Source organism: Ascaphus truei, chromosome 6, assembly GCF_040206685.1.
Source record: "Ascaphus truei isolate aAscTru1 chromosome 6, aAscTru1.hap1, whole genome shotgun sequence".
NCBI classification, from domain to species: Eukaryota; Metazoa; Chordata; class Amphibia; order Anura; family Ascaphidae; genus Ascaphus; species Ascaphus truei.
Genome location: NC_134488.1, coordinates 132,315,738 through 132,386,303, shown reverse-complemented (window position 1 = coordinate 132,386,303; position 70,566 = coordinate 132,315,738). Strand labels below are relative to the sequence as shown.

Here is a 70,566-nt window from a genome sequence, read left to right as displayed (position 1 = left end):
TCACTGTGTGTGTGTCTCCCCGCTGTCACTGTGTGTGTGTCTCCCCGCTGTCACTGTGTGTGTGTCTCCCCGCTGTCACTGTGTGTGTGTCTCCCCGCTGTCACTGTGTGTGTCTCCCGCTGTCACTGTGTGTGTGTCTCCCCGCTTTCACTGTGTGTGTCTCCCCGCTGTCACTGTGTGTGTGTCTCCCCGCTGTCACTGTGTGTGTGTCTCCCAGCTGTCACTGTGTGTGTGTCTCCCCGCTGTCACTGTGTGTGTGTCTCCCCGCTGTCACTGTGTGTGTGTCTCCCCGCTGTCACTGTGTGTGTGTCTCCCCGCTGTCACTGTGTGTGTGTCTCCCCGCTGTCACTGTGTGTGTGTCTCCCCGCTGTCACTGTGTGTGTGTCTCCCAACTCCACTGTGTGTGTGTCTCCCCGCTGTCACTGTGTGTGTGTCTCCCCGCTGTCACTGTGTGTGTGTCTCCCCGCTGTCACTGTGTGTGTGTCTCCCTGCGGTCACTGTGCGAGTCTCCCCGCTGTCACTGTGTGTGTGTCTCCCCGCTGTCACTGTGTGTGTGTCTCCCCGCTGTCACTGTGTGTGTGTCTCCCCGCTGTCACTGTGTGTGTCTCCCCGCTGTCACTGTGTGTGTGTCTCCCCGCTGTCACTGTGTGTGTCTCCCGCTGTCACTGTGTGTGTGTCTCCCCGCTGTCACTGTGTGTGTGTCTCCCCGCTGTCACTGTGTGTGTGTCTCCCCGCTGTCACTGTGTGTGTGTCTCCCCGCTGTCACTGTTGTGTGTGTCTCCCCGCTGTCACTGTGTGTGTCTCCCCGCTGTCACTGTGTGTGTGTCTCCCCCGCTGTCACTGTGTGTGTGTCTCCCCGCTGTCACTGTGTGTGTGTCTCCCCGCTGTCACTGTGTGTGTCTCCCCGCTGTCACTGTGTGTGTGTCTCCCCGCTGTCACTGTGTGTGTCTCCCCGCTGTCACTGTGTGTGTGTCTCCCGGCTGTCACTGTGTGTGTGTCTCCCCGCTGTCACTGTGTGTGTCTCCCCGCTGTCACTTGTGTGTGTGTCTCCCGGCTGTCACTGTGTGTGTGTCTCCCCGCTGTCACTGTGTGTGTCTCCCCGCTGTCACTGTGTGTGTGTCTCCCCGCTGTCACTGTGTGTGTCTCCCCGCTGTCACTGTGTGTGTGTCTCCTGGCTGTCACTGTGTGTGTGTCTCCCCGCTGTCACTGTGTGTGTCTACCCGCTGTCACTGTGTGTGTCTCCCCGCTGTCACTGTGTGTGTCTCCCCGCTGTCACTGTGTGTGTGTCTCCCCGCTGTCACTGTGTGTGTGTCTCCCCGCTGTCACTGTGTGTGTGTCTCCCCGCTGTCACTGTGTGTGTCTCCCCGCTGTCACTGTGTGTGTGTCTCCCGGCTGTCACTGTGTGTGTGTCTCTCCGCTATCACTATGTGTGTGTCTCCCCGCTGTCACTGTGTGAGTGTGTCTCCCCGCTGTCACTGTGTGTGTGTCTCCCGCTGTCACTGTGTGTGTGTCTCCCCGCTGTCACTGTGTGTGTGTCTCCCCGCTGTCACTGTGTGTGTGTCTCCCCGCTGTCACTGTGTGTGTGTCTCCCCGCTGTCACTGTGTGTGTCTCCCTGCTGTCACTGTGTGTGTCTCCCGCTGTCACTGTGTGTGTGTCTCCCCGCTGTCACTGTGTGTGTGTCTCCCCGCTGTCACTGTGTGTGTGTCCTCCCCGCTGTCACTGTGTGTGTGTCTCCCCGCTGTCACTGTGTGTGTGTCTCCCCGCTGTCACTGTGTGTGTGTCTCCCCGCTGTCACTGTGTGTGTGTCTCCCCGCTGTCACTGTGTGTGTGTCTCCCAACTCCACTGTGTGTGTGTCTCTCCGCTGTCACTGTGTGTGTCTCCCCGCTGTCACTGTGTGTGTGTCTCCCCGCTGTCACTGTGTGTGTGTCTCCCTGCTGTCACTGTGTGTGTCTCCCCGCTGTCACTGTGTGTGTGTCTCCCCGCTGTCACTGTGTGTGTGTCTCCCCGCTGTCACTGTGTGTGTGTCTCCCCGCTGTCACTGTGTGTGTGTCTCCCCGCTGTCACTGTGTGTGTGTCTCCCCGCTGTCACTGTGTGTGTCTCCCCGCTGTCACTGTGTGTGTGTCTCCCGGCTGTCACTGTGTGTGTGTCTCCCTGCTGTCACTGTGTGTGTGTCTCCCCGCTGTCACTGTGTGTGTGTCTCTCCGCTGTCACTGTGTGAGTGTGTCTCCCCGCTGTCACTGTGTGGTGTGTCTCCCCGCTGTCACTGTGTGTGTGTCTCCCGCTGTCACTGTGTGTGTCTCCCCGCTGTCACTGTGTGTGTGTCTCCCCGGCTGTCACTGTGTGTGTGTCTCCCCGCTGTCACTGTGTGTGTCTCCCCGCTGTCACTGTGTGTGTCTCCCCGCTGTCACTGTGTGTGTGTCTCCCCGCTGTCACTGTGTGTGTGTCTCCCCGCTGTCACTGTGTGTGTGTCTCCCCGCTGTCACTGTGTGTGTGTCTCCCCCCTGTCACTGTGTGTGTCTCCCCGCTGTCACTGTGTGTGTCTCCCCGCTGTCACTGTGTGTGTGTCTCCCCGCTGTCACTGTGTGTGTCTCCCCGCTGTCACTGTGTGTGTGTCTCCCCGCTGTCACTGTGTGTGTGTCTCCCCGCTGTCACTGTGTGTGTGTCTCCCCGCTGTCACTGTGTGTGTCTCCCCGCTGTCACTGTGTGTGTGTCTTCCCGCTGTCACTGTGTGTGTCTCCCCGCTGTCACTGTGTGTGTGTGTCTCCCCGCTGTCACTGTGTGTGTCTCCCCGCTGTCACTGTGTGTGTGTCTCCCCGCTGTCACTGTGTGTGTCTCCCCGCTGTCACTGTGTGTGTGTCTCCCCGCTGTCACTGTGTGAGTGTCTCCCCGCTGTCACTGTGTGTGTCTCCCCGCTGTCACTGTGTGTGTGTCTCCCCGCTGTCACTGTGTGTGTGTCTCCCCGCTGTCACTGTGTGTGTCTCCCCGCTGTCACTGTGTGTGTCTCCCCGCTGTCACTGTGTGTGTGTCTCCCCGCTGTCACTGTGTGTGTGTCTCCCCGCTGTCACTGTGTGTGTGTATCTCCCCGCTGTCACTGTGTGTGTGTCTCCCGCTGTCACTGTGTGTGTGTCTCCCCGCTGTCACTGTGTGTGTGTCTCCCCGCTGTCACTGTGTGTCTCTCCGCTGTCACTGTGTGTGTGTCTCCCCGCTGTCACTGTGTGTGTGTGTCGCCCCGCTGTCACTGTGTGTGTGTCTCCCGGCTGTCACTGTGTGTGTGTCTCCCCGCTGTCACTATGTGTGTCTCCCGCTGTCACTGTGTGTGTGTCTCCCCGCTGTCACTGTGTGTCTCCCCGCTGTCACTGTGTGTGTGTCTCCCCCGCTGTCACTGTGTGTGTGTCTCCCCGCTGTCACTGTGTGTGTGTCTCTCCGCTGTCACTGTGTGTGTGTCTCCCCGCTGTCACTGTGTGAGTGTGTCTCCCCGCTGTCACTGTGTGTGTGTCTCCCCGCTGTCACTGTGGTGTGTGTCTCCCCGCTGTCACTGTGTGTGTGTCTCCCCGCTGTCACTGTGTGTGTGTCTCCCCGCTGTCACTGTGTGAGTGTGTCTCCCCGCTGTCACTGTGTGTGTGTCTCCCCGCTGTCACTGTGTGTGTGTCTCCCCGCTGTCACTGTGTGTGTGTCTCCCCGCTGTCACTGTGTGTGTGTCTCCCCGCTGTCACTGTGTGTGTGTCTCCCCGCTGTCACTGTGTGTGTGTCCCCCGCTGTCACTGTGTGTGTGTCTCCCCGCTGTCACTGTGTGTGTGTCTCCCCGCTGTCACTGTGTGTGTCTCCCTGCTGTCACTGTGTGTGTCTCCCCGCTGTCACTGTGTGTGTGTCTCCCAACTCCACTGTGTGTGTGTCTCTCCGCTGTCACTGTGTGTGTGTCTCCCCGCTGTCACTGTGTGTGTGTCTCCCCGCTGTCACTGTGTGTGTGTCTTCCCGCTGTCACTGTGTGTGTCTCCCCGCTGTCACTGTGTGTGTGTCTCCCCGCTGTCACTGTGTGTGTCTCCCCGCTGTCACTGTGTGTGTGTCTCCCCGCTGTCACTGTGTGTGTGTCTCCCCGCTGTCACTGTGTGTGTATCTCCCCGCTGTCACTGTGTGTGTGTCTCCCCGCTGTCACTGTGTGTGTCTCCCCGCTGTCACTGTGTGTGTGTCTCCCGGCTGTCACTGTGTGTGTGTCTCCCTGCTGTCACTGTGTGTGTGTCTCCCCGCTGTCACTGTGTGTGTGTCTCTCCGCTGTCACTGTGTGAGTGTGTCTCCCCGCTGTCACTGTGTGTGTGTCTCCCCGCTGTCACTGTGTGTGTGTCTTCCCGCTGTCACTGTGTGTGTCTCCCCGCTGTCACTGTGTGTGTGTGTCTCCCCGCTGTCACTGTGTGTGTCTCCCCGCTGTCACTGTGTGAGTGTGTCTCCCCGCTGTCACTGTGTGTGTGTCTCCCCGCTGTCACTGTGTGTGTGTCTCCCCGCTGTCACTGTGTGAGTGTCTCCCCGCTGTCACTGTGTGTGTCTCCCCGCTGTCACTGTGTGTGTGTCTCCCCGCTGTCACTGTGTGTGTCTCCCCGCTGTCACTCTGTGTGTCTCCCCGCTGTCACTGTGTGTGTCTCCCCGCTGTCACTGTGTGTGTGTCTCCCCGCTGTCACTGTGTGTATCTCCCCGCTGTCACTGTGTGTGTGTCTCCCCGCTGTCACTGTGTGTGTGTCTCCCCGCTGTCACTGTGTGTGTGTCTCCCCGCTGTCACTGTGTGTGTGTCTCCCCGCTGTTACTGTGTGTGTGTCTCCCCGCTGTCACTGTGTGTGTGTCTCCCCGCTGTCACTGTGTGTGTGTCTCCCCACTGTCACTGTGTGTGTGTCTCCCCGCTGTCACTGTGTGTGTGTCTCCCAACTCCACTGTGTGTGTGTCTCCCCGCTGTCACTGTGTGTGTGTCTCCCCGCTGTCACTGTGTGTGTGTCTCCCCGCTGTCACTGTGTGTGTGTCTCCCCGCTGTCACTGTGTGTGTCTCCCCGCTGTCACTGTGTGTGTCTCCCCGCTGTCACTGTGTGTGTGTCTCCCCGCTGTCACTGTGTGTGTGTCTCCCCGCTGTCACTGTGTGTGTGTCTCCCCGCTGTAACTGTGTGTGTCTCCCCGCTGTAACTGTGTGTGTGTCTCCCTGCTGTCACTGTGTGTGTCTCCCCACTCTCACTGTGTGTGTGTGTCTCCCCGCTGTCACTGTGTGTGTCTCCCCGCTGTCACTGTGTGTGTGTCTCCCCGCTGTCACTGTGTGAGTGTGTCTCCCCGCTGTCACTGTGTGTGTGTCTCCCCGCTGTCACTGTGTGTGTGTCTCCCCGCTGTCACTGTGTGTGTCTCCCCGCTGTCACTGTGTGTGTGTGTCTCCCCGCTGTCACTGTGTGTGTCTCCCCGCTGTCACTGTGTGAGTGTGTCTCCCCGCTGTCACTGTGTGTGTGTCTCCCCGCTGTCACTGTGTGTGTGTCTCCCCGCTGTCACTGTGTGTGTGTCTCCCCGCTGTCACTGTGTGTGTGTCTCCCCGCTGTCACTGTGTGTGTGTCTCCCCGCTGTCACTGTGTGTGTGTCTCCCAACTCCACTGTGTGTGTGTCTCCCCGCTGTCACTGTGTGTGTGTCTCCCCGCTGTCACTGTGTGTGTGTCTCCCCGCTGTCACTGTGTGTGTGTCTCCCAACTCCACTGTGTGTGTGTCTCCCCGCTGTCACTGTGTGTGTGTCTCCCCGCTGTCACTGTGTGTGTATCTCCCCGCTGTCACTGTGTGTGTCTCCCCGCTGTCACTGTGTGTGTGTCTCCCCGCTGTCACTGTGTGTGTGTCTCCCCGCTGTCACTGTGTGTGTGTCTCCCCGCTGTCACTGTGTGTGTGTCTCCCCGCTGTCACTGTGTGTGTGTCTCCCTGCTGTCACTGTGTGTGTCTCCCCGCTGTCACTGTGTGTGTGTCTCCCCGCTGTCACTGTGTGTGTGTCTCCCCGCTGTCACTGTGTGTGTGTCTCCCCGCTGTCACTGTGTGTGTCTCCCCGCTGTCACTGTGTGTGTCTCCCAGCTGTCACTGTGTGTGTGTCTCCCCGCTGTCACTGTGTGTGTCTCCCCGCTGTCACTGTGTGTGTGTCTCCCCGCTGTCACTGTGTGAGTGTGTCTCCCCGCTGTCACTGTGTGTGTGTCTCCCCGCTGTCACTGTGTGTGTGTCTCCCCGCTGTCACTGTGTGTGTCTCCCCGCTGTCACTGTGTGTGTGTGTCTCCCCGCTGTCACTGTGTGTGTCTCCCCGCTGTCACTGTGTGAGTGTGTCTCCCCGCTGTCACTGTGTGTGTGTCTCCCCGCTGACACTGTGTGTGTGTCTCCCCGCTGTCACTGTGTGTGTGTCTCCCCGCTGTCACTGTGTGTGTCTCCCCGCTGTCACTGTGTGTGTGTCTCCCCGCTGTCACTGTGTGTGTGTCTCCCAACTCCACTGTGTGTGTGTCTCCCCGCTGTCACTGTGTGTGTGTCTCCCCGCTGTCACTGTGTGTGTGTCTCCCCGCTGTCACTGTGTGTGTGTCTCCCAACTCCACTGTGTGTGTGTCTCCCCGCTGTCACTGTGTGTGTGTCTCCCCGCTGTCACTGTGTGTGTATCTCCCCGCTGTCACTGTGTGTGTCTCCCCGCTGTCACTGTGTGTGTGTCTCCCCGCTGTCACTGTGTGTGTGTCTCCCCGCTGTCACTGTGTGTGTGTCTCCCCGCTGTCACTGTGTGTGTGTCTCCCCGCTGTCACTGTGTGTGTGTCTCCCTGCTGTCACTGTGTGTGTCTCCCCGCTGTCACTGTGTGTGTGTCTCCCCGCTGTCACTGTGTGTGTGTCTCCCCGCTGTCACTGTGTGTGTGTCTCCCCGCTGTCACTGTGTGTGTGTCTCCCAACTCCACTGTGTGTGTGTCTCCCCGCTGTCACTGTGTGTGTGTCTCCCCGCTGTCACTGTGTGTGTGTCTCCCCGCTGTCACTGTGTGTGTGTCTCCCCGCTGTCACTGTGTGTGTCTCCCCGCTGTCACTGTGTGTGTCTCCCCGCTGTCACTGTGTGTGTGTCTCCCCGCTGTCACTGTGTGTGTGTCTCCCCGCTGTCACTGTGTGTGTGTCTCCCCGCTGTAACTGTGTGTGTCTCCCCGCTGTAACTGTGTGTGTGTCTCCCTGCTGTCACTGTGTGTGTCTCCCCACTGTCACTGTGTGTGTGTGTCTCCCCGCTGTCACTGTGTGTGTCTCCCCGCTGTCACTGTGTGAGTGTGTCTCCCCGCTGTCACTGTGTGTGTGTCTCCCCGCTGTCACTGTGTGTGTGTCTCCCCGCTGTCACTGTGTGTGTGTCTCCCCGCTGTCACTGTGTGTGTGTCTCCCCGCTGTCACTGTGTGTGTGTCTCCCCGCTGTCACTGTGTGTGTGTCTCCCAACTCCACTGTGTGTGTGTCTCCCCGCTGTCACTGTGTGTGTGTCTCCCCGCTGTCACTGTGTGTGTGTCTCCCCGCTGTCACTGTGTGTGTGTCTCCCAACTCCACTGTGTGTGTGTCTCCCCGCTGTCACTGTGTGTGTGTCTCCCCGCTGTCACTGTGTGTGTATCTCCCCGCTGTCACTGTGTGTGTCTCCCCGCTGTCACTGTGTGTGTGTCTCCCCGCTGTCACTGTGTGTGTGTCTCCCCGCTGTCACTGTGTGTGTGTCTCCCCGCTGTCACTGTGTGTGTGTCTCCCCGCTGTCACTGTGTGTGTGTCTCCCTGCTGTCACTGTGTGTGTCTCCCCGCTGTCACTGTGTGTGTGTCTCCCCGCTGTCACTGTGTGTGTGTCTCCCCGCTGTCACTGTGTGTGTGTCTCCCCGCTGTCACTGTGTGTGTCTCCCCGCTGTCACTGTGTGTGTCTCCCAGCTGTCACTGTGTGTGTGTCTCCCCGCTGTCACTGTGTGTGTCTCCCCGCTGTCACTGTGTGTGTGTCTCCCCGCTGTCACTGTGTGAGTGTGTCTCCCCGCTGTCACTGTGTGTGTGTCTCCCCGCTGTCACTGTGTGTGTGTCTCCCCGCTGTCACTGTGTGTGTCTCCCCGCTGTCACTGTGTGTGTGTGTCTCCCCGCTGTCACTGTGTGTGTCTCCCCGCTGTCACTGTGTGAGTGTGTCTCCCCGCTGTCACTGTGTGTGTGTCTCCCCGCTGACACTGTGTGTGTGTCTCCCCGCTGTCACTGTGTGTGTGTCTCCCCGCTGTCACTGTGTGTGTGTCTCCCCGCTGTCACTGTGTGTGTGTCTCCCCGCTGTCACTGTGTGTGTGTCTCCCAACTCCACTGTGTGTGTGTCTCCCCGCTGTCACTGTGTGTGTGTCTCCCCGCTGTCACTGTGTGTGTGTCTCCCCGCTGTCACTGTGTGTGTGTCTCCCAACTCCACTGTGTGTGTGTCTCCCCGCTGTCACTGTGTGTGTGTCTCCCCGCTGTCACTGTGTGTGTGTCTCCCCGCTGTCACTGTGTGTGTATCTCCCCGCTGTCACTGTGTGTGTCTCCCCGCTGTCACTGTGTGTGTGTCTCCCCGCTGTCACTGTGTGTGTGTCTCCCCGCTGTCACTGTGTGTGTGTCTCCCCGCTGTCACTGTGTGTGTGTCTCCCCGCTGTCACTGTGTGTGTGTCTCCCTGCTGTCACTGTGTGTGTCTCCCCGCTGTCACTGTGTGTGTGTCTCCCCGCTGTCACTGTGTGTGTCTCCCCGCTGTCACTGTGTGTGTGTCTCCCCGCTGTCACTGTGTGTGTCTCCACGCTGTCACTGTGTGTGTGTCTCCCCGCTGTCACTGTGTGTGTGTCTCCCTGCTGTCACTGTGTGTGTGTCTCCCCGCTGTCACTGTGTGTGTGTCTCTCCGCTGTCACTGTGTGAGTGTGTCTCCCCGCTGTCACTGTGTGTGTGTCTCCCCGCTGTCACTGTGTGTGTGTCTCCCCGCTGTCACTGTGTGTGTCTCCCCGCTGTCACTGTGTGTGTGTCTCCCCGGCTGTCATTGTGTGTGTGTCTCCCCGCTGTCACTGTGTGTGTCTCCCCGCTGTCACTGTGTGTGTCTCCCCGCTGTCACTGTGTGTGTGTCTCCCCGCTGTCACTGTGTGTGTGTCTCCCCGCTGTCACTGTGTGTGTGTCTCCCCGCTGTCACTGTGTGTGTGTCTCCCCGCTGTCACTGTGTGTGTCTCCCCGCTGTCACTGTGTGTGTCTCCCCGCTGTCACTGTGTGTGTGTCTCCCCGCTGTCACTGTGTGTGTCTCCCCGCTGTCACTGTGTGTGTGTCTCCCCGCTGTCACTGTGTGTGTCTCCCCGCTGTCACTGTGTGTGTGTCTTCCCGCTGTCACTGTGTGTGTCTCCCCGCTGTCACTGTGTGTGTGTGTCTCCCCGCTGTCACTGTGTGTGTCTCCCCGCTGTCACTGTGTGAGTGTGTCTCCCCGCTGTCACTGTGTGTGTGTCTCCCCGCTGTCACTGTGTGAGTGTCGCCCCGCTGTCACTGTGTGTGTCTCCCCGCTGTCACTGTGTGTGTGTCTCCCCGCTGTCACTGTGTGTGTGTCTCCCGCTGTCACTGTGTGTGTCTCCCCGCTGTCACTGTGTGTGTCTCCCCGCTGTCACTGTGTGTGTGTCTCCCCGCTGTCACTGTGTGTGTGTCTCCCCGCTGTCACTGTGTGTGTCTCCCCGCTGTCACTGTGTGTGTCTCCCCGCTGTCACTGTGTGTGTGTCTCCCCGCTGTCACTGTGTGTGTGTCTCCCCGCTGTCACTGTGTGTGTGTATCTCCCCGCTGTCACTGTGTGTGTGTCTCCCCGCTGTCACTGTGTGTGTGTCTCCCCGCTGTCACTGTGTGTGTGTCTCCCCGCTGTCACTGTGTGTGTGTCTCCCCGCTGTCACTGTGTGTGTGTCTCCCCGCTGTCACTGTGTGTGTGTCTCCCCGCTGTCACTGTGTGTGTGTCTCCCCGCTGTCACTGTGTGTGTCTCCCCGCTGTCACTGTGTGTGAGTCTCCCCGCTGTCACTGTGTGTGTGTCTCCCCGCTGTCACTGTGTGTGTGTCTCCCCGCTGTCACTGTGTGTGTGTCTCCCCACTGTCACTGTGTGTGTGTCTCACCGCTGTCACTGTGTGTGTGTCTCCCCGCTGTCACTGTGTGTGTCTCCCCGCTGTCACTGTGTGTGTGTCTCCCAACTCCACTGTGTGTGTGTCTCCCCGCTGTCACTGTGTGTGTGTCTCCCCGCTGTCACTGTGTGTGTGTCTCCCCGCTGTCACTGTGTGTGTGTCTCCCCGCTGTCACTGTGTGTGTCTCCCCGCTGTCACTGTGTGTGTCTCCCCGCTGTCACTGTGTGTGTGTCTCCCCGCTGTCACTGTGTGTGTGTCTCCCCGCTGTCACTGTGTGTGTGTCTCCCCGCTGTCACTGTGTGTGTCTCCCCGCTGTCACTGTGTGTGTGTCTCCCCGCTGTCACTGTGTGTGTCTCCCCGCTGTCACTGTGTGTGTGTGTCTCCCCGCTGTCACTGTGTGTGTCTCCCCGCTGTCACTGTGTGAGTGTGTCTCCCCGCTGTCACTGTGTGTGTGTCTCCCCGCTGTCACTGTGTGAGTGTGTCTCCCCGCTGTCACTGTGTGTGTGTCTCCCCGCTGTCACTGTGTGTGTCTCCCCGCTGTCACTGTGTGTGTGTGTCTCCCCGCTGTCACTGTGTGTGTCTCCCCGCTGTCACTGTGTGTGTGTCTCCCCGCTGTCACTGTGTGTGTGTCTCCCCGCTGTCACTGTGTGTGTGTCTCCCCGCTGTCACTGTGTGTGTGTCTCCCCGCTGTCACTGTGTGTGTGTCTCCCCGCTGTCACTGTGTGTGTCTCCCCGCTGTCACTGTGTGTGTGTCTCCCCGCTGTCACTGTGTGTGTGTCTCCCAACTCCACTGTGTGTGTGTCTCCCCGCTGTCACTGTGTGTGTGTCTCCCCGCTGTCACTGTGTGTGTGTCTCCCCGCTGTCACTGTGTGTGTCTCCCCGCTGTCACTGTGTGTGTCTCCCCGCTGTCACTGTGTGTGTGTCTCCCCACTGTCACTGTGTGTGTGTCTCCCCGCTGTCACTGTGTGTGTGTCTCCCCGCTGTCACTGTGTGTGTCTCCCCGCTGTCACTGTGTGTGTGTCTCCCCGCTGTCACTGTGTGTGTCTCCCCGCTGTCACTGTGTGTGTGTGTCTCCCCGCTGTCACTGTGTGTGTCTCCCCACTGTCACTGTGTGAGTGTGTCTCCCCGCTGTCACTGTGTGTGTGTCTCCCCGCTGTCACTGTGTGAGTGTGTCTCCCCGCTGTCACTGTGTGTGTGTCTCCCCGCTGTCACTGTGTGTGTCTCCCCGCTGTCACTGTGTGTGTGTGTCTCCCCGCTGTCACTGTGTGTGTCTCCCCGCTGTCACTGTGTGAGTGTGTCTCCCCGCTGTCACTGTGTGTGTGTCTCCCCGCTGTCACTGTGTGAGTGTGTCTCCCCGCTGTCACTGTGTGTGTGTCTCCCCGCTGTCACTGTGTGTGTCTCCCCGCTGTCACTGTGTGTGTGTGTCTCTCCGCTGTCACTGTGTGTGTCTCCCCGCTGTCACTGTGTGAGTGTGTCTCCCCGCTGTCACTGTGTGTGTGTCTCCCCGCTGTCACTGTGTGAGTGTGTCTCCCCGCTGTCACTGTGTGTGTGTTTCCCCGCTGTCACTGTGTGTGTCTCCCCGCTGTCACTGTGTGTGTGTCTCCCCGCTGTCACTGTGTGTGTGTGTCTCCCCGCTGTCACTGTGTGAGTGTGTCTCCCCGCTGTCACTGTGTGTGTCTCCCCGCTGTCACTGTGTGAGTGTGTCTCCCCGCTGTCACTGTGTGTGTGTGTCTCCCCGCTGTCACTGTGTGTGTGTGTGTCCCAGCTGTCACTGTGTGTGTCTCCCCGCTGTCACTGTGTGTGTCTCCCCGCTGTCACTGTGTGTGTCTCCCCGCTGTCACTGTGTGAGTGTGTCTCCCCGCTGTCACTGTGTGTGTCTCCCCGCTGTCACTGTGTGAGTGTGTCTCCCCGCTGTCACTGTGTGTGTCTCCCCGCTGTCACTGTGTGAGTGTGTCTCCCCGCTGTCACTGTGTGTGTCTCCCCGCTGTCACTGTGTGTGTGTCTCCCCGCTATCACTGTGTGTGTGTCTCCCCGCTGTCACTGTGTGTGTCTCCCCGCTGTCACTGTGTGTGTGTCTCCCCGCTGTCACTGTGTGTGTGTCTCCCAACTCCACTGTGTGTGTGTCTCCCCGCTGTCACTGTGTGTGTGTGTCTCCCTGCTGTCACTGTGTGTGTCTCCCCGCTGTCAGTGTGTGTGTGTCTCCCCGCTGTCACTGTGTGTGTGTCTCCCCGCTGTCACTGTGTGTGTCTCCCCGCTGTCACTGTGTGTGTGTCTCCCCGCTGTCACTGTGTGTGTCTCCCCGCTGTCACTGTGTGTGTGTGTCTCCCCGCTGTCACTGTGTGTGTCTCCCCACTGTCACTGTGTGAGTGTGTCTCCCCGCTATCACTGTGTGTGTGTCTCCCCGCTGTCACTGTGTGAGTGTGTCTCCCCGCTGTCACTGTGTGTGTGTCTCCCCGCTGTCACTGTGTGTGTCTCCCCGCTGTCACTGTGTGTGTGTGTCTCCCCGCTGTCACTGTGTGTGTCTCCCCGCTGTCACTGTGTGAGTGTGTCTCCCCGCTGTCACTGTGTGTGTGTCTCCCCGCTGTCACTGTGTGAGTGTGTCTCCCCGCTGTCACTGTGTGTGTGTCTCCCCGCTGTCACTGTGTGTGTCTCCCCGCTGTCACTGTGTGTGTGTGTCTCTCCGCTGTCACTGTGTGTGTCTCCCCGCTGTCACTGTGTGAGTGTGTCTCCCCGCTGTCACTGTGTGTGTGTCTCCCCGCTGTCACTGTGTGAGTGTGTCTCCCTGCTGTCACTGTGTGTGTCTCCCCGCTGTCAGTGTGTGTGTGTCTCCCCGCTGTCACTGTGTGTGTGTCTCCCCGCTGTCACTGTGTGTGTCTCCCCGCTGTCACTGTGTGTGTCTCCCCGCTGTCACTGTGTGTGTGTCTCCCAACTCCACTGTGTGTGTGTCTCCCCGCTGTCACTGTGTGTGTGTCTCCCCGCTGTCACTGTGTGTGTGTCTCCCCGCTGTCACTGTGTGTGTGTCTCCCCGCTGTCACTGTGTGTGTCTCCCCGCTGTCACTGTGTGTGTCTCCCCGCTGTCACTGTGTGTGTGTCTCCCCGCTGTCACTGTGTGTGTGTCTCCCCGCTGTCACTGTGTGTGTGTCTCCCCGCTGTCACTGTGTGTGTCTCCCCGCTGTCACTGTGTGTGTGTCTCCCCGCTGTCACTGTGTGTGTCTCCCCGCTGTCACTGTGTGTGTGTGTCTCCCCGCTGTCACTGTGTGTGTCTCCCCGCTGTCAATGTGTGAGTGTGTCTCCCCGCTGTCACTGTGTGTGTGTCTCCCCGCTGTCACTGTGTGAGTGTGTCTCCCCGCTGTCACTGTGTGTGTGTCTCCCCGCTGTCACTGTGTGTGTCTCCCCGCTGTCACTGTGTGTGTGTGTCTCCCCGCTGTCACTGTGTGTGTCTCCCCGCTGTCACTGTGTGAGTGTGTCTCCCCGCTGTCACTGTGTGTGTGTCTCCCCGCTGTCACTGTGTGTGTGTCTCCCCGCTGTCACTGTGTGTGTGTCTCCCCGCTGTCACTGTGTGTGTGTCTCCCCGCTGTCACTGTGTGTGTGTCTCCCCGCTGTCACTGTGTGTGTGTCTCCCAACTCCACTGTGTGTGTGTCTCCCCGCTGTCACTGTGTGTGTGTCTCCCCGCTGTCACTGTGTGTGTGTCTCCCCGCTGTCACTGTGTGTGTCTCCCCGCTGTCACTGTGTGTGTCTCCCCGCTGTCACTGTGTGTGTGTCTCCCCGCTGTCACTGTGTGTGTGTCTCCCCGCTGTCACTGTGTGTGTGTCTCCCCGCTGTCACTGTGTGTGTGTCTCCCCGCTGTCACTGTGTGTGTCTCCCCGCTGTCACTGTGTGTGTGTCTCCCCGCTGTCACTGTGTGTGTCTCCCCGCTGTCACTGTGTGAGTGTGTCTCCCCGCTGTCACTGTGTGTGTGTCTCCCCGCTGTCACTGTGTGAGTGTGTCTCCCCGCTGTCACTGTGTGTGTGTCTCCCCGCTGTCACTGTGTGTGTCTCCCCGCTGTCACTGTGTGTGTCTCCCCGCTGTCACTGTGTGTGTCTCCCCGCTGTCACTGTGTGAGTGTGTCTCCCCGCTGTCACTGTGTGTGTGTCTCCCCGCTGTCACTGTGTGAGTGTGTCTCCCCGCTGTCACTGTGTGTGTGTCTCCCCGCTGTCACTGTGTGTGTCTCCCCGCTGTCACTGTGTGTGTGTGTCTCTCCGCTGTCACTGTGTGTGTCTCCCCGCTGTCACTGTGTGAGTGTGTCTCCCCGCTGTCACTGTGTGTGTGTCTCCCCGCTGTCACTGTGTGAGTGTGTCTCCCCGCTGTCACTGTGTGTGTGTCTCCCCGCTGTCACTGTGTGTGTCTCCCCGCTGTCACTGTGTGTGTGTCTCCCCGCTGTCACTGTGTGTGTGTGTCTCCCCGCTGTCACTGTGTGAGTGTGTCTCCCCGCTGTCACTGTGTGTGTCTCCCCGCTGTCACTGTGTGAGTGTGTCTCCCCGCTGTCACTGTGTGTGTGTGTCTCCCCGCTGTCACTGTGTGTGTGTGTGTCCCCGCTGTCACTGTGTGTGTCTCCCCGCTGTCACTGTGTGTGTCTCCCCGCTGTCACTGTGTGTGTCTCCCCGCTGTCACTGTGTGAGTGTGTCTCCCCGCTGTCACTGTGTGTGTCTCCCCGCTGTCACTGTGTGAGTGTGTCTCCCCGCTGTCACTGTGTGTGTCTCCCCGCTGTCACTGTGTGAGTGTGTCTCCCCGCTGTCACTGTGTGTGTCTCCCCGCTGTCACTGTGTGTGTGTCTCCCCGCTATCACTGTGTGTGTGTCTCCCCGCTGTCACTGTGTGTGTCTCCCCGCTGTCACTGTGTGTGTGTCTCCCCGCTGTCACTGTGTGTGTGTCTCCCAACTCCACTGTGTGTGTGTCTCCCCGCTGTCACTGTGTGTGTGTGTCTCCCTGCTGTCACTGTGTGTGTCTCCCCGCTGTCAGTGTGTGTGTGTCTCCCCGCTGTCACTGTGTGTGTGTCTCCCCGCTGTCACTGTGTGTGTCTCCCCGCTGTCACTGTGTGTGTGTCTCCCCGCTGTCACTGTGTGTGTGTCTCCCCGCTGTCACTGTGTGTGTCTCCCCGATGTCACTGTGTGTGTCTCCCCGCTGTCACTGTGTGTGTCTCCCCCGCTGTCACTGTGTGTGTGTCTCCCCGTTGTCACTGTGTGTGTCTCCCCGCTGTCACTGTGTGTGTGTCTCCCCGCTGTCACTGTGTGTGTGTCTCCCCGCTGTCACTGTGTGTGTCTCCCCGCTGTCACTGTGTTTGTGTCTCCCCGCTGTCACTGTGTGTGTGTGTCTCCCCGCTGTCACTGTGTGTGTCTCCCCGCTGTCACTGTGTGTGTGTGTCTCCCCGCTGTCACTGTGTGTGTGTCTCCCCGCTGTCACTGTGTGTGTGTCTCCCCGCTGTCACTGTGTGTGTGTGTCTCCCCGCTGTCACTGTGTGTGTCTCCCCGCTGTCACTGTGTGTGTCTCCCCGCTGTCACTGTGTGTGTGTGTCTCCCCGCTGTCACTGTGTGTGTGTCTCCCCGCTGTCACTGTGTGTGTGTGTCTCCCCGCTGTCACTGTGTGTGTGTCTCCCCGCTGTCACTGTGTGTGTGTGTGTCCCCGCTGTCACTGTGTGTGTGTCTCCCCGCTGTCACTGTGTGTGTCTCCCCGCTGTCACTGTGTGTGTGTCTCCCCGCTGTCACTGTGTGTGTGTGTCTCCCCGCTGTCACTGTGTGTGTGTGTCTCCCCGCTGTCACTGTGTGTGTGTCTCCCCGCTGTCACTGTGTGTGTGTGTGTCCCCGCTGTCACTGTGTGTGTGTCTCCCCGCTGTCACTGTGTGTGTGTGTCTCCCCGCTGTCACTGTGTGTGTCTCCCCGCTGTCACTGTGTGTGTCTCCCCGCTGTCACTGTGTGTGTGTGTCTCCCCGCTGTCACTGTGTGTGTGTCTCTCCGCTGTCACTGTGTGTGTGTGTCTCCCCGCTGTCACTGTGTGTGTGTCTCCCCGCTGTCACTGTGTGAGTGTGTCTCCCCGCTGTCACTGTGTGTGTGTCTCCCCGCTGTCACTGTGTGTGTGTCTCCCCGCTGTCACTGTGTGTGTGTCTCCCCGCTGTCACTGTGTGTGTGTCTCCCCGCTGTCACTGTGTGTGTGTCTCCCCGCTGTCACTGAGTGTGTGTCTCCCCGCTGTCACTGTGTGTGTGTCTCCCAACTCCACTGTGTGTGTGTCTCCCCGCTGTCACTGTGTGTGTGTCTCCCCGCTGTCACTGTGTGTGTGTCTCCCCGCTGTCACTGTGTGTGTGTCTCCCCGCTGTCACTGTGTGTGTCTCCCCGCTGTCACTGTGTGTGTGTCTCCCCGCTGTCACTGTGTGTGTCTCCCCGCTGTCACTGTGTGAGTGTGTCTCCCCGCTGTCACTGTGTGTGTGTCTCCCCGCTGTCACTGTGTGAGTGTGTCTCCCCGCTGTCACTGTGTGTGTGTCTCCCCGCTGTCACTGTGTGTGTCTCCCCGCTGTCACTGTGTGTGTGTGTCTCCCCGCTGTCACTGTGTGTGTCTCCCCGCTGTCACTGTGTGAGTGTGTCTCCCCGCTGTCACTGTGTGTGTGTCTCCCCGCTGTCACTGTGTGAGTGTGTCTCCCCGCTGTCACTGTGTGTGTGTCTCCCCGCTGTCACTGTGTGTGTCTCCCCGCTGTCACTGTGTGTGTGTGTCTCTCCGCTGTCACTGTGTGTGTCTCCCCGCTGTCACTGTGTGAGTGTGTCTCCCCGCTGTCACTGTGTGTGTGTCTCCCCGCTGTCACTGTGTGAGTGTGTCTCCCCGCTGTCACTGTGTGTGTGTCTCCCCGCTGTCACTGTGTGTGTCTCCCCGCTGTCACTGTGTGTGTGTCTCCCCGCTGTCACTGTGTGTGTGTGTCTCCCCGCTGTCACTGTGTGAGTGTGTCTCCCCGCTGTCACTGTGTGTGTCTCCCCGCTGTCACTGTGTGTGTGTGTCTCCCCGCTGTCACTGTGTGTGTGTGTGTCCCCGCTGTCACTGTGTGTGTCTCCCCGCTGTCACTGTGTGTGTCTCCCCGCTGTCACTGTGTGTGTCTCCCCGCTGTCACTGTGTGAGTGTGTCTCCCCGCTGTCACTGTGTGTGTCTCCCCGCTGTCACTGTGTGAGTGTGTCTCCCCGCTGTCACTGTGTGTGTCTCCCCGCTGTCACTGTGTGAGTGTGTCTCCCCGCTGTCACTGTGTGTGTCTCCCCGCTGTCACTGTGTGTGTGTCTCCCCGCTATCACTGTGTGTGTGTCTCCCCGCTGTCACTGTGTGTGTCTCCCCGCTGTCACTGTGTGTGTGTCTCCCCGCTGTCACTGTGTGTGTGTCTCCCAACTCCACTGTGTGTGTGTCTCCCCGCTGTCACTGTGTGTGTGTGTCTCCCTGCTGTCACTGTGTGTGTCTCCCCGCTGTCAGTGTGTGTGTGTCTCCCCGCTGTCACTGTGTGTGTGTCTCCCCGCTGTCACTGTGTGTGTCTCCCCGCTGTCACTGTGTGTGTGTCTCCCCGCTGTCACTGTGTGTGTGTCTCCCCGCTGTCACTGTGTGTGTCTCCCCGATGTCACTGTGTGTGTCTCCCCGCTGTCACTGTGTGTGTCTCCCCCGCTGTCACTGTGTGTGTGTCTCCCCGCTGTCACTGTGTGTGTCTCCCCGCTGTCACTGTGTGTGTGTCTCCCCGCTGTCACTGTGTGTGTGTCTCCCCGCTGTCACTGTGTGTGTCTCCCCGCTGTCACTGTGTTTGTGTCTCCCCGCTGTCACTGTGTGTGTGTGTCTCCCCGCTGTCACTGTGTGTGTCTCCCCGCTGTCACTGTGTGTGTGTGTCTCCCCGCTGTCACTGTGTGTGTGTCTCCCCGCTGTCACTGTGTGTGTGTCTCCCCGCTGTCACTGTGTGTGTGTGTCTCCCCGCTGTCACTGTGTGTGTCTCCCCGCTGTCACTGTGTGTGTCTCCCCGCTGTCACTGTGTGTGTGTGTCTCCCCGCTGTCACTGTGTGTGTGTCTCCCCGCTGTCACTGTGTGTGTGTGTCTCCCCGCTGTCACTGTGTGTGTGTCTCCCCGCTGTCACTGTGTGTGTGTGTGTACCCGCTGTCACTGTGTGTGTGTCTCCCCGCTGTCACTGTGTGTGTCTCCCCGCTGTCACTGTGTGTGTGTCTCCCCGCTGTCACTGTGTGTGTGTGTCTCCCCGCTGTCACTGTGTGTGTGTGTCTCCCCGCTGTCACTGTGTGTGTGTGTCTCCCCGCTGTCACTGTGTGTGTGTCTCCCCGCTGTCACTGTGTGTGTGTGTGTCCCCGCTGTCACTGTGTGTGTGTCTCCCCGCTGTCACTGTGTGTGTGTCTCCCCGCTGTCACTGTGTGTGTGTGTGTCCCCGCTGTCACTGTGTGTGTGTCTCCCCGCTGTCACTGTGTTACAGAAGTGCGGTGCTGGGGCCAGTCTTGTTTTTGTGTGCTGTAGCAGTTCAATGCGTGTCCAGTAGGTGGCGCACGGAATATCTTTGTCTATAGTTCTCTGAATGTTACAGTGCAGTTCAATGTCTGAAGCAGGTCCCTTACAGAACAGTTGTTGGAGATAAAATGTATGTATGTTTCTTTGTTCAATGACCTTGTACTGTGAATACTGTATCTAATGTTGGTGTTTCACACTTTATTAAAAATCAGTATGTATTTAACAGAATCTGTGTCAGACATTAACTTCATTTCTGAGTGTTGCACCGGACATGATGGAAACTCCTTGCAGCAAAGACCAGCTTGTAGCTATGCATATACAGTATGATATATTCTGCAACTGAAAGAGGGCGACTCTATCTGAGATCTATGAGTATATCATTGACAAGTAGGAATACTCCAAATTCCCCAAACCATGAAGGGTGGAATAATGCTATAGGAGGCATCTTAAGTTTGAATGATTGTTTTATTCGAACACCTCTGCATCCCGGCAAGAAGGGAGCTCTTATGCCTGGGATACTGCCCATCCACACATGGGGTTACTGGGGCTACTCACTGGAATCTTAGCCTGCTGGGGGCTGGGACAGAGGTGCTGGGGTCTGGGAGAGAGGTGCTGGGGTCTGGGAGAGAGGTGCTGGGGTCTGGGAGATAGGTGCTGTGATCTGGGAGGGAGGTGCTGGGGTCTGGGAGAGAGGTGCTGTGGTCTGGGAGGGAGGTGCTAGGGTCTGGGAGAGAGGTGCTGGGTTCTGGGAGGGAGGTGCTGGGTCCTGGGAGAGAGGTGCTGGGGTCTGGGAGAGAGGCGCTGGGGTCTGGGAGAGAGGTGCTGGGGTCTGGGAGGGAGGTGCTAGGGTCTGGGAGAGAGGTGCTGGGTTCTGGGAGGGAGGTGCTGGGTCCTGGGAGAGAGGTGCTGGGGTCTGGGAGAGAGGCGCTGGGGTCTGGGAGAGAGGTGCTGGGGTCTGGGAGAGGGAGGCGCTAGGGTCTGGGAGAGAGGTGCTGGGGTCTGGGAGGGAGGTGCTGGGGTCTGGGAGGGAGGTGCTAGGGTCTGGGAGAGAGGTGCTGGGTTCTGGGAGGGAGGTGCTGGGTCCTGGGAGAGAGGTGCTGGGGTCTGGGAGAGAGGCGCTGGGGTCTGGGAGAGAGGTGCTGGGGTCTGGGAGAGGGAGGCGCTGGGGTCTGGGAGAGAGGTGCTGGGGTCTGGGAGAGAGGTGCTGGGGTCTGGGAGAGAGGTGCTGGGGTCTGGGAGAGAGGTGCTGGGGTCTGGGAGAGAGGTGCTGGGGTCGGGAGAGAGGTGCTGGGGTCTGAGAGAAAGGTGCTGGGGTCTGGGAGAGAGGTGCTGGGGTCTGGGAGAGAGGTGCTGGGGTCTGGGAGGGAGGTGCTGGGGTTTGGGAGAGAGGTGCTGGGGTCTGGGAGAGAGGTGCTGGGGTCTGAGAGAGAGGTGCTGGGGTCTGGGAGAGAGGTGCTGGGGTCTGGGAGGGAGGTGCTGGGGTCTGGGAGAGAGGTGCTGGGGTCTGGGAGGGAGGTGCTGGGGTCTGGGAGAGAGGTGCTGGGGTCTGAGAGAGAGGTGCTGGGGTCTGGGAGAGAGGTGCTGGGGTCTGGGAGAGAGGTGCTGAGGTCTGGGAGGGAGGTGCTGGGTTCTGGGAGAGAGGTGCTGGGGTCCGGGAGAGAGGTGCTGGGGTCTGGGAGAGAGGTGCTAGGGTCTGGGAGGGAGGTGCTGGGGTCTGGGAGAGAGGTGCTGGGGTCTGGGAGGGAGGTGCTGGGGTCTGGGAGGGAGGTGCTGGGGTCTGGGAGAGAGGCGCTGGGGTCTGGGAGAGAGGCGCTGGGGTCCGGGAGAGAGGTGCTAGGGTCTGGGAGAGAGGTGCTAGGGTCTGGGAGAGAGGTGCTAGGGTCTGGGAGAGAGGTGCTGGGGTCTGGGAGGGAGGCTGGGGTCTGGGAGGGAGGTGCTGGGGTCTGGGAGGGAGGCTGGGGCGCCCCCCTGCATTCCAATCATGAACCTCTACAGCAGAAGCATGCAGGTGCATAGGTATACAGTACTGTGTGGCTGAGTGAAGAAAATATTAGAAGCATAAGTGTATACAGTACTGTGCTTACTCGGTTCTGACCCAACGGACCCTTTTAACAATCTTATTCTTCACATGGGCATATGAAAAAGGGTGGTGTGGAAAAAGCGCTAAAAATAAATTAGTGGGTGGTGAAACCTATTTAGGAATATTAACCCCTAATGTGGGCTAGGCTGCCTGGCACAAAACTGATTGATACAAATCAGGATAAACAGTGTAAGGGGGTCACCCCCAGTTCCCCTGATCTTCCTTTGCCCCCTGCCTTACCCCTGTGGCAGTGGGGGAAGGGGACGGCGACTTCTCCCGGCGGGCACCGCCCTCTTGGTTGTGGCCCGAGCTTCGCCCATGCGCAGTAAAGATCGCGCACGCGGTCCCCGTAGAAAAGAGCTGTACCAAGAACTACAATTCCCAGCAGCCTCTGGGGACTGCACTTTCACCCTGGTCACAGGCAGCATTGAAGCCAATAGAGCTGGCAGATTCTCATGCTGCAGAGTTGCAACAATGTTGTGTGCAGACAGGGTTTTTGTTAGTTGGAGCTGGGGCGCTGAAGGGGAAGGAAGGGTGCAGAGAGCAAGTGCAGCTCCTGCATTGAGTAAGGTCCCCCACATCCCAAGTAAGGCCCCAACTCCCCACCAGGTTAGTGGGTAAGTGCTGAGGGACGTTGCCCTTAGTGCGTGTGAGTGCTGTCTTGTCAGGGTCACGGCTGGCATTGCTGCAAGGCCTGACAAGAAGGCATAGTGTTAGCGTGCAGCAAGTTGCTGTACGCACCCCGAAGGTTGCAGTGCGTGGCTGCGAGTGTTAGTTCTTAGTTAGTCAGGACTGGGAAGAGTTAGGGGAGTGGGGCAGGCTATTAACCCATGTAGGCCCCTAGGAGTTTCCCCTAAGCCATCAAGGTTGCTGTGCTGTAGGGACGGCCTATAGTACAGTATTGTCCCTGTAGTTATAAGAGTCAGTTAGGGACTCAGCGGGCGCTGCGCCTCCGTGCAACGAGGTGGGCGCAGTTCATCGTTCAACGTTCATCGTTGCGGCTGCAGCAGTCGTCTGGGAGGTGGTTCCGGTGTTCTTCGGTCGCCGGATCCTTTGTGAAGCCAGGAGTGCTCGGGCAGGTACTTTATGTCAACAAGTGCACCACGGGCCCTTAGTTTAATTGTGACTGCGCAGTCACCCATATCCTATCTCGCTACAAAAGTGCGGGACATTGGGTGGGGATCATACGGACATGGGCTGGGATCATTCTGTGTTGGGGAAGCGTCCTGTGAGACGCATTAGTTAGTGTCTCCTCCCGAGAGGGACACCCGTCATTCTGTGCATGTTTTATGGAGTGTTATGTTTCCTTAAGTAAACAGTATTGATTATCATACTTAAGGTGTGTGAGTATTGTATGTGTCCTGCGAGGAACAATTCCTGCTCTGCTAGGAACCATCGCAGGTGGAGGCGCTGCACCGAGTACCGTATTACTCTTAATATAATTGCCCCAGGTTCCCCGTGGCGGAAGCTCAGCCCTCCTGCGAGCCAACAGGTAAAGCACCACACCGGGTAACACCGTATGTTCTCCGCACCCACACTAGATCTGCGATTGGGGGGGGGGGGGAATACCCGTTACAACAGTATAAACAAAAAGGAAAAACCGGCGCCTTACAAGTCCAAAGCGCGTCTTTAAAGTCCAATTATGGTGAGAAGTGTCCAGAACTCTTCTAATCCTGTGCTTCCAGGTGATTGAGTGATGATTCGGCCGTGCATGAGAGGTGTGTGTGCTTAGTGAGGGTGTTACACTGTGGGTGAGGGGTACCCAGGCTAGTCCTGTGCTTCCAGGTGATTGAGTGATGATACGGACGTGCGTTCCGCGATATGTGGATCAAACACAGAAAAAAATCATAGTGCAATAATGCCGGCAAAACCACATAAAACTGACACTACATACAATAGATACTGACAGACAGACCAACATAGAACACTGACAGATAAGACAGAAGATAGCAAGGCTGAAATGATAAAAAAAAGCTAATTCAATACAATAAAAAACAACAATAAAATTGCTAAGGTGCGGGTGACAGTGAGATCGCTGGTCCGGTGGGTTAAAACCAGGACCCTACTCACAAGATGGAGGATGTATACAGGCACAAGTATTCAGCCGCAGGGAGGTGTCGGCTTGTCCTCCAGTACACTGGAGTGTTTGTAGATGCACTCCCGTGCTGTCCCGCGGGCCTAGGACGGATGCTCCGACACTGGGGGGCGGACCTTGAGGTAGAAGCCTCTTCCTGCTTGGTGGTGAGATACAAGCCTGTTGCGCTTCTCACGTCAGTCCCGTCGAGTATAGCTTTGAACTTTGACCCTACGCGTTTCGTGCGCTTGCGCGCCACTTTCTCTATCCCCTGAGGACCAGCGATCTCACTGTCACCCACACTTTAGCAATTTTATTGTTGTTTTTTATTAATGTATTGAATTAGCTTTTTTTATCATTTCAGCCTTGCTATCTTCTGTCTTATCTGTCAGTGTTCTATGTTGGTCTGTCTGTCAGTATCTATTGTATGTAGTGTCAGTTTTATGTGGTTTTGCCAGCATTATTGCACTATGATTTTTTTCTGTGTTTGATCCACATATCGTGGAACGCACGTCCGTATCATCACTCAATCACCTGGAAGCACAGGATTAGAAGAGTTCTGGACACTTCTCACCATAATTGGACTTTAAAGACTCACATATATGGACTTGTAAGGCGCCGGTTTTTCCTTTTTTTTGTTTTAGCTTCCCACGGGCATGATACCGAACACAGTGCTCTGTCACCCGGATGCCCGCTTCTTCTAAGCATCATTGGATCTGCGTTATTCTGTATCCATCCTTGTACGTACGCCTTATCGACATGCTACAATCCTTGGAAATTAGTTTTTGGGGCATTATTGGTTTTGAAAAGGACTGAACCTAATCAATGTGTATTCAATGTGCATTCAATGTGTATTGCATCTACATACATTATGCTGCATTTAAAAGGTGAAGCGGCAAGTAAAGTTTACGCCTTATTTTGACACCTTACCAACGTTGCCCCGGCCTACATCGAATGCTTTTCCTGTGACGGCAGCGGTACTGTACATAATGGTATAGCCACACACACTGATCTTGATCTGAAATTGCTCTTGTTCTCTTGTGCTTTCAGATACTTTATCTTGTGCAATGACTAGATTCCACATCTACGGATGCAAGAACCAGCTTGCTGCTGCTGTTCCAACCCTGAGAAAGCGAAAGGCGGCACCTGCCTCCGAGACCCCCAACCGAAAGGCTAAGGGGGCAAAAATAAAGGAAACAGCTCCTAAACCTCCTAAGGTCACAAATCGTGGAGAAAGAAGAACAAAGCCAAAGTCATTGCCACTAATATTTAGTTGGATTGGGCCGCTCCAGCTCTGGACCCTGCTCAGCTGCACACAGCACAGCCCAACCGAATCCCCCCCATCCTGCTCACCTTGCCATGGATCCTGCAAAGCCCAACCAGAACTCCCTGCTCACTGTGTGCTCAAGCCAGTCCCAGTGCACCGGATCGGGCTCAGTCAGATGCATTATGGAACTGTTTAGTGATTGCAGAACACCTGTCCCAAAGCAGCAATACAGGGACAGAGTGGAAGCCAAGATGGATCAGATTTTGGACAGACTGGAGAGGGACATGGCGGGTCTCTATTATATCCTATTCCCACAGCAACAGGAGGGAGATAGGCATCAGGAGGCACCCTGCCCACCCTCTGAACCCTTTCCAACGGCGGAGGCACCCTGCCCACCCTCTGTGTCTTCTTGCTATACCCTGGTTTAAGAAAATATCCCAGATTAGCAGGAAATATTGGCAATTTAAGGAAAATCATGATGGAGGTACTCAACAAGTAATTTAAAATAGTCCCTGCACATTTCAAAGCCGTCAAAGACACCATCATTGCCCTTTTGTGGCATCATAGGGCTCATGGCTGGACTGCTCAGGGCCGAGAGGAGGACTATCTGTATTAAAAAAAATAAAGCTTCAACTTAAATGTTTTTAATCTAATTAAGAAATTTGTGAAAAAAATGTTTTTAATTGAGTACTATTGTAGTTATTGTTTAATTCTTCTTTTCATTCTTTTTTTGAAGGCTTGGTGGGCCGATGATAGCACTGTGTTCGTGCAGGAAACCCATCCATCGATACTGCCAGGTATTGTACTGTACTTTAATTCATGCATCTACATCTACTGTATTTTCTTCTCTAGAAAAACAATGTCTCAATTACAGGATGTAACATTTCTCCATGTAACAGATACAGCAATAAGAAAATTTTATTATAGTCTTATTTGACTGTAATACTGTATTTAACAAATGCAAACATTCTTAATGTAGTAATTGTTTAATTATTCTGTTCATTAATGTTTTGCAGGTTTAGCCGCGGGCCGAAGTCAACACTGTGTTCGTGCAGGAAAGACATCCAGCGACACTGTCAGGTAATGTACAGTACTGGAATTCAAGCATCTACTGTAAACCCTGTATACCCTGTACTAGTATTATTGTACAGTCCAGTAGCTTTATTTTCAACCACGTTCCATAGAAACACGCATTCGCAGAAATTCAATGACACGCAAATGTGTTTCAACCAGGTTCCATAGAGACACGCATGCGCAATTCACTACTGTATTTATGCACGATTATTAATATTGAATATTTTCTCTTTACAGACCAAGATGTCAAAGAGCCAGCCTGGACGAAGATGATGAAGAAAGAAGAACATTGTACATTTTGAAGAAGAGCAAAGACATTTGTTTTATTACATTATTCATAAAGCCTAATGTTATGAAATAAAAATATTTCTTATTTTAATCTATTTTTTAGTCTTCTCAAGTTTTACATTTCATTTAATACATTACATACATTTCAATACCATTACATACAGCATGATACTGTGTGATATCGGATTGTGCGAAAATAAACGGGAATAAGGGACGGGTTACCTTGCATTTTGGATTTTGAAGACACAATAGCTCACTAGCGCCTACTAGAGTTTCTGTCCGGTATTGCAACCAACGCTATAATTCCATTGTCACCCCACTGTCACATCTATGCCACGATGTCACTTGATAAAGACCAATAAGTTCGAAACGTTGTGTTTGGCTCAATAAATGAGTTAGTTATTCCAAATTCGTTTGTGCCCTGTGTTCCTTCAACAACTACTGTCCTAAGGATTTCCCCATATACTTTCACACAGTAACCAGTGCTTCATTCCCAGAGCCTCCCCTGTGCCAGCTATTAAATGGTCCCTTACAGCTCTAATCCACCCTCCTTACCATGTTCCCACAGCCTGCAGAGTAGCATTTTCCAATGCACGGAGTAGAGGTTTGGAATCACGGTAGTGTTATAATGGAAAGGTATAAGTGAGCAAATATAAGGGGGAATAGAGTACATTCAGGGGTGTATATTGTTCCATATTTGTTATGTGTCCATCCCCAAAGCTGCCAGTGCTGGTTCCTGATGGAGACAGGATGCTCAGATTGATGGATCTGGTGTTGGCAATTTGTAGCTGGACTCTCATCCTATTCATTCATGAATATCATAGTCATGAGATCTCTTTCTGCAGCAGGTCTTGATTCACAGCCAGTAGAGACTTTTCACGAACATCCAGTAGCTGACATAAGCAATGGAGCCATAGATGAAGTTTGTCTTCTCTGCCTCAATGAGTCTTCTTCGAGTGAACAAAGACATCATGATGATAGTGTAGATGAGACCTGACAGCAGAGTGGCCCTACAGATGGACAGTGGGAGTAGTGGGATATAATTCCACACCATCTGTTCCTGTGCCTACATGCCCCAGCTGCTCTTTTTCATGGTGAGTATGCCAAAATACTTGGTGGGGAGGAGACCCATCATGTAGAGGACTGCATATGGGAAGATTAATAACATGACCATGTTGCCTCAAAGGTAGGAGCCGTAGAGAGCTTTGACGGTGGTAATGAGCTGGATGCAGATGAGGACCCACAGAATGTCCCACAAGTGACAGCTGAAGAAGAGCTTTATCACCGTGGCTATGATGAAGAATGGAAAGATCCCAGAAATGACTGACTCGTAGGTCATCCAAAAGTGGTGTTTGTGCCACCACACGGCATTGTATAGCCACTCCCGGAAGAAGGACTTGATCCAGCGAGACTGCTGCTTCAGCCAAACCAGGAACTGGGCATGGGTCTGTGAATAGCAGTTAGACTGGGCAGTGTACCTAAAGGGTTAAAGTTTGGGTTAGACACTTGTCAAATATCACTCACTGGGACTATTTGTTACTTATTAAAAAGCAGCTATTCATTCGGTGTGAGTCTCATTCACTGTTGACTCTCACTCGTCATTAATGGATTTAATGGAGTATTGATTAATTCTTGCTCCAGCACCTCAACATCTTACTCATCTTACTTTAATTTACGTATTATACTTACTTGGTTGCATACCCAATACTGAGCAGGTGATTGGTAAGATGATGGTCATCTTCGAAAGTGCTGTGGGAACCCCAAAACTTTTGATTGTACCAGTACTCAAGGAACTGCTGCAGAAGGTCATTCCGGTAAAGCCCTGAGTGTTTGGGGAAACAATTGTCAGCTACAGGTGAATGGAGAGACAGATTATCATAGGTCCTATGGTCCATGAAGTCAAGAAATAGTGGTTACAGACCGACATAGATCAAAGGGAAATATTAGCAGACAAAGCTTTTCCTTTATGGTGACACATGGGGCATACCGAGTTTGCAGCTCTGGAGCAATAATCGGGTGCACCATACTCTGTCTGAGATAGTAGTATTTTCTGAAACACTACCAGTGCCATGCGCTACCCCAGGGACACAGTCGGAGATTAGGGAGGTTAATGCATGGCTAAGAAAGTGGTGCAGCAAGGAAGGTTTTTGGTTTTAGAGCACTGGGACTCCTTTTCTGAGAGGTGCAATCCTTATGCTAGGGATGGATTGCATCTCAATGAAGAGGGATCTTCTGTGCTAGGGGGGAGAATGTTAAAAAGGTTGCAGGAGATTTTAAACTAGGATGGAGGGGGGAGGGACAAGAAACAGATAACAAAGTCAATAGAATAGATAGGGATTGGGAAATAGCAAGGGGTCATGGAGGTAGAATGGGGGCAAGTACGAGTTTGGCAGGGAGACACCCATATTAAATACAGATAATGCTAGAAAACTTCTAAAGACTAAACCCAATTGGCATAGAAAGGAAGGAGCAGATAAGATAATAGTACAGACTGAAAAAAAACAAATGCATGCTTGCTAATGGAAGAAGCCTGACAGATAAAATGGGGGAGCTTGAATTAATAGCTACAAGTGAGCAGTATGACATCAGTCATTGTAAAACATGGTGGGATCAAACTCATGACTGGACAGTTAATTTAGAGGGTAATTCAATTTTTTTGGAAGGATCGAGCAAATAGAAGAAGAGGTGGAGTATGTTTATATGTTAAACCTGATCTAAAACCTATTATAAGGGATGATGTCTATGAAGGGAATTACGAAAATGTAGAGACCATGTGGATAGAAATTAGCAGTGGAGGTAAAAGTATAAAGAAAATGTTTGAAGGGCTATGCTATAAACCACCAAATATCTGTGAGATTGAGGAAGACAAAATATTTTTTGCAAATGGAGAAGGCATCAAAACTGGGTCATGTTTGCATAATGGGTGATTGTAATAATTGACAGGTAAGAGCACTTTTCAAGCGAGTTTGCATGTGTAGCTATTCAGAAAGCTGGGGCAATGAGATTAGCATTACAACAAAAGGAAACAGGTTTTTGGGGGTGCTTAAAGACAATTACATGACCCAAATTATTGAGGAACCAACCAGGAAAGGGGCTGTACTGTATTTGGTTATATCAAACAATGTAGAAGTAATAACAAATATTCAAGTTCGGGAACATTTGGGTAACAGTGATCATAACATGGTCTCATTTGAAATAAATGATCAAAAAACAGATTACTTGGGTTCAACAAAGACCTTAAACTTTAGAAAGGCAGATTTCAATAAACGGAGGTCTAATCTACAAGTAATACACTGGGATGATGTTTTTGCAGGGGAAAATGTAGAAGATAAACGGGCAGTCTTTAAAACATTGTTAGAAAAGCACACTTATCAGTGTATACCCTTAATAAGTATAAAGGAAATAAGTCAAAACCAATGTGGCTAAATAAACAGGTGGGGGGGGGGAATGGAAAAGACGGGGCAGGCGTTTAGATTCTCAGAGGCCGATTCACTAAACTTCGATAAGTTCAGTGCATTACCGATCGGGTTGGCATGGTCCTACGCTATTACATTGGTTTAAAAACGATATTCACTAAGAAAAATCGTAAGTTTTGTAACGTTTGGTAAAAAAATGCCAAATCACACTAATTTGTGTTTGCTTAATGAGTGAAATGATGCTCCAGCAGTCTGGAAGAGCTGCACATGTAGACGACGCTACATCTCTGTGCACCGCTCTTACAGGCGATCGCGCTGTTTTAATGTTCATTTTAATAACACTGTATTGAAGCAAGAGGTCTCCGGAGCTTAACTGCATTAATTTCAGCCTCGGTGACCCCGTACTCCACGTGTTACAGGAGAATTTCAACATGGCGCCATCCTCATCCAACTGCGGCACTGTCACAGGAGACCAGGCAGTTTACACCTTTTTACTAGGATCATTCCTTGAGCAAAACAGGTAAATGAAATAAATTGTAAATTTATTCATAGGAAAAGGCATACACACAATGTTACACAAACTACACCCGAAAGACAAACTTACTGAGGGTCTGGGCTACAAAACTAGACTTTCCTAGTTGAATTGAACGCAGAACAAAAGTCTTTAGTTGACCGGGACTTGGCTCGAAATGTCCTGGAACTCAAATGGGCAGGAAGTTCCAGGCGCCACCGCTCTCTTTCCTCCGGAGGTGCTGAAATCACTTCACCGGGAGTTAGCTCCAAACGTCCTGGAACTAAATTCGGCTTGCAATCCTAGCCGCAACCGCTACATTTCTTTTTGAGAACTTCGTCCCAAAAAGCTGGATTTAGAAAATATTTTGCCTTGATATTTCTGAAACAGGTCTCTTGCTATTTGTGACGGGAGCTTTGTGACAGGCTATAATAATACACTACCAAAGATATAACTGGGTTGAACCGGACGAGACTTAGATATGATAAAATATAATTTATTCCTTGAAAAAGGTGAACACACGAGATATACAAATAACAGACAAAATATGGACACTTACTTAAAGGTTAGGACAAGAAAAGTCATCAGGATACAGGATGGGCATTTCTTCCATAATTCAGTTTCAGATGAAGACATCACAGCAATACATGCAGATCATGAAGACCATGAAGACCATTGAGTAAGGGGTGACTCTGAATTATATACCATTTCAACCCTTCTCTTACACTCAAGGCGCCAAGCTGTCTAGCACAAATCTCTTTGAAGCAGATTTTGGCTTCCATTGTAAGTGTGAAGTATCACACTTAAAAACACTCAGTTCCTTGGTTCCTGCCCCCAGTATAAACAATTAGGGCAATTACCTTTTGATCACCGGGCTATGTTAATTCTTGCAGGATGCTCTCCCTGCCCTATTAGCATAGCAGATGGGGGTCTGCATTGTCAGAGCAGACCCAAAACCCCATATACATTTTAATACCTACACATATTAAAATACCCGGTTCTGGTAGGTCCAGCGGGTCCAAACTTTCCAGACCTTAATGCCGGAAGTGGTACACTATAGGGTCCACATTTCAGCCCGCTACGACCTTCTGAACCGGAGTTATACAAATATCACATAAACCATTTCATATTTTATTATAAAAATCTCCGCTAAAAAGAAATCTCAGCGTTTCACTAAATCCCCATTGAAAACAACGGGCTCCGCCGCCGTGGGTTTCAATGGAGCAACTCCGCCGTTGTAGTCAATGGAGTTTCCCGCCATAGACTTTCAATGGAGGAACCGCCGCCATTGAAGACTATGAGAAAATTCAACAAATCTTTACCTGCGTCCACACTCCGTCTGGTTGGTCTGATGGGGCTGGGAATGGGCATGCATTAAAGCCGGAACCTTGGCTACCTGTCACCCAAATCCCATCCCTCTGGTCATTCCAGAACCGGAGATATGGACTTACACATTTCAACATTTTACACTTAGTCGTTTTTTCGCCATGCGGCTTTTTCCCATTGGAATCAATGGCCGGCGCCGCCATTGACAATGCATGGCGCCCGCCGCCATTAGATTCAATGGTGCGACCCTCCTTCTCCGCTCGACCCCTTACGGGGGTCCCTCATTCCCGGACCCGGTGTGGATCGTGTGTGGGGGTTCCTAGGGGTTAGGGACAAAAAGAACTTTATTCCCAGGGGCCCTAGAACCCAAGATTCCCACGCCAATTGTCGTTGAACTTGACCGTAGTGATTAAACTCTTTTAAAAGACATTGTATCCGCTTGTGTGGTCTGCGGTTTGGATGGCTGCCAACCTGTTTCTCGAGGCAGGCGTTGAGGAATCTTCATTGAAGTCAATGAGCCCATTGACTTACAATGGGAAACCGCCGCTCCTCCTCTCGGACGCCACCTGCTGGTCGTCGCTGGAAAACAGGTCCAAAACCGCTACTTCTGCCATAAGAAAGCATGGAGGCTCAATGGCGACCTATGGACGGCTGCAAAATGGAGCCTGAAAAGGCGGGAAAATTACACAAAGGGCTATAATCACTATTTTAACATTAACCCCTTCCCTCCCGCATCAACCCTTGTGTATGTGTGAGTGCAAACACCAGGATAACACAATACCTTTACACAGGGGAATAAACATTTGGATATTGAAGCAAGGCAAAACACATTACTGGACCTCAGTCCAGTTAACCCCTTGCTTCCCTGATGAGAGTAGAGGGTGGACTAATGGTGTGTAACCCTTTAATCCCGGGCCAAATCCTCTCTACCATGACACTATTTCTTTCAGAGCATCTTTTGGTACATTCAAATTTGCCGCTGCTGTTCTGGCGCTTAGAATCTGATGACCAGATTGGCCGAGTGATTCGTGTAGTATCTCTGAGTTCATTCATGAAATACTACAGCCAATCCCAGCGTGGGAACTTTCTCACCAACCAATCAGAGCGCTGCCAGTCTACTGAAGCCGGGCAAGTGGGACTTCTGAATCAGCCAAGGGCATGCGCAAGCTTGCTACTTTAGCCACTTACTATTCAGAAGCCACCCGCTGGGCTAGGCTCCTCACAGTCCGGTGGGGCAAATGGTAGTCCCGAGGACTTCCATTCATCCCAGGATGTGTGTGCTCAGCCTAAACCCCCTGCCCAAATGTCCTTCACACCTCTGACAACCTCTGTGGCTTTCATGTCCGATGTCTGAGTAGACACACTGGCACCAAGTTGGTAGCCCAGTGGCCTGTCAGAACATTGGTCCTGAAAGTCCCAGCTCATTATACTGTGCACAAACCCTATATGTATTTTAAAACACACTGTTAATAAAATATACACTATCCTACGTCTGCTGGCATGGAGAATAGAATGCAAAGCTGCACTTTATTTCTTACTAGCCATATTCCCCATACACTATAAACTAGACTTAGACTTAAAACTCCTCACAACCTTATATAGAGTTGGAGCACCTCAGAACCCCTATACCAGGTTCTGGGAGACCTGGGCATTAACTGGGTATCTCCCTTTACCTGGGATGCCTTGACCGTTCCAGCGACACCTCACATCCCTATGTCTCATTTACCTTTCTGGTCTGTGCTGAAGCAGGGAATCCTAGCGGTGAGTCACACAAGCATTTTCAAGGGGAGATTTTGCTGGGACAATGTGCCTACATGTATCCGTAAATCAAGCATGATTCTTGGGTACATTTTTGGGGTATCCAGCAACTCTGGACCCCGACTACCTAGACACAATCTGACAACACTTTCTCCGCAAACCCCCCCTTGAAACTCATAGCCTAGCAATCCCTGCTCGCTGGCACTCCTGGAAAGGTAAAAACATAAACATTCTTTATGGTCGCATAATTTTACAACATGCTTATACAACAGTTAGGCTCAAGAGCTGACATACCTGAGCCCCAAATATATGGTTCAGAGGTTACCAAACAGTCTTAACCTTTATTAGTGAGCCTGGTTACCCCTTCACCGTCACAGGCACCAACTCTTGCCCCACGATGCAATGATCCTCAACAGCAACATGCGCAGAAGTCCATAATCCTCTGTTGATTGCAGAGGGGTCTCCGGTAAGTTCGTTCTTTCTTTCCTTCTTTTCTTCTTTCCTTCTTTCCTTCTTCTCTTCTTTGTAATCCAACAGGTGAGGTCCCGGACAGGAGATGTTGATCCGAAGGCTTCTTGGGGTCTTACGAGACATCACAGGCTTTTTATAAGGCACATGTACCATGTGATGGCTTCAATTTTTTTATGGTGTGCCATCATCATAAAGGGAGGGACATCAGCCAATCAGGTAGGATAGGCTTCCCTCCCTTTAAGATGATGTCACTTCAGCAGAAAATAAATAAAAAATGGAAGCCATCACATGGTACACCAACCAAACAGAATGGTGGATATACCATGTGATGCCTTTCCTTTTTTGGAGTGATGTGACATCATTAAAAAGGGAGGGAAGATAGCCAATCAGGAAGCATGCCTCCCTTTTTGATGGCGTCACATCACTCGAAAAAAGGAAAGGCATCACATGGTATATCCACCAATCCGATTGGTTAGTGTACCATGTGATGGCTTCCATTTTTTTTTTGCTGTAGTGAAGTCACCTTTAAGATGACGTCACAGCGTTACAAAAATGGAAGCCATCACATGGTACACTAACCAATCGGATTGGGGATGTACCATTTATCAGTCAAATGTGATATCGCAGGCCTTATATAAGGTTTATCCCGTCTCATTTACCCCAAGAAGCCATCAGATCAACATCTCCTTGACCTAACCTGTTGAATTACAAAGAAGAGAAGAAAGATGAAAAGAAAAACTAAACAACTTGCCGGAGACTCCTTTGTAATACCAGAGGCTATCAAGCACTGAGTTTGAAGCAGGGGAGCCTGGTTCAATTCCCGGTGTCGGCGCCTTGTGACCTTGGGCAAGTCACTGTATCTCCCTGTACCTCAGGCACAAAAAACATAGATTGTAAGCTCTACGGGGCAGGGACTGTGTATGTAAAACGTCTCTACGTAAAACTAGCAGCGTTATATAAGAAGAAACGATTATTTTTAGAATTATTATGGGCTTCTGTGCATCTGCTGATGAGGATCATTGCGTCGTGGGGCAAGAGTTGGCACCGCAGTTGGATGAGGAGGGTGAATTTTCATCCCCACAAAGGTAAGAAACACATTGATTGTATTTGATTTAATTATGTATTTTTTTAGGATACCCATTGACTGGCAATGTGTTTATCTATGCCCCCTTATGGGTATCGATAAACACATTCACAATCAATCAATTTTTTTGGCAAATGTTTGTTTTTAATTAATTGTAATGTATTGAAATTTAAAAAAAAAAAAATTAGGTTGCTCATTCATTGCCATTGTGGCAATCCATGCCCACATTGTGGCAATCCATGCCCACATTGTGGCAATCCATGCCCATATTGTGGCAATCCATGCCCACATTGTGGCAATCCATGCCCACATTGTGGCAATCCATGCCCATATTGTGGCAATCCATGCCCACATTGTGGCAATCCATGCCCACATTGTGGCAATCCATGCCCATATTGTGGCAATCCATGCCCACATTGTGGCAATCCATGCCCATATTGTGGGAATGTTTACCACAGTGACAAATCAATGGATAGAGGGGAGGGGTGGGAGTAGTTGGGCAGGGGAGGATGGTTAGGCCACCCGGGTGGGTAGCAGGGGAGGATGTTAACCCCATTATTACCATAGCAGTTACCAACCGCTAAGGTGATTAAGAGTTTATTGGCCTGTAGTTAGTCTTTTTTATTTTAATGTTGCTGCCCACGGAAGAGGCGGAGGATGGAGATGAGGATGAGGGCAGCCTTCAACCTGGCATGGGTAAGTACAACTTTAATTTACTTTATGCTGGCTGGCCAATGTTTTATAAGTTCATAGCAAAAATGGATAATGAAAAAATGATTGCAATAGAAAGTAAGATCAACCCTAAAAACTTCTTTAAGTACCTTAATAACAAAAAAATTAGAAAAGAAAATATAGGACCCTTTCAGTGTGAGATGGGTAGGCAGATTATTGAAGATAAGGAAAAAGCTGAGGTATTAAACAAATTCTTTGCCTCTGTGTTTACCAGGGAAGAATCAATTTCAATAGTAGTGCTGCAGGGGGAAACCAGAACCTCCATATTAATGAACAATTGGTTAACTGAGGAAGAACTTCATAGGCAGCTTGATAAAATTAAAGTAAATAAGGCACCTGGCCAAGATGGCATACACCCAAGAGTTCTTAAGGAGTTAAGTTCAGTAATAGCCAAACCATTACATTTAACATTCAAGGACTCAATTTCCACAGGCCCAGTAGCACTGACTGATGTAAAGCAGACGTGGTGTCTATATTTAAAAAAGGAGCTAGATCACAACCAGGGAATTATAGACCTGTAAGCCTGACATCAATAGTGGGGAAGTTACTTGAAGGTTTAGTACATGATAATTAGAAGTACCTAATGGAAAATAAATTATTAATAATAGTCAGCATGGATATATGAAGGTCATGCCAAACTAACCGTATTAGTTTCTTAGAGGAGGTAAGTAGGAATATAGAATAGGGTAATGCAGTTGATGTGGTCTACTTAGATTTTGCAAAGGCTTTTGATACAGTTCCACACAAGAGGCTAGTGTACAAGATAAAACAAATTGGACTCAGTAAAAATATTTGCACCTACACTGAAAACTGGTTGAAGGACAGACAGCAGAGGGTTGTAATAAATGGAACTTTTTCAGGTTGGGCTAAAGTTGTGAGTGGAGTACCTCAAGGATCGGTACAGGGACCCCTGCTTTTTAACTTATTTATAAATGACTTGAGGATGGCATAGAGAGCAAAGTCTCCATCTTTGCTGATGACACTAAATTGTGAAAGGTAGTAAAATCAGAGCAGGATGTAATTTCTATCCCGAAAACTTGGATAGACTGGAAATTTGGGCAGGTAAATGGCAAATGAGGTTTAATGGATGGAAGGGAAGTAAACATAATTATGCCCCTATATAAAGCATTTGTAAGACCACACCTTGAATATGGAGTACAAATGTGGGCACCAGTCCTTAGAAAAGACATTATGGAACAAGAGAAAGTGCAGAGAAGAGCCACCAAATTAATAAAGAGGATGGACAATCTAACTTATGAGGAGAGGCTAGCTAAATTAGATTTATTTGCATTAGAAAAGTGGCGTCTAAGAGGGGATATGCTAACTATATACAAATGTATTCGGGGACAGTACAAGAAGCTTTCAAAAGAACTATTCATCCCACGGGCAGTACAAAGGACTCTGGGCCATCCCTTAAAGTTGGAGGAAAGGAGATTTCACCAGCAACAAAGGAAAGGGATCTTTACAGTAAGGGCAGTTACAGTGTGGGATTCATTACCCTTGGGGACTGTGATGGCAGATACAATAGATATGTTAAAAAAAAAAGGTTGGACATCTTTTTAGAAAGGAAAGATATACAGGGATATACGAAATAAGTATACATGGGAAGGATGTTGATATAGGGAGTAATCTGATTGCCAATATTTGGAGTCGGGAAGGAATGCATTTATCCCCTTATGAGATCATTGGATGATATTTCACTGAGGTTTTTTGTTTGCCTTCCTCTGCATCAATATACTGTAAATACAAATATAGGATAAAGTATCTGTCAGCTAAATTTAGCATGAACGTGATGTCTTTTTCAACCTCATCTATTATGTAACTTTGTAACTATGTAGCAATTTTTCTGTAGTGCATACTGCCTATATCCAGAGATGACAAACCCAAAAAGAGACCTACCGAGGGGTCCACTGATACAGGAGACACAGTTGAAGTAGGACTGGCAGGCTCTCTCCACGTTGAAAGTGATCCAGTACCTCATGCTGCTCAAGAAGTTGAAGTAGGAATCGGAAAGATTCAGGATCCGGACATCTCCTCCCACGGCTCCATACTGCTCATTGGACTCCAGGACCTTCACTAGTTCTACGGTAGCCAATGGATCGAGTTTGGTGTTTGAGTTACAAATCTGAAAATAGATCAAAATCTTACTCACCCAAAAGACCCCACTGTAATTGGAGCCATGTATTCACATGTAGTCTGAAGTCTACATGAAGTCCTAATAAGACCTCATGTAGAAACCTAGAGAGGAGAGCCCTACTAGCCACAAAAATAATTCTACTTATACCCAACTGCCAGCCAAAGAGGAAACACCTATTTGCCATTTAGAATCGTAAAGAGATCCTTTTGAGCCCATGAGAGAAAAGATCTAATGACATTGAGAGGATCCTCATGAGAAACAAAGACCTCCCGGAGTGGCAATACAGAAAAAGATATTGAAGCACAACCATAAGAAACAGCTCATTGGACACAGTGATATCTCTCAGAGTGAAACATCTAAATATGCACAGCGAGAATATACAAATTACAGTAGCTGATAATTGATTAAAGACAAAGTAACAGAGAGTTAGGAATATTGACAGCATGAATAAGAGACCAGCCAAGACATAGAAGAACAAAAGGTTTCTTTCTCTCACTCTCTGTTGCTGCAGAGAAAGCTTCTTACCTGGATATAATCCACAGAGTCCCCGAGGGCTTTTAAAGGTGTGTACATGACTTCTCTCTTCCCTCCCTGCTTCTGCATGATGCACACACACCGCTTGGTTTTGATCAGGTGCTCAACTTCCTGTCTCGTAGGATCCTCAATTTCAATTTCATCATAAATGGGCAAGTCTGTCTCCTGGAAGTCCTCAGATACCTCCTGATTAACACTACTCGTGTTCTCATAGTCAGAACTCCTTTGGCTGCCCTTTTGCTGAATGGGTTCCATAAACCCCTCATCAATCACACCTAGTTCTTGGTTATCTCCACTATTCCATTGAATTCCAGCCATGTGTTTGTATTTTTCCTGCATCCCCATAACACTGAGGCTCTCGGCAGCTTTCTCTGGGTCCCAAGAATGATAGTTGTTTTCCCAGACAATCGTTCCCACATCCTCCCCCTCAAACATTTCTTTGAACATATCCATCATGTAGCTGTCCTCCTTTCGGTTACCATCAATGACCATGATTATCTTAAGTTTGTCAGGAGGGTATTGGATGTTCTTAACAGACTCCAGGCATTCTCGTAAATAGGCTGGTTCTTTCTGGTAGACTGAGATGGTCAAGGCCACAGTTTTGGTGTAACTGCAGGTCTGACTAACCCTCCTCATCTTCCGGTGCTCCAAGAATGCAAAGAAACTCTGGATGATCAGGTGCATGGCTACGAATGCCCCATACAGGCCAAAAGATGGGATCCGATACTCATCTGTCCCTACACAGATACTGTCTATGTAAGTGCAATGCACGCCACCCAGTACTACTAGCAATGCAAATGAAAAGGTCAATATCCTTCGTACAACGCTGACCCAAGTCCGTTTCCCCTTTCTTGGTTCACCCATCGCCATGTAGAGAGGACCTTAGGCTATGACCTCTTCATCTAAGGTGGCTGTAAATAAAAAAAGTGAAATGTTGATTTACATTATAAAAAGAGGCAAAATATAGTAGTCAAGGAAATTAGTATACATGAATCAATACTAGGGATCATATCACAAGGGCATGGATTAAAACATGTTCTCCAGCACAAAAGTTAATGGTCAAGTAACTTTATCTACCTTAGGTCTTGGACCTTGTGCCACATCAGTACAAATAGAAGTGTAAATAGTGCTACATTTAATGATTTAATCACAAACTAGTTGTAATAGTCAGAACTCAAAGAGTCTAAACACAAATGGCAGCCTCGGGATATTCAACATCTCCTTAGCTTGATGGTTACTAAGGCTGAGTTCAGACAAGCTGTGATGCGATGTGCGTGCGCTTCAATCAGACTTAGAACTATGCAACTAATTTTGATAGATTTATTATAAATCATTCTTCCTGGTAATGCACAGGCTATTAAGAATTTATTTAGTGTTAGGTACCCTTGAGATGTGGTCTGCCGTGTAGAGGCTCAAGGGCGTACAACACTTTGACCAAAATGTTAAACTAAAAGATCATTTTATTCAAAAGATATCTATATATATATTTAGGCACTGTACCGTGTATAAGTTTCATTGGATGTAGCACTGAGCTCTGTCTGTGTTTCATCCCCTCTATCTACAGAATAAATTGATGTATTCCTCCCATCCTCCTGCCGGAAACCATCCTAAACCCCAGAATGACATAAATGACAATGACATTAAGAGTTAATGGCATTGGGATAGCTGGGGGGAGATGTGGCACGCTTGCGCATGTCCCTTACCTATTTCAAATTTCCCGCTGACCCGACTTTTCTACCCGACTTGGCTCTGATTGGCTGCTTGAGAAAGTTCCCATGCGCTGATTGGCTGTCCGGTCTGCTTCTATTTTATGAATGAAGCAGAAAATACCCTAGGAAGCTATGAGCCAATCAGATTGTGTGTTCCCCTAAAGTCTGAGCTGAAAGAGCACGGGCGGGATTTTCAAAGATGCTCTGTTTGTAATAGCAAATAACCGGCTTCGATTTCAAGCCTGAAAAGCCTGCCCGCCAGAGACTAAGTCCCGACTTTTGCGCCCAAGATCTCAGAAATGAAATTAGCGGTGGCTTGTGGAGTTTTATGCCGGTTTAGGTTCCAGGAGATTCCGGGCTAAGTCCCGGTCAGGGTAAAACTCTCCCATAGAGTTCCCTGCACCTAGGAAAGTCTAGTTTTCAACCCGAGCCTCAAAGTAATTGCGTCTTTTCATCTGTATTTTGTGCTTCATTGTGTGTAAGCGAATTTATGCCGAATAAATTACAATTTATTTCTCTACTTTGTTTTGCTCAATGAATGATCCTGGTAAAAAAGGTGTAAATAACCTGGTCTTCAGTGACAATACATAGTTACATTACATGAACAAGGTTAAACATTATATTTACAGACATTTCAGGGACAGTTAGAGATAATATATGTTATAGGCGTACAGTATGTAACCGTTACAGACCAGATTAACCTGTGAGACAGCAGAAGTCTTAAAATGACTTAAAATGGAGGCGGTTTTGAGAGTCTCAGGTAGATTGTTCCAGGTGTGAGGTGCACGGTAAGAGAAGGAGGAGCGGCCGGATACTTTATTAAACTTCAGAACCGTGGATAATCTTTTGGAGTCAGATCTCCTGTGATAAATGCTGCGTGTGGTAGGGGTGAGGAGCTTGTTCAGAAAGTATTTGAAGGCAAGGGAGGAAAAATATACATTACATCTGGACTCAAGTGATGGCTAATCTTGTCCTCGGAGCATTTCGCAGTGATGTGAGTTGTAGATACATTTACTACAAAGCTGCATATTGAATTGTAGAGGGTGTCTAGTTTGCAAAGAGGAGTTTGGGGTGTCGTGCCATATACTATGTCTCTAGAGTCTATAATTTGTATCAGCATCTGCTGTGCGATACGCTTTCTGACCAGCAGACATAGGGACGATTTGTTCCTATAAAGTACACCTAGTTTGGCATAGGTTTTGGATGACAGAGTATCAGTGTGTAAACCAAATGTTAAATGGGAGTCAAGCAATATGCCCAGACACTAAAAACTAGTGATTGGGGCTAGGATGGTATTAGAATTGGTTCTGAATTGGAGCTCTGTTGTTGGTAGTTTTAGAAATGTTGCCTTAGTCCCAAATACCATCATTACAGTGTTTAAAAATAGTTTGTTTTGAGAAATCCAGTATTCAAGTCTTGAAAAATTAGATTGAAGTGTGTGTCCAAGGTCAGTGAGGCTCGGGCTGTGTGCATCTTAGATTGTGCCATTCGCATACATGTGTATTGAAGCTCCTTACAAGCTGTGGATCAATCAATATTGTAGACTGGAAAGAGTAGGAGCCCCAGAAAAGAGCCTTGCGGGACCCCACAGATGACAGATGACTCTGCTCTGGAAGCTGCCCTCTCCTACGGTGGCCTTTCCTTCTCCCACACTCCGCGCCCTGATGGCAGGGGTGGAGGCGTGGGGCTCCTGCTCTCCTCTCTCTGCCGTTACCGAACACTTCCTATTCCCCCCTCTCTTGCTTTTCCCTCCTTTGAGGCTCACACTGTCCAGATCTTCTCTCCTCTCCCGGTCCATGTGGCGGTCATCTATCGCCCACCTACCTCTACTCATTCCCCTTCTGCCTTTCTCTCTCACTTTGAATCCTGGCTCTCTTTCTTTCTCTCCTCAGACTCCCCTGTTCTTCTCCTTGGGGACTTCAATTGCCACATTGATGACCCCTCTCTCCCTTGGGCTTCCCGCTTTCTTTCTCTAACCTCTTCTTTTGGCCTTCAACAGTGGACTGCAGCCAGCACCCACAAGGATGGCCACTACTTAGACCTGGTTTTCACTAAAAACTTATCTCTCTCTGATTTCTCCATTTCCCCTTTTCCTCTCTCTGACCATCTCATTCTCTCTATCTCGCTTCTCCCCTTCTCCACCTCCATCTACCCCCCCGGTTCTGCAGAAACCTGCGCTCTATTCACTTACCTGACTTTGAGTCCACTTTACGCTCCTCCCTCTCCTCTCTCAGCACTGCTACAGACCCTGACAACCTGGTCAGGAACTACAACTCTGCCTTGTCCTCGTCTCTTGATCTACATGCCCCGCTTTCTCTCTGCCGCACTCGCCCATCTAACCCTAGACCCTGGCTAAATTCCCACACGTGCATGCTGCGTTCCTCCACTCGTTCATCTGAACGCCTCTGGAGGAAGTCTCATACTCTCGCAGACTTCCTTCACTACAAATGTATGCTATCCTGTTTCAACTCTGCCCTCTCGCAAGCTAAACAAGCCTATTTTTCTGCACTAATCAACATGCACAAGTCTAACCCACGCCGACTGTTCTCTGTCTTTGATACTCTACTCAAACCACCCTCAGCTGCCTCTCCTTCCTCCATCTCCGCCCAGGACTTTGCTGACTATTTTAAGGAAAAGGTGGAATCCATACGGCAGAACATCCCCTCTGTTTCTTCCTCCCATCCTACACCTCTTCCTAACTCTCCTCCTTCCTTCCTTGACTCTTTTTCCACTGTCTCAGAGGAGGATGTGTCGCTGTTGATCGCCTCTTCTCCCTCTACCACTTGCTCTCTTGACCCCATTCCCTCCCATCTCCAAAACCTCTAGTTCCTACTATAATCCCTACGCTCACACACATTTTTAACTCCTCCATCTGCTTTGGAACCTTTCCATCCTCCTTCAAACATGCAACAGTCATACCATTACTCAAAAACAGCAAGCTTGACCCTACCTGTCTTTCTAACTATCGACCTGTTTCCCTCCTGCCTTTTGCCTCTAAACTCCTTGAACGTCTTGTATTCTCTCGCTTGCTCCATTTTCTCAACACCTATTCTCTCCTAGACCCTCTACAATCTGGCTTCCGCACTGCTCACTCCACCGAAACAGCCCTCACTAAAATAACTGACGACCTCCATGCTGCCAAAGACAGAGGTCATTACACTCTGCTCATATTACTCGACCTCTCTGCAGCATTTGACACAGTGGACCACCCTCTTCTCCTCCACATTCTCCATACTCTAGGTATTCGGAACAAAGCTCTATCCTGGATCTCATCCTACCTCTCCCATCGTACTTTCAGTGTCTCTTCTGCTAACAGCTCCTCCTCCTCTATTGATCTCTCTGTGGGGGTACCCCAGGGCTCTGTCCTGGGACCTCTTCTCTTTTCTCTGTACACACTCTCTCTAGGTGACCTAATAACATCTTTTGGGTTTAATTATCACCTCTATGCCGACGACACACAAATATACTTTTCAACACCTGTCCTTACACCTGCCGTACAAACCAAAGTTTCTGAATGTCTCTCTGCTATATCATCCTGGATGGCCTCCGCCGCCTTAAACTCAACATGGCTAAAACAGAGCTCCTCATACTTCCTCCCAAACCTGGCCCTACTACCTCCTTCCACATTACTGTTGGAACTACAATCATTCATCCAGTAGCCCAAGCACGCTGCCTAGGGGTCACACTCGACTCCTCTCTCACATTCGCCCCTCACATTCAAAACATTTCTAAAACTTGTCGCTTTATCCTCTGCAATATAACAAAGATACGCCCTTTCCTCTGTTGCTCGACTGCTAAAAATCTGACTCAGGCCCTCATTCTCTCCCGTCTTGATTACTGTAACCTCCTGCTGTCCGGCCTTCCTGCCTCTCACCTGTCTCCCCTACAATCTATCCTAATCGCTGCTGCCAGAATCACTCTATTCTTTCCTAGATCTGTCTCAGCATCTCCCCTCATGAAATCCCTCTCCTGGCTTCCGATCAAATCCCGCATCTCACATTCCATTCTTCTCCTCACTTTTAAAGCTTTACATTCTTCTGCCCCTCCTTACATCTCATCCCTAATTTCTCGTTATGCACCATCCAGACTCTTGCGTTCTTCTCAAGGATGTCTTCTTTCTACCCCCTTTGTATCTAAAGCCCTCTCCCGCCTTAAACCTTTCTCACTTTCTGCCCCACACCTCTGGAATGCCCTTCCCCTCAGTACCCGACTAGCACCCTCTCTATCCACCTTTAAGACCCACCTTAAGACACACTTGCTTAAAGAAGCATATGAATAGCACTGTGGATATTCTGAACACGATACATAAAGCTTGACCCCCTGCAGACGCACTTACCAGAACTCCCCCCTACTGTCTCTGTACGTTCTACCTACCAATTAGACTGTAAGCTCCTCGGGGCAGGGACTCCTCTTCCGAAATTTTACTTTTATGTCTAAAGCACTTATTCCCATGATCTGTTATTTATATTATCTGTTATTTATTTGATTACCACATGTATTACTACTGTGAAGCGCTATGTACATTAATGGCGCTATATAAATAAAGACATACAATACAATACAATACAATGACATCTAAGGGTTTTAGAGTTAGAACCTGTGATAGACACAAATTGGGATCTACCCGATGGTTATGAGTGAAACCAGTTTAAAGATTGCATTAAAGCATGCTCCCTTATTCCAGAGCACTGAAGCTTATTTACACTACCGACACAGTTTATCGCAGTGCGGCCAGATCCGCAAGCCGGGAGATTTCCCGGCTTGCTAGTGGCCGCCCCTCGGCATGCCGCGCGTCACCGACGCGCGGTCACGCGTCATCGGGAGCCTGCGCCCCCTGCACGCGCGTCCAGGGCTCCCCGAGGGAGCCCTGGTGTCCCGCGATGTGGGGGACGGCGGCAGGGGGTTCCGGGGGACCCGGCGGACCCGGCAGCGGGAGGGAGAGCGCCCCGATCGGAGGGCGCTCTTCCGCTGCTTCGGCGCGCGTCCGGCACCCTCCGGCACGCGCCAGTTTACTGCTGCGGCCGAGAACGGGCAAATGCTCGAATAAACTCGGCCGCAGCAGTAGCAAGATAGCATGATCAGCAGTATATTTTGCAAAATGTATGAATATTGTACCATTTCCATTCCACAGTGGATTTCATTGCAAACTTTTTAAGAGGGTGGTTACTGTGGAGTGGTTGGGGCTAGGCAAATTTGTCTTGGTATAGTGATAGCTTAATTAGGAGTGGACACATTTTTCCATGACTTTGGATAGAATTGGGAGAAGTGAGATTGGCCTGTAGTTTGAGACAATGTTTTTGTCCCCACTTTTGAGGACTAAACATCTCTGGTGGTTTTCCAGGTCTTATGGATATGGCCTGCAGACAGGATAGAGTGGACTAGGGAGGTAAGCGCGATGGCAATGGCTGGGGCACCGAGATGTAGGAACTTTGATTGCATTAGGTCAGGTCCACATTGGCTGCTTAGTTTGAACGTGAGGAGCGCCTGTGTAATCTCCTCTTCAGATACGGCGACACAATGTGAGCAGTGTGGGGAGAGGGTGGGGCTATTGGGGTACTCCCCGGTTGGGCTTCATGTTTGTAGTTCCGTTGCGCTTTGGCGGTAGGAAGTGGCACACCCCAGAAAGTATTCATTAAATGCATTAGCAATGTCAGTATGATTTGAGTACTGATGTACTAACACTTACAGTACTGCTTTAAACGAAGTGTAAATTCCTGGCAATTATTTGAATTTTCTGTTCCACACCCACTACTGCGTCGTGGCCACAAAAAAATATTTTTTTGCAGCGGTCATAGTACTCTGCAGTAATGATAGGTGGCGCTAGTGTGTCTTTAATCTATATAGGGATTTGAGCGCACTGTCCCTCCAAATGCTCTCCCTCGGCTTGCAAGTCCTCCCTGCAGCTCCTAATCTCCGTGGGGCACACTCAGCACATAATACACAAAAATAGGAGCGCATGAAAGGAAACCAGAAAAACAAACAAAATTAGTACATACATTTTAATCATAAAATATAATAAACAGATAACCACAATGGATTGTATCAAAATGGAGGCCACGTGACACTACATAAAGATATAGACCACGAAGGTCAAAAGGAGCCCGTGACACACAGGGGAGTGGGGGGGAATCACCCAAACCCACACAGGGAGGGCTTAATGAGCTTATTGAGTTGGCCCCATTTTTGAAATAAAACAATGTATGGTCCCCATTTTAATGGGAATTGAACTACCCTGCATTCCCCATCAATCTTCGCTCTTTTTTCCCTTATTTTAATCATGAGGTATGTTAATCTTTATATATATGTTCATTTTGCTCTTGGACAAGTTTGTTTTATAAATAATTAGGTTGGAATCAAGTGATACCAAACACTTATAGAATTTTTGATGGAATGTTTCTGTATTAATATATTGTATGATATTCATTTTTTACTTAGTTTTTAGCTGTATGTCACCTTTTATTAGTGAATATGCCTAAGATGGGTGTTGCTTATTAGGTTTTATACATGGTTTTATTTATGATGTAAATATATATGCACTGGTTTGATGCAATCCCAAGAGCAATCCAATAATTAATATTGCCCATTGTGTTATAGTTCAATATGGGTGTATATATATATTGTATATATCGGTAATATTTATATAGGGTCTTGCGAGTTGAACTCTGATCCATTGTTAAAATATTGCAAGCTGCGATGAGTTTGGTCTAATTACTATATGCCATCTCTTGCAATTGGGATAACATATCTCCATATAATATTTACTCTGTATTTTATAGCTATTAGAAATGGTTACATGTTCATTATTACTATTATTAAATTAATTTACAGGGTTCTGCGAGCTTAGGTCTGATCCATGTGTAGAAAAAGCAAGCTGCGATGGTTTTGAAATAACATATATCTTTTTGGCCATCTCTTGCAAATGTATATCTTTTTAAAGCATCTTTTATTTATTTTATTAACACTCCATTATAGACATTATTATTTCGTTTTCATGCATCATAAGGTGTGTTTTCTGTGTTTTCATGTATATGTATGTCAATTGGTCTCTGATTGGAAGGTTGATTTATTTGTTCAGACGATGCTTCTCATTGGTGGATCTATTATCCTATTGAGGTATTTAAACATCCCTATGAGAGCTTATGACCATCCCCTGAAGAAGTGTCATGACACGAAATGCGTAGGTGATGTCATCACGCAGCGTCGCATGTCCGTGACGACGGTCTTTTGCGCTGCTGCTACTGTCCAGAGACACGACGAGGACGCCACACGGGAGGTCTTTCAGTGCTCAAGTCTGTTTCTTACCATCCTGGTAGCCTTAGCACTCCCTTCCCCTTGTTCCAACTAGGGGGACTCCCTGTGTGGGTTTGGGTGATTCCCCCCCACTCCCCTGTGTGTCACGGGCTCCTTTTGACCTTCGTGGTCCATATCTTTCTGTAGTGTCATGTGGCCTCCATTTTGATACAATCCATTGTGCTTATCTGTTTATTATATTTTATGATTAAAATGTATGTACTAATTTCGTTTTTTTCTGGTTTCCTTTCATGCGCTACTATTTTTGTGTATTATGTGTCTTTAATCTGAAAACAATGTAACCCATCCCTTATTCCCAAAAACTTCCGATGACTAAAAAGTATATTTAAAGAATTACCGTATTGGCCCGAATGTTGTGCGGTCTCGCACATAATACGACCCTAACGTTTTGAAGGTGTTCTACATGAAACATTAAGGGGCCTATGCAGAGAGCAGCGCTATTTCAAAACTCGCCATTTTTTGGAGAAATTCGCGCAGAAAACGGCGAGTTACGAAAAACGCGCCAATTTTTTTTTTCTATTTCTAAAACTCGCCTTGCGGCTGGCGAGAACCTCCATCTCGCCAGTTTTAAAAATATCCTAATGCAGAGAGGCGCGAACGGCATCTAGCGGCTGTTCGCGCCAATAAAATGGCGCGATTGTCTCCTTTTTGCCTCGACAGGAAAAGTTGGCAAGAAGCTGCCGCTCGCGGCCATAGGAAAGGAAAAAAAAGGCGCAAATTTTTTTTAACACATTTCTGCAGCGCGCATCTCGCCAATTTAAACTCGCCACACGCATTCATGTTAAACATAGCAGAATTCGCACATTTCTGCATATGGAGAATAAAACTCTCCAAAAAAGCTACTTTTTATTAAACTCGCCAATTTTAAAATTCGCTGCTCTCTGCATAGGCCCCTAAAGGTGCTAGGCTGCACATATAATACGAGGACAGTTTTTGGAAGGACATTTTTTGGGGGAAAAAAAACATAGCACTGTATTCGGGCCAATACGGTACATTTTTATCAGAGTAAATTAGAGCTTAGACATTAATAATAAAGACTTTGTGAAATCTTCTTACAGTAATAAAATCTTCTTTAACCAACATGTTCTTCTGCTGTCTCTTGTGTAGTTTAAAATGTTAAATAATTGTGAGATTTTGTATCACCAATTGAATGGAACGCACATTACCTTAACTAACGCTGGATGTGTGTCCTACACGAACAAGGTGTTGACGTTGGTTAGCCTGCAAAAAAGGAAGAAAACAAGAATTAAACAATGACAAAAAATAAATTAATGTATAAAAAACTGTCGTATACTATTAACTGTGCTGTACTGTGCTGTTGTGTGTGCTTGTTTTATGCTTGTCAATAACCATGGAAAAAAACAGATGTGCTGCGCTTTTCTAATATATTATTTGTGTATATCAATAATAATAATAATAATAATAATATACCTAACCACTAAAACAAAAATGTTACAGTGTTAATATTATGGCTGCCTCACTAGTCATTCTGACCACCCAAGGCAGAAAAAATACACACAATGAACAAACAGTACTGGATGGCGCCTAAACATATAATAAGGACAGTTGGAATACCAACTATTTAAAAGTGTTAATATACTTAGGAAAAGGGAAAAATATCAGCGTGACTGTGATAAGCAAATAAATGTCCTAATCAGTCCATAGATGCTTGAAATGATGATGCTCAGCATATGCAAAAAAAGAAACAGAAAAAAACAACACAGTGTAATACTGTTAATATTATGAGCAGGCTAAACTGATAAACAAGGCAATGAACAATTCCTCAGAGGTAGGAAAAAAGATCCACAAAGGAAGATAAAAAGAACATTTAATGATAAAATCTAAAAACATGTGCAAACAACAAAATAGCTCCACTCCTCACGTCCGCGAAAATTGAAAGCCTACTTACAGGAGAGTAGTAGGACATGCGCCTTCATGCGCCTTCCAAACTATTGAAGGCACATGTCCTACTACTCTCCTGTAAGTAGGATTTCACTTTTCGCGGACGTGAGGCGTGGAGCTATTTTGTTGTTTGCACATGTTTTTAGATTTTATCATTAAATGTTCTTTTTATCTTCCTTTGTGGATCTTTTTTCCTACCTCTGAGGAATTTTTCATTGCCTTGTTTATCAGTTTAGCCTGCTCATAATATTAACAGTATTACACTGTGTTGTTTTTTTCTGTTTCTCTTTTTGCATATGCTGAGCATCATCATTTCAAGCATCTATGGACTGATTAGGACATTTATTTGCTTATCACAGTCACGGTGATATTTTTTCCTTTTCCTAAGTATACTAACACTTTTAGATAGTTGGTATTCCAACTGTCCTTATTATATGTTTAGGCGCAATCCAGTACTGTTTGTTCATTGTCAATAACCATACTGTATTTGTCTCAATAATTGAAGATCACCCAATTCGAACCCCATAGAACTGGTGTGGCGTGCACTAAAACATCCTCTGCTAAAATATGTAAAACCAGGAAACTAAGACGAGCTATAGAAGGGGATCCTGAAGTACTGGGATGAGACCCTAACTGTGGAAATGTGACATAAGTCATGTAAATAATGTGTTACTGGTCGGTCTTGAAAGAACCGGAAATTGATTTAAAAAAAAATCAACTCCTTTAATGTTACACTTAAACAATTTTTTTTTTTTTTTACTCTTTCAGATGCAAGTTTCGGTAACAGCTGAAATGTATCCACCACTGATGGGGTGTGAACATCTTCATCAGATTTGACCGTTGGTTAACAAAAGGCAGGTGAGGTCATTGTTCCCGCTTATAAATATATGCATGCCATTAGCGCATCACAGGCAACCTTTAGTTGCCTACGCCACATTCAGGGGAGGGTGGATGATTCATGCTCAATATGAGGTATGCAAGTTACAGTAAGCACTGACGGAATGTACATATTACATTGGGGCACAGCATTGCTTAATGATACATGGCCTTACAGTGAAACATTCACCATTTATTTTTCTGCTGGAAGATTACAGTAGAAAAGTATTCTAAATGATTGTTTTAATGTCTGTTTACCTAACACGTAGCATGGTTATTGTGTGGAATAGTTTCATTATGACACTGAGGAGTATGACTTATTCTCAGAATTACTGCAACTTATGTTGAAGAAATATGGCACCTGAGGGGCAGGGAGGTGACTTGGCTTCACATGAATGAAAGCCAGAAAGTACTGCAGAAACCTTTGTCACTGTTATTTCCCACGTGTGTCTTTGTTTGATTGTAGGTACTGTACAACCAAGGTAGGTTAGAAAGATGATGAGTGAAGGAGGGTATGCTAAGTATCCTAAGTGTTGCATTTTACTTACATTTTATCAAGCCCCCTATGAATTGTTTGTTAATATGGAGGTTGTGGCTTCCTCCTGCGGTACTACTATTGAACTTGATTCTTCCCTGGTAAACCCAGAGGCAAAGAATGTATTCAATACCTCAGTTTTTTCCTTATCTCCAATAATCTGCCTGCCCATCTCACACTGAAAGGGTCCTATATTTTCTTTTCTAATCGTTTTGTTATTAAGGTAATTCAATAACTTTTTAGGGTTGATCTTACTTTCTGTTGCAATCCTTTTTACATTTAAAATCTTGCTAATTTGATTGCCCTTTTGCAACTTTTGTTACATTCCTTATAATTCTGATACGATGTCTCAATTGAATCAGTTGAAGGCTGTATTCTGTGTGTGAGAATAAAGTTCCAGTTCTTTTATATACCCTGCCTTGGAGTGCAATTAATTAGGGGGGTAAGAAGAGAGTTCTCCTGCAGGGATTGCCTCCAGCACTCCTGGATCCTGCAAGAGATGGAGGCCCTGCACTAGTAAGACAGAACCAGCCATCACCCCAAAAGCCTGTCCTGTCTTCCCCACTAACATCGGCGGAGACTCAGCGCTTCTGTGAACCAGCAGGTAACCAGCGCAACACACTCTGTAATAGAGCAATCTCCCAGAGGGCGGGGGAAACCTGTTACACCTGTTTGAAAGTAAATTTCTTGCTTTATCCATTGTAACATCACCCAAAGAAGAGATCAGTGTATCTCGAAAGCTCGCACAAATAAAAGCATTTAGTTAGCCACAGAACGGTATCGACTACTAGGTTGTTTTTGATTATTAAGATCGGCTAACATGGTACAGATACCTCTACATACATACATATACATATATATATATATATAACATGGTACAGATACCTCTACATATATACATTGTGACATAGTCCAAAGATGTTAGGCAGCTTTCTGCCCCGTTTTAGGTCAGAAAGTGCAGGAATAGTTAAAAATGATCCATTCCACAGCTTCACATTAACTCAGGCTGGTGGATGGAAAATCCAGACCACAGATTACAATGGGTCTAGTTCTCCCTCACCTGCTCTTCTAATCACATGCACAGGTATTTAGAGCAGAGAGGTTTGCATTTCACTCTCTCTCCTTAGAGCCTGGAGGCTGGGGGTTTCACTGCTCCCCTGCATCTAGTTCAGGGTGGACGGCCCCTCCAAGTATCACAGTAGCAGAGGATTTGCCTGGATACTTGGGACCGAGTTCCCACCATGAACAGATAAGACAAACAAATATGTATTGCTGTTTCTAAAAGACTATGCTTTATCTAGTGAACCTAAATGAGAGGGCATTATTTTAAGCTGGGGAACCAGGTTAGTTGGCCCAGCAGCAGTTAGAGAGGCTGATTCAACATGCGTAGTTAGATCCCTGAATGGGATAGGATTTTGTTTATATAATTTGGTTTGGTTCTTAGAAGTGATACTGTGTGAAATGCTATAACACTGATATGAGTAAACCGCTGAAGGTTAATGTCTGAGTGCCTCCTGCCTACACATGTTAAAGCTGCAGTCACTGATTTGGATGAAAATAAAGCAGACAGAAGCCTGAGTTAAGCAACGTAATACTTTGCATGATCCTGTTTGTTCTATAATTAACCCTAGAAGACTGTGTCGGGAAGATCCCAGGCAGACGTTAGTGCTACAAAAGAGGGGCGTTTGTCACAACATATACTGTACATATATATATAAATATATATATATGTGTGTGTGAGTGGTTTGACTGGCTTTGCATCTAATCCCAGACTGTCTAGATATATAGATGTGTGTGTGTGTGTGTGTGTGTGTGTGTGTGTACATATGTAGATAATAGATATATTGATATACCTATGTATTATAAAAGAAAGGAAACAGCACTCCATAAGAGATCATTTAAATCAATATAAATTTCAGGCTGCAAAGGAAGCCCCCTAGGACCAGCATAGCAAGGGGGAACATGAGTATATGGAAAAGTTCCAGCAGTCCCAAAAAATATTATCAAACCTATATAATAAAGAAAAAATATCAAAATGTATTAATCAATAAACTGAGAAAAAATATAACAAGGTCAGTGTATGGGGATAAAAAGGTCAGTGTATGGGGATAGCAAGTTCAGCTCTTAGGATTGATTACATAGAGTTAAGCAAAATGTATGCTGTAAAAATAGGAGAAGATTTCTTAGGTAATCCTATTTCTTTATAAGAAAAGAAAGTGCAATTGTTAGTTCGTAAATGAAAAAACAATGAATACTCTCTCACAGCGACCGCTGCACACAGGTAGGGAGATAAGATACATAGACGCTTATATTGATAGATAGACAGAGCGAAGAAAGTGTGATATCTCTCTTACTTGATAGCTGCCGGTGGCGATGCTGCTCTCTCTGCCCCTGTTCAGTATCTTCGTTTGAGTGGATCTGTGTGGCTGTGTGTCTCTGTGTGGCTGTGAGTGATCTGTCAGTTCTTATGGGTCTCTGGAAGGCATGTGACCTGCCCAAGGCTCTGACATCAGTCTAACTAAATTCAACTTGCTCAAGAGTACAAGGAGCTGACAGAGATTTGACACAGGATCTTTTACTTTCACGTCAGTCATTGCTATCCAGAATCCACGCCTTCACTTACTCATCCACTCCTTCAACCTGAGCTGAATTCCCCAGTATTACAGAAAACATTCTTCTTTTTACCCTTTATAGAAGTATACAAATAGAAATGTGATGCATATGGTAAACACTTGACTTACCAACGCCCCAGGTAGGTCTCCTCCCTCGAGTCCCCAAAACCACACCACACAAATTCTTGGAAGGATAAACAGCTTTATTGATAACAACAACATATTAATGATAACACAATAAAGACAACAAATTAACCAGACTAGGGACCCTACTAGATTTCTCCGCTACCATGAACAATGACACCATGTTGAAACCCCCAGTTCATGCCCACATCAGCAATTGCCACCTAGGTCCAGCCACCTGAGCTGGGAATGGCACCGCCTTCCCCAAACGTCATAATACTAGGTCCAACACCTCACCACAACGAGCCAATACTGACCAACTCTAGCCCCCATGTTACACTACTCCCCCTACTAGCAAGGTAATTTAACTGACCTTAAACTGTCCTTGTGAGCTGCTACCTGCCTCATAGTCTTCTCTAGCGCACCCCGATATGCCAGACTCAATATATTGTTCCCAATTTCCAAAGGGTGAACCCCATAATCCCTGAGCATATCCCTTCATCTTATTTCCTAATCAACATGCCTTTCTGCTACACTGGCGACACACTTTATTCGAGCTCGGCTAGTCCCACGAATTCGGGTATACCCGGGTGTATTGAGGTTTGTGACTGTTTTCTGCCCGAGTGCATTGAGTTATTTTCCGGCAGGGATTGAAGCATTTTATTCCCGCTGGCTGCAATACTGCACAGTATATATATATATACTGCATTACAATTCATGAATTTATGCCATCTGGTAGACACGCGAAGCATTGCAGCCTATTAAATCCTAATCATTATCATTTAACAGATCAGCCGCCCATCAGCCAGGCATGAACCCAGGCTGGGAAGGCAAATGCAACGTGGCTTGTCAGAGGTGAGGAGCGGCGCATTCCAGGTATCTGCCAGGTACATACCGGGTATTTGCTCGAATAAAGTGTGTCGGTGCAGTATATGTGACGGTGAGGGGGTACCCAGGCCAATAATAAAGGTACAGAAAGGGGCAGGCTCCAGGGCACTCCCAAAACGATGCAGATCACTTGTGAATCAAATGAAAAATCGTGGTCCCCGTGTAGAGAAATATGAAAAATCTTTATTGCAGCATACAAAAGTTGACAGTAAAAAACACACAACCTTTCTTTTATTCTTCATTGTGGTCTGAGATACTTGTTATTACAGATTACTGGGTTGTTGATGTGAATAGAACCCAGTTATGTTTCTATGATTCAAAGTGTTTCTCTGTATTTCTGTTTATATACCACTTATATCGGATACTTATTATCATTGTACCAGTGTGTTGAGTGTTTTCCTTATAGGCAGCAATGGCCTTTGTTTAAATACTCATCACAACATTCAGCCACCCTTTTAGTTAATTATATGTCTCAATTACTATAGTGCCATAGATCTTCATATATTATCTTTATATTGAGAACATCATTATACTATTGAAGATTTCATTGTGGTTCTTCATATTATGTCTAATGTCAATGTTTCAGGCCATTCGTATCTGCGTAATCATTATAGTATCAGATTTATTATCTTGATTGTATTATGTGATACAATATTTACTATATGTATCTATACATTGATATGTTGTTTATACTTATTGAGTATCATGGTTTTGTGCATTTATTATTTTTAACTTGATATGTTTCCTGCATTATATTCCTTAATGGTTTTTTACTCTAATCAGTACTTAGTGTATTGTTTGATAATACAATCAACTTCACCTGATTGTGTTTTTTAATTGCTCAGCACCTATATAGAGTGCTTGTTAACCTCATTTTATTACTCCTTGAGAAAGACCAGTTGTGGTTTGAAACGCGTGGGAGGTTTTTTTTACTTTTGTATGCTGCAATAAAGATTTGTCATATTTCTCTACGTTGGGACCACGATCTTTTCATTTGATCTACAAGTGATCATCATTGGTTTTGGAGTGTCCTGGAGCCCGTCTCTTTCTGTGCCTGCATTTGGTCTTCGGAGGCACCCGTTTGAGGGGAGAAAGAGGAGCTTACACTGCAGACGTGCAGTGCAACTGATTGCGGGAGATGGCCGCGGGAGCTCGGAGCGGAGCACACGTGGAGCAGGGAGAGGTGGTTTCCCCACTGCCAGACCCGCCGCGGGAGCTCGGAGCGGAGCACACGTGGTGCGGTGAGAGGTGGTTTCCCCACTGCCAGACACGCCGCGGGAGCTCGGAGCGGAGCACACGTGGTGCGGTGAGAGGTGGTTTCCCCACTGCCAGACACGCCGCGGGAGCTCGGAGCGGAGCACACGTGGAGCGGTGAGAGGTGGTTTCCCCACTGCCAGACCCGCCGCGAGAGCTCGGAGCGGAGCACACGTGGGGCAGCGAGAGGTGGTTTCCCCACTGCCAGACCCGCCGCGGGAGCTCGGAGCGGGGCACACGTGGTGCGGTAAGAGGTGGTTTCCCCACTGCCAGACCCGCTGCGGAGCACACGTGGGGCAGCGAGAGGTGGTTTCCCCACTGCCAGACCCGCCGCGGGAGCTCGGAGCGGGGCACACGTGGAGCAGTGAGAGGTGGTTTCCCCACTGCCAGACCCGCCGCGGGAGCTCAGAGCGGAGCACACGTGGGGCAATGAGAGGTGGTTTCCCCACTGCCAGACCCGCCACGGGAGCTCGGAGCGGAGCACACGTGGGGCAGCGAGAGGTGGTTTCCCCACTGCCAGACCCGCCGCGGGAGCTCAGAGCGGGGCACACGTGGGGCAGTGAGAGGTGGTTTCCCCACTGCCAGACCCACCGCGGGAGCTCAGAGCGGGGCACACGTGGTGCGGTAAGAGGTGGTTTCCCCACTGCCAGACCCGCTGCGGAGCACACGTGGGGCAGCGAGAGGTGGTTTCCCCACTGCCAGACCCGCCGCGGGAGCTCGGAGCGGGGCACACGTGGAGCAGTGAGAGGTGGTTTCCCCACTGCCAGACCCGCCGCGGGAGCTCAGAGCGGAGCACACGTGGGGCAATGAGAGGTGGTTTCCCCACTGCCAGACCCGCCACGGGAGCTCGGAGCGGAGCACACGTGGGGCAGCGAGAGGTGGTTTCCCCACTGCCAGACCCGCCGCGGGAGCTCAGAGCGGGGCACACGTGGGGCAGTGAGAGGTGGTTTCCCCACTGCCAGACCCGCCGCGGGAGCTCAGAGCGGGGCACACGTGGTGCGGTGAGAGGTGGTTTCCCCACTGCCAGACCCGCCACGGGAGCTCGGAGCAGAGCCCACGTGGGGCAGCGAGAGGTGGTTTCCCCACTGCCAGACCCGCCACGGGAGCTCGGAGCGGGGCACACGTGGGGCAGTGAGAGGTGGTTTACCCACTGCCAGACCCGCCGCGGGAGCTCGGAGCGGGGCACACGTGGGGCAGTGAGAGGTGGTTTACCCACTGCCAGACCCGCCGCGGGAGCTCGGAGCGGAGCACACGTGGTGCGGCGAGAGGTGGTTTCCCCACTGCCAGACCCGCCGCGGGAGCTCGGAGCGGAGCACACGTGGAGCAGTGAGAGGTGGTTTCCCCACTGCCAGACCCACCGCGGGAGGTCGGAGCGGAGCACACGTGGAGCAGTGAGAGGTGGTTTCCCCACTGCCAGACCCGCCGCGGGAGCTCAGAGCGGAGCACACGTGGTGCGGTGAGAGGTAGTTTCCCTACTGCCAGACCCGCCGCGGGAGCTCGGAGCGGAGCACACGTGGTGCGGTGAGAGGTGGTTTCCCCACTGCCAGACCCGCCACGGGAGCTCGGAGCGGAGCACACGTGGTGCAGGGAGAGGTGGTTTCCCCACTGCCAGACCCGCCGCGGGAGCTCGGAGCGGAGCACACGTGGAGCAGTGAGAGGTGGTTTCCCCACTGCCAGACCCACCGCGGGAGGTCGGAGCGGAGCACACGTGGTGCGGTGAGAGGTAGTTTCCCTACTGCCAGACCCGCCGCGGGAGCTCGGAGCGGAGCACATGTGGTGCGGTGAGAGGTGGTTTCCCCACTGCCAGACCCGCCACGGGAGCTCGGAGCGGAGCACACGTGGTGCAGGGAGAGGTGGTTTCCCCACTGCCAGACCCGCCGCGGGACCTCAGAGCGGAGCACACGAGGTGCAGGGAGAGGTGGTTTCCCCACTGCCAGACCCGCCGCGGGAGCTCAGAGCGGAGCACACGTGGGGCAGTGAGAGGTGGTTTCCCCACTGCCAGACCCGCCACGGGAGCTCGGAGCGGAGCACACGTGGTGCAGGGAGAGGTGGTTTCCCCACTGCCAGACCCGCCATGGGACCTCAGAGCGGAGCACACGTGGTGCAGGGAGAGGTGGTTTCCCCACTGCCAGACCCGCCGCGGGAGCTCAGAGCGGAGCACACGTGGGGCAGTGAGAGGTGGTTTCCCCACTGCCAGACCCGCCGCGGGAGCTCAGAGCGGAGTACACGTCGGGCAGCGAGAGGTGGTTTCCCCACTGCCAGACCCGCCGCGGGAGCTCAGAGCGGAGCACACGTGGTGCAGGGAGAGGTGGCTTCCCCACTGCCAGACCCGCCGCGGGAGCTCGGAGCGGAGCACACGTGGGGCAGCGAGAGGTGGTTTCCCCACTGCCAGACCCACCGCGGGAGCTCAGAGCGGGGCACACGTGGAGCAGGGAGAGGTGGTTTCCCCACTGCCAGACCCGCCGCGGGAGCTCGGAGCGGAGCACACGTGGGGCAGCGAGAGGTGGTTTCCCCACTGCCAGACCCGCCGCGGGAGCTCAGAGCGGGGCACACGTGGAGCAGTGAGAGGTGGTTTCCCCACGGCCCAACCCGTGAGTACATTTCTTACCCATCAGGATCACTGCACCCTATCACTATATTTGTAGATGTATTGGGGGGTAGTGGGGTATTTTTAGATGTATTGGGGGGAGTGGGGTATATTTGTAGATGTATTGGGGGGTAGTGGGGTATATTTGTAGATGTATTGGGGGGAGTGGGGTATATTTGTAGATGTATTGGGGGGTAGTGGGGTATTTTTAGATGTATTGGGGGGGAGTGGGGTATATTTGTAGATGTATTGGGGGGGGAGTGGGGTATATTTGTAGATGTATTGGGGGGTAGTGGGGTATTTTTAGATGTATTGGAGGGTAGTGGGGTATATTTGTAGATGTATTGGGGGGGAGTGGGGTATATTTGTAGATGTATTGGGGGGTAGTGGGGTATATTTGTAGATGTATTGGGGGGTAGTGGGGTATTTTTAGATGTATTGGAGGGTTAAGTAAAAGTTACGCGCTAAAAAAATGTTTCTGTGGTAGGTGCGCTATGGGTGGGGGGGGGGGGGCGCTATGGGTTGGGGGGGGGGGGTCTGCTCCTTTCATTTGTCCTGGGCCCCATGATTTCTGTTGATGGCCCTGATCTCACACACAATCACACATAATCCTACACACACACACACTCCCCCACACACACAATCCCTCACATACACACACTCCCAAAATCACTCACACAATCCCACACACACTCAATCCCCCCCCCACACACGCAATCACACACAATCCATCTCACACACAATCACACACACACACACACACACACACACACACACACACACACACACACACACACACACACACACACACACACACACACACACACACACACACACACACACAATCCCCCCCCCCTCTCCCTGCACTCACACACAGACACATTTCACCTCTCCCTGCATCAGATCAGAAGCTATCTGATTGGTTACAGCTGGTCACATGAGGAGACCGTCTCTGTAGAAATCAAATTCTACTGACTACAGAGATTCATGTCTCTTCGTCGCTCCGTTGCCGTCGCCCCTACTATAAGCGCATGCTACAGATTCAATGCATTTGTTTTGAAGCGACGTCGCATGGCTGTCGCCATCGCCGGCACTATAAGCGCAGCCTAAGCAAGGTGCAGCCAATCTCATCCTCCATCTTGGTAGAGGCAATGTGTCCACGGATCACGACAATCTTGGTTGAGGCAAAGTAGTACCTCAGGAATGTGCTTGTTACGCCGATGCTCGCCAAAAACCGGGACCGGACCGCGGGGCTGAGGTGGGGTTATATAATCACCGACCTTAGTCCGCGCAGACTGATCCGGAGTGCGCAGTTCGTAGTCGTACATCGCAGGGTCAGGATTGGAGAAGGCAGCATCGTCGTTATTGAAGCCAAAGTCGGGGTAGGAGAAGACAGGACAATCGATGGCCGAAGCAGGGTCAGGATAGAAGACATCCGGGTGGTCGTAGTCGTAGCAAGGAATCGGCAACAGGCAGACAGGAGTTCCCTGCTTCAGCTTAGGAGCGTGAGCGCGGGAGTGGCCTCTGCGCGAGGAGCGGCCTCGGCCCATGACGCCGGTCTCAGCAGGGGGAGACAGCAGGCTGGCCGAAGTACACCGCAGGGCAGCGTCGGGGAAACCAATGCTTCAGCGCAGAAGTCCAAGGCAGGCCACTGCATAGAGATAGCAGCAGGCCGCAGGAAACTAGGGGTAGCCACTGCTAGGAGTGAATGCAGCAGGTACCAGGAAATAGGGGTAACCACTGCTAGGAGTGAATGCAGCAGGTACCAGTGCTGGCAACAATGCTTCAACACAGGAGACAGGAACAGGCCTCTGGATACTCAGGAACTTGGAAGGTAAGAACGCTAGGAGAGAGGCCTGGGGCGGTTTGTGGCAGAGACAGTAACGTCCCAGGTAGGAGTTATGCTCGGCACTGGTTCAGTGCCAACGCCCAGGATATAAAGGGCGGAGATCCAATCACAGGAGGAGGGTGTGTGAGTATTCCTCCAATGCTGAAGCACAGGGCAGAAGCTGCAATGAGAAGCAGCACATGTGCCATAGATTGCCAGAGGAAGCTTGCAACTGCATAGGTCTGCAAGGCTATAGTCAAAGCCAGTAGTGGATTCCTTACAGTACCCCCCCCCCTTCAGGTGAGACCTCCGGACGAACAGGAACCATCACAGATTTGGGGGACATGGAATTGTTCCTAAACCTCCTTAGGCGAGAGGTGGCGTTGAAAGCCCACAGTTTGTTGGGATTCCTTACAGTACCCCCACCACTGGGTGAGAAGCCTGGGTGGACAGAACCATTCATAGGTCTGGGAGACTTTGAGTTGTTCCTGAAGTGTCTCCGGCGAGAATTAGGCACAATCCAGGTGTACATTGGCGAGTGCCATAAAAGACAGCGGTGGCACTGCAGTTCTTGGTACATGGACAATGGGACCTGAGGGCTCCGTAATGGGAACATCAGAAGGACAGTAGCCAGGTGTCCGGTGCATAGTAATAGTCCAAGAATACGGGACACAGGACACAGATTGTCAGACAAAAATGGCAGAGGGACCTTCAGAGAAGGCAAAGTCTTTGGTGAAATCAGCACGGAGGAAGTTGCGAGAGTCTTTAGCTTCCAAGGAATTCCGGGTGATGATTAGTGAGGGAATGGGGCGGGAGGGTTCACTACACACTATTGCAGCGGTACTTTTGATACAAAGCAGGGTTGCTATCCCAAGCAATTTGCGAGAGTCTGTAGCAGTGTGTATGCAACGCATGGTACTGGCAGTTGAAGGATCCGCTTCCTTTGGTTTGTGATCTTTAGAGAGAATCAACTCCGAAATTGTGGCCTTGGCGAAGGACATAATAAGCATGTCTATATCCATAGTGGAACCATAGAGAACAGGGACGGACGCTTCAGGTAAAGCGACGAGGTCCAGGAAGGGTGTCTTCGTCTTAGAGAAAGGCCAAATGCCATCCAGAAAGGGCACTTTAGGCACCGCACAGAGACCTGGGAGTAAGGAGTAGGTTTGAAAGGTGAGAAAACAGATTTTATCCAAAAAACCAGGCAGGCGGTTAAGCGGTGCATCAACCTTAGGAATAGAAGTCTTGGGATTAAAGCTGGGTACCTCCAACACAGAGAAAGAAAACAGAGAACTAGAGCTTGACTTAGGAGTGGAGGTCCCAGGTACCCAGGTCTCGCATGATACTATGGGAGAAGCAATGCTAAATATTACTGTTTTAAACATAGGGTTCTTAACATCGGTAGCTCCAGGCACCTTCTTGAGAGGTAACCCTAGTTTTGGGACAAGACAATCAATAGCAAGTACCCCAAGTATTGTGGAAGACACAGGGAGTTATAAGTCCATCTTCAAGACGGGGTCTTTTGAAAAAAGGGACACAGCGGGTATTACTGAAAGTTCCAAATGCGATACCCCTGAGTTCGTGGTAGTAGACATAAAGCCAGTAGTGGATACCCTGAATACTGTGGGCGAATCAGCGTGAAACAGTAATATTAAAGGAGTGGGCATCCCAGACTTAAAGTCATTTTTAATTATCCCGAAGGCTGTGGCATGATCCGTGAAAGAAACTGGGGTAGACTCTCCAATAGAAACAAGGGACATCTTGCTAGTCACTGAAGTGGGTGATTGAGAACCAGCAGGAACTGAACTAGCTACTGTAATGAAATCAGTTAGCATTGCGCTTGTTTCAGAATTGGATCCCTGAGAATCCCTAGTTAGGGCATCAGACTCCATGTGAAACTCATGACAGGGGTCTTGGAACCAATTAAAGGAATTGCTGGTATCACAGACTTAATAGGAGAAATACCTTGCAAAACAGAAATTTTAGTAAAGGTGATAGGCATAACAGATAGGAAAAACAGAAGTAAGCTAGAGAAGGTTGCTTCTACAACAGAAGATTTGGCAGCGGCAGAGCTTAACTCAGCGGGTGCTGGAGAACTTTTAGCTACAGTGAGAAGGGACTGTAGGTTTACAAAATCAGGAATAAGGGAAGTTTCAAACTTGAAAAGCTGATCCTCCAAATAGGAGGGCCCTGAGTGTAATTGTACTAGTGGAGCAACAGCAGATACGCTGATCTCAGAAGGGGTCACTTGGAAAGGGACATAATATGTACTGTTCGCTTTAAACCCTAGGATTTGAGAAGAGGAGAACACAGACAGTGCAAATGGGGCAACCACGACTGTGCTGGTCTCTGAAGTGGGTATTTGGGAAAGAGTGTCTGGGACATCAGAAACGACAACAGATTCCACGAAAAGCGGTCTATGCTCAGAAGCAGGGGTCTCAGCTCTCTGAGTGACAGACGGGGTCAGCGAAATACCTAGGAGTAGGGATTCTGCGAACAGGTTTAGAGAAACAAAGGCTGCAGAATACTTTTAACTGGAGCCAGTATTATTGCCGAATGTTCAGGGGGCATAGCCCCTAGAATTTTACCCGAGTCAGGGGACATAAGGGGTTCATCGTCTGAGGCTAAGGAGGTGTCCTTGACTGACGGACTACAGGGATTTACCAAGGGAGGTTCATAGGGCTGACCTGTAGGGGTTAACATAGGAAAAACCTCAAGGGTTAAATTACTCTGTACCTGAGATTCAGAGAAATAGAAGCTGGTCTCCGAGAGTGGGGTCATAGGGGGTTCTGCCTCTTGCCCTAGGGACCTAACATTAGACTGCGGAATACTAGGGTTAGCAGTAGGGACCTCACAGAGCAGACTAGCAGGGGTTAAAACAGAAAAAACCTCGGGAACAGAGCTTAGAATTTTTGGGTTAGAGAAAGAGGGCAAACAGGATTCATTCTCTGGTGCTAGGGAAGACACACTGACCTGGGGAATGCAGGGATTTACAGTGGGGGAGTCATAGGCCTGACTAGCAGGGGTTAAGACCGGAATAACCTCGGGGACAGAATTTAGGGAGGTTAACTCAGGATTAGGGAGCGTGGCAGCTTCTTCCTTAGCAGGCAGCGACAGAGAGATGGTTTGGCCATTCTTAGGAGAGGGAGGTACCCCCAAGGGTTTAGCAACAGGACTGGCAGCATAGGGGATCTGCCAAGCAGCAGCGTAGCTGGCAAGGAGGGGGTCCTGTTCTTTTATGCAAATGTCAAGTGTTAAGGAAAGTACATGGAGTGTATCTTGAGACTGAGCCAACATGAGGAGGGCGCCCTGTTGTACTAGATGAATGTCCAGTGATGAGGCCAGGGCATAGAGTGCCTCTTGGGCGTCGGCCAGTTCCATAGGGTACACGTTATCCCAGGTTAAAGGGGAATCGGGAGCGAATACAATCGGCTAGAGACTGTTTTAAGTTCTGGATGCAGCAAGCCTTAATAAAGAGATCACAACGGCATTGTCTTTGCAAAGGGGTTAAAACTTCATAGGTAAACAGGTCTTCAATCAGGGCTATTATTTCACACAGATACTGGCCTTCATAGTGGGACTGGTACGCAGGCCGGGACATAACTTCAGTTGGAAAATTGCCAACCCCTGCCACGGCGCGGTTTTTGTTGGCCGAGCATACTGTTACGCCAATGCTCGCCACAAACCGGGAACGGACCGCGGGGCTGAGGTGGGGTTATATAATCACCGACCTTAGTCCGCGCAGACTGATCCGGAGTGCGCAGTTCGTAGTCGTACATCGCAGGGTCAGGATTGGAGAAGGCAGCATCGTCGTTATTGAAGCCAAAGTCGGGGTAGGAGAAGACAGGACAATCGATGGCCGAAGCACGGTCAGGATAGAAGATATCCGGGTGGTCGTAGTCGTAGCAAGGAATCGGCAACAGGCAGACAGGAGTTCCCTGCTTCAGCTTAGGAGCGTGAGCGCGGCAGGGGGAGACAGCAGGCTGGCCGAAGTACACCGCAGGGCAGCGTCGGGGAAACCAACGCTTCAGCGCAGAAGTCCAAGGCAGGCCATTGCATAGAGATAGCAGCAGGCCGCAGGAAACTAGGGGTAGCCACTGCTAGGAGTGAATGCAGCTGTTACCAGTGCTGGCAACAACACTTCAGCACAGGAGACAGGAACAGGCCTCTGGATACTCAGGAACTTGGAAGGTAAGAACGCTAGGAGAGAGGCCTGGGGCGGTTTGTGGCAGAGACAGTAACGTCCAAGGTAGGAGTTATGCTCGGCACTGGTTCAGTGCCAACGCCCAGGATATAAAGGGCGGAGATCCAATCACAGGAGGAGGGTGTGTGAGTATTCCTCCAATGCTGAAGCACAGGGCAGAAGCTGCAATGAGAAGCAGCACATGTGCCATAGATTGCCAGAGGAAGCTTGCAACTGCATAGGTCTGCAAGGCTATAGTCAAAGCCAGTCGTGGATTCCTTACAGTGCTGTACCATGATGGTACACCCTGACACTCAGTTCAACTGACCATGACCACAAATAGAGGTCTCCAAGTCCATTTTACAGCGAGACAGTGAGACATTTGGTGAATGGATAAACAGAGAGATATAAAGTGCCTGGGAGGAATCATTATTTATAATGATGTGGCTGCTGCTTTGTTTATGTGAACTGGGTTCAAAATCATCAACAAATTGGGGGAAAAACATGGTTCTGATGCAGAGATAATAGTTATAATAAATCACTCTGACAATAAGCTCTAAAATTATAATTTATTGCTGATGCACAGTTCCCATGATGATGATTATTCAAAGCTAGATACTGCAGATAAATAATATGTATAGTAAGACAGAGACAGATATATATATATACTAGCTGATACACCCGGCGTTGCCCGGCATTGAATTTTCCCGCACCCCCCCTCTCTCCGCTCCCCCTCCCTCTCTTTTTTTCTTCTCTCATTCCTCTCTCTCTCTCCCCCCATTGGCCTCTCTCCCCCCCTTCCCCTTTCTCCGCCGTTAACAGCAATCGGGCCCCCCCTGCACATGAATGTGGCCCCCGTGTTAATAGCTGGGTTCCCCCCTCCCCCCGTTCACAGCTCCGGCACTTCCCCCCTTCACACCTCCGTTCCCCCCCCCTCTCACATGTCCAATTCCCCCCCCCCCTTGAGAGCTCAGTGGGTGGGTGAGTGACTGGGTGGGTTGACTTAGGGACTGAGTGAGTGGGTGGGTGACTGAGTGACTGGGTTTGGGTGACTGAGTGACTGGGTGGGTGACTGAGTGACTGGGTGGGTGACTGAGTGACTGGGTGGGTGGGTGGGTGACTGAGTGACTGGGTGGGTGACTGAGTGACTGGGTGGGTGACTGGGTGGGTGACTGAGTGACTGGGTGGGTGACTGAGTGACTGGGTGGGTGGGTGACTGGGTGGGTGACTGAGTGACTGGGTGGGTGGGTGACTGAGTAACTTTGACTGAGTGACTGGGTGGGTGGGTGACTGAGAGACTGGGTGGGTGAGTGACTGAGTGACTGGGTGACTGGGTGGGTGGGTGAGTGACTGAGTGACTGGGTGGGTGGGTGACTGAGTGACTGAGACTGGGTGGGTGAGTGACTGAGTGACTGGGTGACTGGGTGGGTGAGTGACTGAGTGACTGGGTTGGGTGACTGAGTGACTGGGTGGGTGGGTGACTGAGTGGGTGGGTGGGTGTGTGACTGAGTGACTGGGTGGGTGGGTGACTGAGTGACTGGGTGGGTGGGTGACTGAGTGACTGGGTGGGTGGGTGGGTGGGTGACTGAGTGACTGGGTGGGTGGGTGACTGAGTGACTGGGTGGGTGACTGAGTGACTTGACTGAGTGGGTGGGTGGGTGACTGAGTGACTGGGTTGACTGAGTGACTGGGTGGGTCGGTGACTGAGTGAGTGGGTGGGTGGGTGACTGAGTGACAGTGGGTGACTGTGTGGGTGGGTGGGTGACTGGGTGGGTGGGTGAGTGACTGGGTGGGTGAGTGACTGGGTGGGTGGGTGAGTGACTGGGTGGGTAGGTGAGTGACTGGGTGGGTGAGTGACTGAGTGACTGGGTGGGTGGGTGAGTGACTGAGTGGGTGGGTGAGTGACTGGGTGGGTGGGTGACTGAGTGACTGGGTGGGTGGGTGACTGAGTGACTGGGTGGGTGACACTTGACTGAGTGACTGGGTAGGTGGGTGACTGAGTGACTGGGTGGGTGGGTGACTGAGTGACCTAGACTGAGTGACTGGGTGGGTGGGTGGGTTACTGAGTGACTGGGTGGGTGGGTGACTGAGTGACTGGGTGGGTGACAGAGTGACTGGGTGGGTGACTGAGTGACTGGGTGGGTGACTGAGTGACTGAGTGACTGGGTGGGTGAGTGACTGGGTTGAGTGACTGGGTGGGTGGTTGGGTGAGTGACTGGGTGGATGGGTGAGTGACTGGGTGGGTGAGTGACTGGGTGGGTGGGTGAGTGACTGGGTGGGTGGGTGAGTGAGTGACTGGGAGGGTGAGTGGGTAGGTGGGTGAGTGAGTGACTGGGTGGGTGAGTGACTGGGTGGGTGGGTGAGTGACTGGGTGGGTGGGTGAGTGACTGGGTGGGTGGGTGAGTGACTGGGTGGGTGGGTGAGTGACTGGGTGGGTGGGTGAGTGACTGGGTGGGTGAGTGACTGGGTGGGTGAGTGACTGGGTGAGTGAGTGACTGGGAGGGTGAGTGGGTGGGTGGGTGAGTGAGTGACTGGGTGGGTGGGTGAGTGACTGGGTGGGTGAGTGACTGGGTGGGTGAGTGACTGGGTGAGTGAGTGACTGGGAGGGTGAGTGACTGGGTGGGTGGGTGAGTGACTGGGTGGGTGGGTGAGTGACTGGGTGGGTGAGTGACTGGGTGGGTGAGTGACTGGGTGGGTGGGTGAGTGACTGGGTGGGTGGGTGACTGGGTGGGTGGGTGACTGGGTGGGTGGGTGAGTGACTGGGTGGGTGAGTGAGTGACAGGGTGGGTGAGTGACTGGGTGGGTGAGTGACTGGGTGGGTGAGTGACTGGGTGGGTGGGTGAGTGACTGGGTGGGTGAGTGACTGGGTGGGTGAGCGACTGGGTGGGTGAGCGACTGGGTGAGTGAGCGACTGGGTGAGTGAGTGGGTGAGTGAGTGGGTGGGTTGGTGAGTGAGTATGGGTGAGTGGATGAGTGGGTGAGTGAGTGGGTGGGTGACTGAGTGACTGGGTGGGTGAGTGACTGGGTTGAGTGACTTGAGTGAGTGGGTGGGTGGGTGGGTGAGTGGGTGAGTGGGTGGGTGAGTGGGTGAGTGGGTGGGTGAGTGGGTGGGTGAGTGGGTGAGTGGGTGGGTGAGTGAGTTATCTTTCCCCCCTGCATCTCTTCTCCCCCCCCCCCCCCTTCATGCTATCCCTGGAGGCAGCAGGTGTGAGGCGCAGTGAGGCGGCCGTGGCAGCCGTAGCTGTTGGGGGGGGGGAGGACAGCAGCGCGGGGCCTGTGAGGCACGGTGAGGCGGCCGTGGCAGCCGCAGCTGTTGGGGGGGGGGGAGGACAGCAGCGCGGGGCCTGTGAGGCACGGTGAGGCGGCCGTGGCAGCCGCAGCTGTTGGGGGGAGGGGGGAGGACAGCAGCGCGGGGCCTGTGAGGCACGGTGAGGGTGGCCGTGGCACCCGCAGCTGTTGGGAGGGGGGAGGACAGCAGCGCGGGGCCTGGGTGGGTGACTGAGTGACTGGGTGGGTGGGTGACTGGGTGGGTGGGTGACTGGGTGGGTGACTGAGTGACTGGGTGGGTGGGTGACTGAGTAACTTTGACTGAGTGACTGGGTGGGTGGGTGACTGAGAGACTGGGTGGGTGAGTGACTGAGTGACTGGGTGACTGGGTGGGTGGGTGACTGAGTGACTGGGTGGGTGGGTGAGTGACTGAGTGACTGGGTGGGTGAGTGACTGAGTGACTGAGACTGGGTGGGTGAGTGACTGAGTGACTGGGTGGGTGAGTGACTGAGTGACTGGGTGGGTGGGTGGGTGGGTGACTGAGTGACTGGGTGGGTGGGTGACTGAGTGGGTGGGTGGGTGTGTGACTGAGTGACTGGGTGGGTGCGTGAATGAGTGACTGGGTGGGTGGGTGACTGAGTGACTGGGTGGGTGGGTGACTGAGTGACTGGGTGGGTGGGTGACAGTTACTGGGTGGGTGGGTGACAGTGACTGGGTGGGTGGGTGACTGAGTGACTGAGTGACTGGGTGGGTGGGTGACTGAGTGACTGGGTGGGTGGGTGGGTGGGTGGGTGAGTGGGTGGGTGGGTGACTGAGTAACTGGGTGGGTGGGTGACTGAGTGACTGGGTGGGTGACTGAGTGACTTGACTGAGTGGGTGGGTGGGTGAATGGGTGACAGGGTTGACTGAGTGACTGGGTGGGTCGGTGACTGAGTGAGTGGGTGGGTGGGTGACTGAGTGACAGTGGGTGACTGTGTGGGTGGGTGGGTGACTGGGTGGGTGGGTGAGTGACTGGGTGGGTGAGTGACTGGGTGGGTGGGTGAGTGACTGGGTGGGTGGGTGAGTGACTGGGTGGGTGAGTGACTGAGTGACTGGGTGGGTGGGTGAGTGACTGAGTGGGTGGGTGAGTGACTGGGTGGGTGGGTGACTGAGTGACTGAGTGGGTGGGTGACTGAGTGACTGGGTGGGTGACACTTGACTGAGTGACTGGGTAGGTGGGTGACTGAGTGACTGGGTGGGTGGGTGACTGAGTGACCTAGACTGAGTGACTGGGTGGGTGGGTGGGTTACTGAGTGACTGGGTGGGTGGGTGACTGAGTGACTGGGTGGGTGACAGAGTGACTGGGTGGGTGACTGAGTGACTGGGTGGGTGACTGAGTGACTGAGTGACTGGGTGGGTGAGTGACTGGGTTGAGTGACTGGGTGGGTGGTTGGGTGAGTGACTGGGTGGATGGGTGAGTGACTGGGTGGGTGAGTGACTGGGTGGGTGGGTGAGTGACTGGGTGGGTGGGTGAGTGAGTGACTGGCAGGGTGAGTGGGTAGGTGGGTGAGTGAGTGACTGGGTGGGTGAGTGACTGGGTGGGTGGGTGAGTGACTGGGTGGGTGGGTGAGCAACTGGGTGGGTGGGTGAGTGAGTGAGTGACTGGGTGGGTGGGTGAGTGACTGGGTGGGTGGGTGAGTGACTGGGTGGGTGAGTGACTGGGTGGGTGAGTGACTGGGTGGGTGGGTGAGTGACTGGGTGGGTGGGTGAGTGACTGGGTGGGTGGGTGAGTGACTGGGTGGGTGGGTGACTGGGTGGGTGGGTGACTGGGTGGGTGGGTGAGTGACTGGGTGGGTGAGTGAGTGACAGGGTGGGTGAGTGACTGGGTGGGTGAGTGACTGGGTGGGTGAGTGACTGGGTGGGTGAGTGACTGGGTGGGTGAGTGACTGGGTGGGTGAGCGACTGGGTGGGTGAGCGACTGGGTGAGTGAGCGACTGGGTGAGTGAGTGGGTGAGTGAGTGGGTGGGTTGGTGAGTGAGTATGGGTGAGTGGATGAGTGGGTGAGTGAGTGGGTGGGTGACTGAGTGACTGGGTGGGTGAGTGACTGAGTTGAGTGACTTGAGTGAGTGGGTGGGTGAGTGGGTGGGTGAGTGGGTGAGTGGGTGGGTGAGTGGGTGGGTGAGTGGGTGAGTGGGTGGGTGAGTGGGTGAGTGGGTGGGTGAGTGGGTGGGTGAGTGGGTGAGTGGGTGAGTGGGTGGGTGAGTGAGTTATCTTTCCCCCCCTGCATCTCTTCTCCCCCCCCCCTTCATGCTATCCCTGGAGGCAGCAGGTGTGAGGCGCAGTGAGGCGGCCGTGGCAGCCGCAGCTCTAGGGAGGGGGAAGGACAGCAGCGCGGGGCCTGTGAGGCACGGTGAGGCGGCCGTGGCAGCCGCAGCTGTTGGGGGGGGGGGAGGACAGCAGCGCGGGGCTGTGAGGTACGGTGAGGCGGCCGTGGCAGCCGCAGCTGTTGGGGGGGGGGGGAGGACAGCAGCGCGGGGCCTGTGAGGCACGGTGAGGCGGCCGTGGCAGCCGTAGCTGTTGGGGGGGGGGAGGACAGCAGAGCGGGGCCTGTGAGGCACGGTGAGGCGGCCGTGGCAGCCGTAGCTGTTGGGGGGGGGGGAGGACAGCAGAGCGGGGCCTGTGAGGCACGGTGAGGCGGCCGTGGCAGCCGCAGCTGTTGGGGGTGGGGAGGACAGCAGCGCGGGGCCTGTGAGGCACGGTGAGGCGGCCGTGGCAGCCGCAGCTGTTGGGGGTGGGGAGGACAGCAGCGCGGGGCCTGTGAGGCTCGGTGAGGGCGGCCGTGGCACCCGCAGCTGTTGGGAGGGGGGAGGACAGCAGCGCGGGGCCTGTGAGGCACGGTGAGGCGGCCGTGGCAGCCGCAGCTGTTGGGGGGGGGGGGAGGACAGCAGAGCGGGGCCTGTGAGGCACGGTGAGGGTGGCCGTGGCACCCGCAGCTGTTGGGGGGGGGGGAGGACAGCAGCGCGGGGCCTGTGAGGCACGGTGAGGCGGCCGTGGCAGCCGCAGCTGTTGGGGGGGGGGGGAGGACAGCAGAGCGGGGCCTGTGAGGCACGGTGAGGGTGGCCGTGGCAGCCGCAGCTGTTGGGGGGGGGGGGAGGACAGCAGAGCGGGGCCTGTGAGGCACGGTGAGGGTGGCCGTGGCAGCCGCAGCTGTTGGGGGGGGGGGGGAGGACAGCAGCGCGGGGCCTGTGAGGCACGGTGAGGCGGCCGTGGCAGCCGCAGCTGTTGGGGGGGGGGGGGGGGAGGACAGCAGAGCGGGGCCTGTGAGGCACGGTGAGGGTGGCCGTGGCACCCGCAGCTGTAGGGAGTGGGGAAGGACGGCGGCGTGGGGGCTGTGAGGTGGGCGTGGCAACCGCAGTACGAGAGAGAGAGAGAGAGAGAGAGAGAGAGAGCAAACTCGACGTGTGCTACATACATTATATTTACAGATAGTTCATGAACTGTCAAAGATAATATATGTTATAGGCATATGCAACAGTTACAGACCAGATTAAAATGTGAGACAGCTTTAGTTATGAAAGAACTTACACTGAGAGTCTCAGGTAGATTGTTCCAGTTGTGGGGTGCATAATAAGAGAAGGAGGAGCGGACGGATTCTTTGTTGAACCTTCGGGCCGTGAGCATTCTTTTGGAGTCAGATCTCAAGTGGAAAGAGTTGCGTGTGGTAGGGGTGAGGTGCTTGTTCAGATTGGCAGGTAGCTTGTATGTAAAGGCAAGAGAAGACAAATGTATTTTGTCCTTAGACGCATGATAGTCAATCTTGTTCTTTGAGCATTTCGCAGTGATGTGTGTAGTAGTTACATTTGAGGACAAAGTGGCATATTGAGTTGTAGAGAGTGCCTTGTTTGCTAAGGTGAATTTTGGGTGCTGTACCATATATTATGTCCCCATAGTCTGTAATTGGCATTAAAATCTGCGATGAGCTTTCTGACCAGTGGGCTTATGGAGGATTTGTTCCTACAAAGTACACCTAGTTTAACATACTGTACAGTACAATAGGTTTTGGATTTCATGGTATCAATGTGCAACTCAAATGCTAAATGGGAGTCAAACCATATGCTCAGATATTTGAAACTAGTGACAGGAGCTAGGATGGTATTAGAGCTGATTCTGAT

At 51.1% G+C, this 70,566-nt stretch overlaps 1 protein-coding gene across 1 annotated transcript; it reads right to left on the bottom strand.

Annotated features, from left to right (window-relative positions):
- Positions 1–25,408: 25,408 nt before the first annotated feature.
- Positions 25,409–52,122, bottom strand: LOC142497923 (hyaluronan synthase 1-like). Its single transcript, XM_075606377.1, has 6 exons — positions 52,028–52,122; positions 47,527–47,581; positions 37,332–38,251; positions 36,569–36,794; positions 27,061–27,193; positions 25,409–26,849 (listed from the first exon to the last, which is right to left on the bottom strand). The coding sequence occupies exons 3-6, from the start codon at positions 38,208–38,210 to the stop codon at positions 26,552–26,554; spliced, it is 1,536 nt and encodes a 511-aa protein (XP_075462492.1). The 5' UTR covers positions 38,211–38,251; positions 47,527–47,581; positions 52,028–52,122; the 3' UTR covers positions 25,409–26,551.
- Between the last annotated feature and the right edge of the window lie 18,444 nt (positions 52,123–70,566).

Bases quoted from the DNA above. Each gene is read 5' to 3' on its own strand.
- LOC142497923 (XM_075606377.1), bottom strand. From the start codon at position 38,210: ATGGCGATGGGTGAACCAAGAAAGGGGAAACGGACTTGGGTCAGCGTT. The intron at 36,795-37,331 runs GTAAGAAGCTTT...ATCTATTTTCAG, and splicing joins ACTCTGTGGATTATATCCAG to ATTTGTAACTCAAACACCAA. The intron at 26,850-27,060 runs GTAAGTATAATA...TTAACCCTTTAG, and splicing joins AGTATTGGGTATGCAACCAA to GTACACTGCCCAGTCTAACT.